The 72,089-nt window shown below is 37.8% G+C and overlaps 6 protein-coding genes across 6 annotated transcripts; 3 read left to right on the forward strand and 3 right to left on the reverse strand.

Annotated features, from left to right (window-relative positions):
• The first annotated feature begins 6,737 nt into the window (after window positions 1–6,737).
• On the forward strand, window positions 6,738–7,676 carry LOC100519009 (olfactory receptor 5B3-like). The gene has a single exon (XM_013994315.2). It carries the CDS (start codon window positions 6,738–6,740, stop codon window positions 7,674–7,676), a length of 939 nt encoding a protein of 312 aa, XP_013849769.2.
• A 12,233-nt stretch (window positions 7,677–19,909) lies between these two features.
• Window positions 19,910–20,857, forward strand: LOC106509350 (olfactory receptor 5B17-like). The gene has a single exon (XM_085011111.1). The coding sequence runs from the start codon at window positions 19,913–19,915 to the stop codon at window positions 20,855–20,857; it is 945 nt and encodes a 314-aa protein (XP_084867237.1). The 5' UTR covers window positions 19,910–19,912.
• Window positions 20,858–28,171: 7,314 nt separating this feature from the next.
• LOC100511243 (olfactory receptor 1S1-like) lies at window positions 28,172–29,128 on the reverse strand. Its single transcript, XM_005660902.3, has one exon. The coding sequence runs from the start codon at window positions 29,126–29,128 to the stop codon at window positions 28,172–28,174; it is 957 nt and encodes a 318-aa protein (XP_005660959.1).
• Window positions 29,129–46,375: 17,247 nt separating this feature from the next.
• LOC106509349 (olfactory receptor 5B2-like) lies at window positions 46,376–47,314 on the forward strand. The gene has a single exon (XM_013994294.3). The coding sequence runs from the start codon at window positions 46,379–46,381 to the stop codon at window positions 47,312–47,314; it is 936 nt and encodes a 311-aa protein (XP_013849748.1). The 5' UTR covers window positions 46,376–46,378.
• Window positions 47,315–53,827: 6,513 nt separating this feature from the next.
• LOC106504186 (olfactory receptor 5B12-like) lies at window positions 53,828–54,775 on the reverse strand. The gene has a single exon (XM_013994295.3). The coding sequence runs from the start codon at window positions 54,770–54,772 to the stop codon at window positions 53,828–53,830; it is 945 nt and encodes a 314-aa protein (XP_013849749.3). The 5' UTR covers window positions 54,773–54,775.
• Window positions 54,776–63,018: 8,243 nt separating this feature from the next.
• LOC100511620 (olfactory receptor 5B2-like) lies at window positions 63,019–63,963 on the reverse strand. The gene has a single exon (XM_013994296.3). It carries the CDS (start codon window positions 63,958–63,960, stop codon window positions 63,019–63,021), a length of 942 nt encoding a protein of 313 aa, XP_013849750.2. The 5' UTR covers window positions 63,961–63,963.
• Window positions 63,964–72,089: the final 8,126 nt, after the last annotated feature.

A 72,089-nucleotide genomic window follows, 5' to 3' on the forward strand; every position in this document is an offset into this window, starting at 1 on the left:
TTAAAACACTGAATGCTCTCAGTGCTTTCTCACTTATTCCAGATGTACTTCTCTTGAACTTTTATCTAAAAACAAAATAAAACCCAAAAAGGCCACTTAGCCTAAGGATGAACTTATCCCTAGATAAGAAGGTAGGAGGTTAGGGTTGTGTGGAGTTAGTTTTAATCTATTTTTTTCAAGCCTTGTTTAGCCCATTTCTGGCCTGGAGCTTAAAAACAAACAAAAGAGGGAGTTCCCATCATAGCTCAGTAGAAACTGCAAACAAATCTGACTAATATCCATGAGGATGTAGGTTCGATTCCTGGCCTCACTCAGTAGGTTGGGGATCCAGTGTTGCTGTGAGCTGGGGTATAGGTTGCAGATGTGGCTTGGATCCCACGTTGCTGTGGCTGTGGTGTGGGCCAGCAGCTGCAGCTCCGATTCGACCTGTAGCCTGGGAACTTCCATAGGCCGCAGGTGTGGCCCTAAAAAGCAAAAAACAAAACAAATACAAAATGGTAAACTTATCCCAACTACAATATTAGTTTTCCATAGTCTACTGGTACGAAGGGCACAAAGAAGATAAGATCTTAAAAGACTGTACAGCACCAGAATTCTGGGAGTCCAGTCACCTGACTCAGGAAATGTTCATTTGCAATTTCGAAATTCTTCAGCCAGGTTGAAGCCTCTAAAGGTTGATCAAAGCACTGTTTGTTGTAGTTGGACTGCAGTAGATCCCAGCAGTTTTGACCCAAATATGAGCTAATCAAAATGCAAAAGAAAACAAACCATGCAGGAACTGACAATATTCAACTCCAAATACTCTATGCCTCTTTAAGTTACGGGATGACTTTTAGTTTCCCATATGCATTCTCAAAGCCTTCTTTCTTCAGAGGTTTACTTTTTCATGTGGTCCATCTTAGATTAAATACTGTCATTATATACAATACACAATAAATGGACTAAAGGTAAAAAAAAAAAAACACTAAATGCTGGTAAAGCTAAAAAACAATTTGAATGGATTGCTGGTGGGAAACCAAAATATTTGAGCACTTTAGAAAATATTTTGGCAGTTTTTCATTTGAATAAATACAAACCTACCATATGACAAAGCAACCAATCTCCTAGATATTTAGCCAAAGGACATGAAAATCTGTTCACACAAAAATCTTTAGGTAAATGTTTACATCAGCCTTATTTGTAATCACTAGACATTATAATAAACAATGGTTTCTCAAATATGGGATAGGATAGACAATCTGTAATGTCCATATAATAGAATAGTATTTTGCAATTAAAAAATACCATCTTCCACTATGACACAAGTAGCAATATGGATGGACTTCAAATGCTAAGTGAAAGATTACAGATTTAAATAGTACATATTCTAGGATTACAGTTAAGGATTTTTTTTTTTTTTCTATTTATGGCCACATCTGTGGCATATGGAAATTCCTAGGGCTAGGGGTCAAACCAGAGCTGCAGCTGCTGGACTATGCCACAGCCACAGCAACACCAGATCTTTAATTTATGGAGTGAGGGATCAAACCCACATCCTCACAGACACTGTGTCGAGTTCTTAACCAACTGAGCTGCAATGGGAACTCCTAGAGTGAAGGATATTCTTGCAAATGCAAAATTATTTGGAAAAACTGGCTTATTGGTTGCCAGGGGCAGTGGGTAGAAGAAAAGGTTTATAAAAGAAGTTTATACGTATTTATTCAGGTGATAGTGTTTACTTGACAATAAATTTGATAACATTCTTAGAAGTATACGCTAAAATTTTGGATAATACTGTATGTAAATTACACATTCATTATAAATAGACAAAAACAGTAAGATAAAGCAGGTAGTACAAAAATATGTATGTGTAATGAAAATAATAAGCATGGTCCCCCAGGGCGGGTAAATTACTTCTTTCCCAGGAAAGTAGGATGAGGACCTGCAGATGCTCTCATGGGAAATTCCTAGAGAGCTCCACGTCTCTATAATTCCCTCCATGTCCCTAAGTGTTAGGCCTTGAAATCCCAGCAACACTCAATGAGACATCATTTTAAAGGGATCAGGATATATGCTGAACCCATTTGGTGATCAGTCATTCATCTGGGTATTAATACTTGTTAGTACACAGAGGCCTTATCCCAGGATTTGCTATGAGCCTGTAACCATAGTCAGGGAAAACACCCCAAGATAAAAATTGAACTGATTGGCCTTTAGCTGATAACCTCGTATTGAGATTTGTTACTTGTAGACACAACTTTGTGAATTATGTGACAGAGGTAATTTTACTAGAGTATAGTTGATTCACAGTGTTGCGCCAATTTCTGTTGTACAGCACAGTGACCCAGTCATATATATATAAACATTATTTTTCACATACTATCTTCTATCATGTTCTAGCCCAAGAGGTTGGATACATTTCTCATTGCTGTACTATAGAACCTCATTGCTTAACTATTCTGAATGTAATAGTTTATATCTACCAACCTCAAACTCTACATCCATCCCACTTCCTTCCCCCTTCCATGTGCACAAACGACCAATCTGCAAAACAGAAACACACTCATGGACATACAGAACAGACTTGTGATTAACAGAGATAATCTTATGATTTTTTCTCAAATAAGGAGGAGGTAAGGAGATAGAAACAATGCATGGTAGTTTCAGGAATTAAACCATGTTAATATTCTTTCCTCCATTTTTCCTGCATTAGAGACTTTGGAATCTTATGACAGTTACCTGGAAGAGAGCTCCTCTAATTACAGATGATATTCTGATTTCAGACTCACTGTTCAGAAGTGACGGTTCCTTCTCTCCCAGCAGACAGGTAAGCATCCATATTACATAAATGTTTTAGTCAGAAGTATAACTCATGCAAAAGTGCTGGGTCAACTATACTTACTTTGAGTTTGAGAGAACAAAATAACTATTTTAATGTTTTTATAAAATATTGAGGTGAGACTGGGGTATAAATATCAAGCTCCCATCAGTAGGGATTTTACTGATACTCATGAAACACACTGCTTTCTGAAGGATATGAACAGAAAAATACATAGACGATTCTCTGATTCACTGTGTGGTAATTTCATCTTGTTCACCAGATATTTCCTTCTCGTTGGAGGTAAAGAACAAATAAATACTAACTGTTGAAAAAAAAAAAAAGAAGAAGAAGAAAATAAATAATCTTTAAGTGGCAAAAGTGTCTAAAATGAATTAAGACCCAACTGCACTCTAACCTTTTCCTCATCATGTCATGCTTACTGCTACTGGCACGTCTACACATGTTGACTGAATGGCTAAAAGCATAGACTTTTGTTTAGACTGAAAGTAGATTCAACTCTTGAATCTTGACTCTTTCTCATCCTAGCTGTGTAAGTTTAGAGCATCACACAGCTTCTCAAATCCTTAATTTCCTTAATGATAAAGTCTAAATAATACTACTTCCCTTACACAATACATGCACATACATACATTTATACATAAAGCCCCTATTGGTTATGGAACATAATATACCCTAAAAGTGGTCAGGTGTGCTCCACTTGGCAAACATAATGCCTTCTTGGGATAGGCTTGTAAAGTGAAACTACAAATAAAAATATTTAAAATATTCCTACACGAGAGTAGATGCTAATAAACTGTTTTACAACATACTGCTTGCCACCAAAACAGATCTTCAGGATAAAGAGCCTACCAAGGGACTTTCCTTCCTTGAGCTCTGTGAGTCTGCTATGAGATGACAGTAACGAGAGAAAGAATGAGTTTAAGGAGAAGGGAATGTTTCTAGCTAAAGTAGATATTTCAAGGAAGAAATTAAGGAAAAGAATGGCTCACATGGGATTTCTGGAGCCAACTGTATGGATGAAGAAAGGACACCCTGAGGAACACTTGAGAGCACAGAAAATCTCAGTGGGCCTCATGTGTGAGAAAAGGCAAATTTCATAAAAGGGGAAAGTTGTAAGACTTCAAAATGCATGCCCCTCTGACCCCTCTGGATCCCCATTCATTTTTCTCAAACCAACATAAAAACAATCGTCCCATCCTCATAAAAATATTACATCTCATCAGACTGTGCTAAACACTCAGCATTTTACCATTTTTAAATGCATTCTTTGATTGATTGATTGATTGATTTTTGGTTGCACCATTGGCAGGCAGAAGTTCCCTGGGCCAGAGATCACCTAACCCTTCACCTCAGCAGTGACCACACCTGGTCACACCAGACCTTAACATTTATACCACCAGGGAATACCAATGCATTATCTTACTTAATTTTCACAGTAGTGCTATAAAGTAGGTCTGATTATCATCTTAATTTTTCAGCTGGAAGTATGAGATTCAAGTGAGTTTGGTAAGGATGACTCCTGGGTAGTAAATGGTAGAGCTGCTATGCACTTCATCCTAGAGCCTCAGCTCTATACACGAAGCTATGTCTTCCTCTCAGAGTTTCCTCTGCTGGTTGTACAGCCCCTGCTGCTCCAGTCATCCCACCATATCTATGATGCACATATTCCTCACTTAATTCACTGTGAAACTCCAAACGCTTAATTGGGACTAATGAACACAATGAGTGACTGTAAATTGGGTTAAACTTATTTTTATTTTTATTTTTATTTATTTATTTATTTTTTTGTCTTTTTGCCATTTCTTGGGCTGCTCCCGCGGCATATGAGATTCCCAGGCTAGGGGTCTGATCGGAACTGCAGCTGCCAGCCTACGCCAGAGCCACAGCAACGCAGGATCCGAGCCGCATCTGCAACCTACACCACAGGTCACAGCAACGCTGGATCGTTAACCCACTGAGCAAGGCCAGGGATCGAACCCGCAACCTCATGGTTCCTAGTCAGATTCGTTAACCACTGCGCCACGACAGGAACTCCTTAGTTTTATTTTAATATAACTAAGACCACCGTCTGGGAGCCATTTAATGTAGACTCAAAGACTGGCTTGACAATTAATACTCATTTAAATGTGGGGGAAAAATTATCCAACTTCTCATGCATCATAGTTTAAAGGAACCTAATATCAAATCAAACTCATGATGTTCTTGAAAGGATATTGTGTGTTTACATTTAAAGAGTCTACAGAAATTCCTGATGAGCAGTAACATGCAAGTATATGCTTTTACTAGGCTTGGCAAAAAGGAATGTATAGATAAATTTATTTTGGACAAGCTACTTATCAAGTTAATTTCCTGTTTACAAACTTATACACTTTGAAAATCAGGGAGATGATCCACAAAGATCCTTCAGATGCAACAGTACGTAAATTTCTTTTTTTTAAAAAAATTTTTAATTGTTATTTCCCTAATACAATTTTTTTTCTACTGTACAGCATGGTGACCCAGTTACACATACATGTATACATTCTTTTTTCTCCCATTATCATGCTCCATCATAGTGACTAGACATAGTTTTCAGTGTTACACAGCAGGATCTCATTGCTAATCCATTCCAAAAGCAATAGTTTGCATCTATTAACCCCAAGCTCCCAATCCATCCGACTCCCTCCCCCTCCCCCTTGTCAACCACAAGTCTATTCTCCAAGTCCATGACTATCTTTTCTATGGAAAGTTTCATTTGTGCTGTATATTAGAGTCCAGATATAAGTGATATCATATGGTATTTATCTTTCTCTTTCTGACTTACTTCACTCAGTAAGAGAGTCTCTAGTTCCATCTGTGTTACTACAAACGGCATTATTTTGTTCTTTTTTATGACTAAGTAGTATTCCATTGAGTGCATGTGTGTGTGTGTGCGTGTGTGTGTATGTATATATCACATCTTCCTAATCCAATTATCTGTCAATGGACGTTTAAGTTGTTTCCATATCTTGGCTATTGTGAATAGTGCAGGTGCATGTGTCTTTTTCAAGGAAAGTTTTGTCTGGATATATGTCCAAGAGTGGGGTTGCTGGGTCACATGGTAGTTCTATGTATAGATTTCTAAGGTACCTCTATACTATTCTCCATAGTAGTTGTACCAGCTTACATTCCCACCAACAGTGCAGGAGGGTTCCCTTTTCTCCACACCCCCTCCAGCATTTGCTATTTGTGGACTTACTAAGGATGGCCATTCTGACTGGTGTGAGGTGGTATCTCATGGTAGTTTTGATTTGAATTTCTCTAATAATCAGGGATGTTGAGTTCTAAATGCCTGAAAGACTTAAATATAAGACAAGATACCATCAAACTCCTGGAAGAGAACACAGGCAAAACACTCTCTGACGTCAACCTTACAAATGTTTTCTTAGGTCAGTCTCTCAAAGCAATAGAAATAAAAACAAAAATAAACCAATGGGACCTAATCAAACTGACAAGCTTTTGCACAGCAAAGGAAACCAAAAAGAAAAAAAAAAAAAAGACAACTTACAGAGTGGGAGAAAGTAGTTTCAAATGATGCAACTGACAAGGGATTAATCTCTAAAATATACAAGCAACTTAGACAACTCAACAGCCAAAAAGCCAAAAACCCAGTGGAAAAATGGGCAAAAGACCTGAATAGACATTTCTCCATGGAAGATATACAGATGGCCAATAAGCACATGAAAAAATGCTCAACATCCCTGATTAGTACATAAATTTCTATATAATTAATGCACTAAGTTCTGTTGACAAGGATACTTTTATCTGGAGAATCTAAAACTACAAGGCATTACTATAATGAAATAATACATATTGTATGTACACTTTTCAGGTTTCTTTGTTTATCACTGATTCTGTCTTCTCATTGCCCCAGAGCACTTTGTGATTCTCTACCTTGATGAAGAATAGCACAGAGGTGACACAGTTCATTCTCCTAGGACTAACTGATGACCCAGAACTGCAGGTTCCCCTCTTTACAACGTTCATTCTTGTCTACCTCATCACTCTGATTGGGAATTTGGGGATTATTATGTTGATTCTACTGGACTCTCATCTCCACACCCCCATGTACTTTTTCCTCAGCAACTTGTCTCTGGTGGATATTTGTTACTCTTCAGCTGTCACTCCCATAGTCATGGCTGGGTTCATTCCAGGAGACAAGGTCATTTCCTACAGTGCATGTGCTGCTCAGATGTTCTTTTTTGTAGCCTTTGCCACTGTAGAAAATTACCTTTTGGCCTCAATGGCCTATGACCGCTATGTGGCAGTGTGCAAACCATTACACTACACCACCACCATGACAACGTGTGTGTGTGTCTGCCTAGCCACAGGCTCCTATGTCTGTGGTTTCCTGAATGCCTCCATCCATATTGGAGACACTTTCACTCTCTCTTTCTGTAGGTCCAACATGGTCCATCACTTTTTCTGTGATATTCCAGCAGTCATGGTTCTCTCTTGCTCTGATAGACATGTGAGTGAACTGGTTCTTGTTTATGTAGTGAGCTTCAACATCTTTTTTGCTCTCCTGATTATCTTGATTTCCTACCTGCTCATATTTATCACCATCCTGAAGATGCCCTCTTCTGCAGGATACCAGAAGGCTTTATCCACCTGTGCCTCCCATTTCACTGCCGTCTCCATCTTCTATGGAACGATTATCTTCATGTACTTACAGCCCAGCTCCAGTCATTCCATGGACACGGACAAAATTGCCTCTGTGTTCTATGCTATGATCATCCCCATGCTGAACCCTGTGGTCTACAGTTTGAGGAACAAGGAGGTCAAGAGTGCCTTTATGAAGGTAGTTTTGGAGGCAAAATTGTCTTTAGGATTATGATTTCAACATTGTACAATGCAGTAACCTAGTTTCATTAAGGCAACAGTAAAATTAAGTTCCTGAAGTGATAGCCTTACCAATAAAAAGTTGCTAGTTCGGAAAAAAGGAAACACAATGTCTAGAAATATAATTCCTAAGCAAGAATGGCTAAAATGTTTTTTGGGCCTGCCAGTCTAAAACTTTATTAAGGGTATTGGTTTATGACATATTCTGCATGCTTTTTTTCCTCAATGAAAATACACATAAAATAGGGGCATAAGTGAGACCATGTACAAAGCACATGTGCCTCAAGAGAATACTTAAGTCAGAATGAGCAATTTGACAGAATTAAATAGAATGTTGCTAGGTTTTAATAAAGATTAAAATATTTAAATTATATTCTAGAATATGAATTTATGTCTAATATTTTTATTTCTTTAGTTGAATGCTATTCTAAGAGCCCTAATTTGGGAAGAAAAGTGATATACCGTTAAATGGATGTATGTGCTTTTGGGGAGCACATTTTATTGAGAGATAAATAAAACATCTTAAATGAATTAATATTTCTGTCTTGACTGAGTCATTTTAGAAGTTTCCAAGGATAACATAGCCAGAGTATAAGAAATATGGAGGAAGAGAATAGTATTTAAAAATCCAAGATTTGGATGCTGAATGTGCTTGCTGGTATTGGAGTTTCACTTCCAGGTTCTCTTATCCAGAGTTAGCAAGTATATATCTGGGTAGTCTGTATATTCATCATTATAATTCTCTCTCTGCCTATCTATTATGTCTATATTAAGCTAAACATGAGTGGACACTTATGTTTCTGACTCTAATCTATTTCATCCCATTTTCCCTTCCTTATCTGTAACTGCCATCTCTGACGGTGAGAAACTTGGCTTTCAACAACTTCCATTCCTTAATTTATTTGTGTGATTCCAGTTTACAAATAAAGCAATTAGAAAAGTGTTCATCTATACTCCCTATGAGAAACAACTTTAGTAACCAAAATACAGTATTTTTATGGTTTTTTCTTCATTTATAGCCTTGCAGTTACCTATCAACACAGTATTCTCCAAAATTACTTAGGTCAGCTCATTTTTTCCTTATCTCCCATCAGTGAGGTTAAGTCATCTGTAGTGCAATTAATTTATTTTTAATAGTCCGTGTTCACTCCTAGGACTCTCCTGTGCTCCTGGGTGATTCTTTCTAATTTGTATATATTACATTTCATCCTTTGGAATTCCCCTCATGGCTCATTGTAAACGAATCTGACTAGTATCCATGAGGATGCAGGTTCAATCCCTGGCCTTGCTCAGTGGGTTAAGTATCTGGCATTTCCATGAGCTATGGTGTAGGTCACAGATGTGACTTGGATCTCCCGCTGCTGTGGCTGTGGTATAGGTCGGCAGTTACAACTCCGATTCGACACCTAGCCTGGGAACCTCCAAATGCTGCAGATACGGCCCTAAAAAGACCAAAAAAAAAAAAAAAAAAATTTCATTCTTTGCTATGTACAGTTCGGTGTTTTTTGTTTGTTTGTTTTTCTCTTTTTAGGGCCATGTCGATGGCATATGAACGTTCCCAGGCTAGGGGTCGAATTGGAACTACAGCTGCTGGCCTATGCCAGAGCCCAGCCATAGCAATAGCCATGGAAACCTGAGCCGCATCTTTGATCTGCAGCACAGCTCATAGCAATGCTGGCTCCTTATCCCACTGAGCATGGCCAAGGATAGAACCCTCATCCTCATGGGATACTAGTCAGGTCCGTTACCATCGAACTACAAGAGGAACACTGGTTCTATGGGTTTTAACAAACATTTGTTTAAGTGATCATCAGTTTAGCACCATGAAGAACTCTTGAATTATCTTAAAATTTCCCTTTCCATCTGTTTTATAAACAACCACCCTTGGAAATCATAGAGCTCTTTCCCATACTTATGTTATACCAATGGGATCACATAATATAGAGCCTTTAGGTTGTGCGTCTTTCACTTTGCAATCCACTTTAGATTCATCCATATTATTTCATGAATCAATAATGTTCATTTTATCATTGAACATTCTTCTAATATAATGATATACTACAGTTTGTTTAATCATTCACTCTTTGAAGTACATCTGATTGCTTTCAGCTTGTCAATTCTTAACTGCAATAAAACTTAAAATATTTGCATAAAGATTTATGGGAAAACATATGACTTCAGTTTACATTTAACATTTTGTTCCTTTTTTCTGCCTTTAAACTCATAATCATTGCAGCAAAATTTGTTGAAAATAATATATCTTCTCCATTGACTTTCCTTTGCATCTTTCACAAAAAAACAATTGATTTTATACCTGTGGGTCATTTCTGTATCATATAATCTGTTCCATTGATTAATGGGTCTATCTTTCCCCTAATGCTACACTGTCTTGTATACTATGTCATGAAGTCATGAAGTGAGGATAATTTTAGGCTCCTATTTCATCCTTCTTTTTCGTAATTATTTTGTCTGCTTACTAGTGTTGCAATTCCATAAAATTTAAAATCGCCATGTCAAGATTTACCCTAAAAAGCCTTATTTGGGTTTCAATTTTGATAAAGTATAATCTGCAAAGCAGTCAACTTTAAGTCTCCTAATTCATGAATATGTGTATCTTTATACCCATTTAAAAAACATTCATTCATCAGTATTCTATGTTTTTCAGAAATTTTAGAACCAATATCTTACATATATTCAAAGAGATAAATGAAATATTCGACAAAGTAATAAATATTCGACAGAGCAATGAAATCTCAAAAACAGAGACTATTTATAGAGACAGAAATTATAAAATGTACCAGATAGAAAATCTGGAGCAATAATCAAGAAGAGAAGAGGTAGACAATAGAAAATAATAGCTCAGATTCCCTGATTTTAAAATGTTAGTATATATTGTGCTTTTAAAATAATTTTTATATCTACTGTCACATGAGAGCAGGATAGAAACCTACGAAGTAGATGGTGAGGATTTTTCCTCTTGTGAATTAAGAAAATCAGGCAATGGGAAGTTCTCATTGTGGCTCAGTGGGTTAAGAAGCCAACTTTTTCTCTGTGAGGATGCAGGTTTGATCTGTGGCCTTGCTCAGGGGGTTAAGGATCGAGCATTGCTGCAAGCTGTGGCATAGGTCATAGATGTGACTCAGATCTGGTGTTGCTGGGGCTGTGGTGTAGGCCTGCAGCTGCAGCTCCAATTTGACACTTAGCCCTGGAACTTCCACATGCTTCAAGTGAGACTGTAAAAAGAAAAAGAAAAAGAAAATCAGGGAACTATATCTAGTCACTTATGATGGAGCACGATGGACGATAATGTGAGAAAAAGAATCTACATATATGTATGTGTGACTAGGTCATTTTTCTGTATAGTAGAAAATTGACAGAGCACTATAAACCAGGTATAATGGAAAAAATAAAAATCATCTAAAAAAAAAGAAAAAGGAGTTCTCATCATGATTCAGCGGTTAAAGAACCCGACTAGCATCCATGAGGACGGGGGTTCGATCCCTGGCCTCACTAAGTGGGTTAAGGATCCGGTGTTGCCACAAGCTCTGATGTAGGTTGGTGGCTACAGCTCTGATTGGACCTCTAGCCTGGGAACCTCCATATGCTGCAGGTGAGGCCCTAAAAAGACAAAAAGACCAAGAAAATAAAAAATTAAAAAAATTTTTTTAAATGAAAAAGAAAATTAGGCTACAGCAGGTATGTCACCATCATACACAGCTGGTTATCAACAGAACTAGGATTGAAACTGGTCTTGTCTTTTGTAGTACAATGTTAACCATATCCCCATACCTCTGAATTTCTTCATCAAAAATACAGTTATGTCCCTTTATACTTAAAAGTACCCATAAGAGATTTTGTACAATGCATTAGCCCCTCTGTATCAGAGGAATATAGAAATCAACTATTTTCAAAAGTAAGTGTAATCAGATGCATGTTTAGTGTTTGGGCCCAATATGGTAACGCACAGAAGGAAGTAATTTCAAGGTTACCAGGGTTTCTGGTACATCCTGAAAATGTTCAAGGTGATTTTTATAATACTCATCAGTATTTGATTTTAGCATTTGTCACTCTTCAAATGCTGATTTGTAGTTCTTGCTGCCTCTACTCACATGGTAAGGAAAGACTCATGTTGTTTACTTTGTTATAATAGGAACAAATATATCATCTGGTACACAACTGGGATTCAATATGTGTTGTTCATGTGAGCAAATTAAAGTGATTCAGTCTATGCACTGAGAGTTAGAAGTAAACATGCACTACTTTTTATTGTGGACACCTACGGCTTTTTATTACAAAGTGGTCAATTATTCTAAAGTTTGGCATATGTGCAGAGACAGCTAGAGGAAAATGAGAATATGAGGGCAAATAATGCCTAAAATTGTTCTTACATCAGACTTTGTGTTAGAAGATTTCTAGGAGTTCCCATTGTAGCTCAGTGGGTTAAGAACCCGGCTAGCATCCATGAGGATGCAGGTTCAATCCCTGGCCTCACTCAGTGGGTTAGGAATCTGGTGTTGCCACAAGCTGGTAGCAGATGTGGCTCAGATCTGGCATTGCTGTGGCTGTGACATAGGCCAGCAGCTACAGCTCCAACTCAACCCCTAGCTCGGGAACTTTTATACTTCTATAAAAAGAAGAAGAAGAAGAAAAAAAAGGGGTTTCTATATATGTTTAAATTTAATCTTCATAGCTTTGTAAAATAAGTATCCTGACAATAATACAAACTGAGTTTTTTATTTTTTATTTTTATTTTTTGGTCTTTTGTCTTTTTAGGGCCACACCTGCAGCATATGGAGGTTCCCAGCCCAGGCTAGGGCTTGAATCGGAGCTACAGCTGCCAGCCACAGCCACAGCCACAGCCACAGCAATGCAGGATCCGAGCCACTTCTGTGACCTACACCACAGCTCAAGGCAATACTGGATCCTTAACCCACTGAGCAAGGCCAGGGATCAGACCCACAACCTCATGGTTCCCAGGCGGATTCATTTCTTTTTTTTTTTTTTTTTTTTTTGTCTTTTGTCTTTTTGTTGTTGTTGTTGTTGCTATTTCTTGGGCCGCTCCCGCGGCATATGGAGGTTCCCAGGCTAGGGGTTGAATCGGAGCTGTAGCCACCGGCCTACGCCAGAGCCACAGCAACGCGGGATCCGAGCCGCATCTGCAACCTACACCACAGCTCACGGCAACGCCGGACCGTTAACCCACTGAGCAAGGGCAGGGACCGAACCTGCAACCTCATGGTTCCTAGTCGGATTCGTTAACCACTGCACCACGACGGGAACTCCAGGATTCATTTCTGCTGCACCATGATGGGAACTCCCAAACCGGGTTTTTAACAAGACATGAAACTAGGTTTCAAGGAGTGGCAGTAATGACCTCAAGGTCATATTTATCCAAATTGCTAAACAATTACACTTATCAATACAATCCAGGAAAATTACTAGAGAAACAAGTCCATGCAATATTCTTGGGTAAATTTTCTCTGAGTATCTTCTTCAAAAAATTATGCTGCATTTAAAACCTGAACAATTTTTCTTCTAATTCTGCTAAGTTTCTATCCTCTCTTTCTGTGTCTCTTACTCTTCCTTTCATTCCCTCATTCAATTTTTGGTTTTTGATTGTGCCTTATATTTTTATTGTTAGTTTTACAAATTATATTACATTTTGCATTTATATCATTTAAGGTTACTTTATACTTCCACCAGTAAAATACCACTGTCTGCTATAATAGTGCCAGGAGTTATAATAGCCCTCAAATAGTAGTACTATAGTATAAATATTAATGAGTACTTATTGTAAAACTTACATTAAACTGACCAATCAGCATAACCTAATTTATTTCATCAACTGAATTTAAATGGGAAAAAATGTTATTATTCCAACTGTACTGATGAAAAAACTTACACACAGAACCATTGGTTAACTTGAACAGCAATTTTTTTTTTTCTTTTTAGGGCTGCACCTGCGGCATATGGAAGTTCCCTGGATAGGGGTAAATTTGGAGCTGCAGCTGCCGGCCTACACGACAGCCACAGCGATGTGGGATCCAAGCCGCATCTGCAAACTCTACCACAGCTTGTGGTGACAGCTTGTGGCAACACTGGATCCTTAACTCCCTGAGTGAGGACAGGTACTGAACCTGCATCCTCACGGGTACTAGTCTGGCTCATTACCACTGAGACACAATGGGAACCTCCTTGAACAGCATTTTTGAAAGGAACGTTAAGAGTATGTACTTTGATCATTCTCCATGGGTTCTAATATAATGTAAGAGCTGGAAATAAATGAAAGAAAAATAAGTGGTTTGGCAACATACAATATGAAAAGGAAACCAATAAAAATGATACAAAAGAACTTATTTATAAAACAGAAACAAACTCACAGATTTTTGAATCAAACTTTTGGTTACCAAAGGGGAAATTGTTGGGAGGGGGGAGAGGGATAAATTGGAAGGATGGGATTAACACATGTATTCTACTATATATACCATAAAAAACTAACATTGAGTACAGCACAGGAATGTCTACGCAATGTTCTGTGAAATCCTGAATAAGAAAAAAGAATGGATGTATGTATATGTACAGCGGATTCACTTTGCTGTATGCCAGAAACCAATACAACATTGAAAATCAACTATACTCCAATAAAATTAAAGTAATCTTGGAAATAAAGCATATACTAATAAAATATGTGGGTATTAAAGAACAGAATATTTTTCAACTTACTGTTGTGACTCAGCAGTAATGAACCCAACTAGTATCCATGAGGGTGCAGGTTCATTCCCTGGCCTTGCCCACTGGATTAAGGATCTGGCATTGCTGTGAGCTATGATGTAGGTTGCAGATGTGGCTCAGATCCCACATGGCTGTAACTGTGGCATATGCTGGCAGCTGTAGTGCTGATTAGACCCCTAGCCAGGGAACTTCCATATGCAGCAGGTGTGGCCCTAAAAAGCCAAAAAACAAACAAACAAACAAACAAACAAAACAAACAAAAAAACCCTTAAAAATGAATCAAAGAAAAATCAAGATAAATCTTAAACTATTGAGCTAAATGAAAGTGAACACACAACTTATTAAAATTTGTGTGTGATTCAGAGAAAACAGGGTTTTAGAAGGAAATTTATAGCACTGAATGTATACACTGAGAAAGAAAGACCTAAAATGCATAATATAAATTTCCATCCTAGGAAATGAGGCAAAGAAGAACAAATTAAATCCAAATTAAGTGGAAAAAAAATTAATAGGAACTAGTGTAGAGATCAATGAAATTGAAAATAAGAAACCAACTGATAGAGCAAATCAATGAAACTAAAAGCTGGCTCTTGGGAAAGACTGATATAACCTCTAACCAGGCTAACTAATTTTAAAAAAGACACAAATTATTAATACTGAAATGAAAAAAGAGATATCACGTCTGATTATATGGACATAAAGGAATACTAGAAACAGCTCTGTGTCCACAGATTTGACAACCTAGATTAAATCGACCAATTCCCTGAATGTCACAGTTTACCAAAATCACGCAGGAAGAAATAAACAATCTATTGTAATTAGTAGCCCTATATCTATTAAAGAAATTGAAGTAGCATTTAATAACCTTTTAAAACTGAAAGCATCAGCCCCAGATGTGTTTATCGGTGATTTCTAACAAACATTTAAAGAAGAAATTATATCATTTCTCTGCAATCACTTTCAAAGGTTAGAATCAGAGGTAATACTTCCTAACTCCTTCTATGAGGCCAGCATTACCTAGTACTAAATGAGGTCCTGCTGTACAACACAGGGAACTGTGTGTGATTGGGTTACTTTGCTGTACAACAGAAATTGAAGAAACAGTGTAAATCAACTACACTTTAATAAAAAAAACAAGGACATTGCAGCAAAAGACGACTACAGACCAATATCTCTCATGAACATAGACACAAAAATCCTCAAAAATATTAACAAACTCAATGTATAAAAAGGACTCTGGGAGTTCCTGTTGTGGCACAGTGGTTAATGAACCCGACTAGGAACCATGAGGTTATGGGTTCAATCCCTGGCCTTGCTCAGTGGGTTAAGGACCCGGCATTGCCATGAGCTGTGGTGTAGGTTGCAGATGCGGTTCGGATCCCGCGTTGCTGTGGCTCTGGCGTAGGCTGGTTGCTACAGCTCGGATTTGACCCCTAGCCTGGGAACATCCATGTGCTACGGGAGCAGCTCAAGAAAAGGCAAAAAGACAAAAAAAAAAAAAAAAAAGAAGAAGAAGAATTAACAGCAGAAAGTACAGATAGGGTAGTGAGAAAGGGAGACAAGGAAAAGACAATACATGGTTTTATTAGCAAATAGCTTATGTCTGTAAGCAACTGAAACTCAATTGTATTGCAAATAATGTATAAAACATGACTCAAAGAGTACTTTTTCTGACATTTTATGATGGCTGCCACCAGATAAATTAAGTGGTCCACACAAAGGCTAAGCTAATTCTTGAAATAAGCTCTCAGTCTAAAAGTTGCAGACTCCTTTTCTTTTTTTAAGTAATAAGCACTGATCTATACAGGGATAATGCAGGCCAACAGGATGTTGGGTAGAACACCATCAGCATTGGCTGCAGGAGGCTCATCTGGAGGAGGAAAGAAGCCCATCCGTGTGCAGATCTGAACGAAACTTTCAAATTGGCTTATCAGAATTAAGGCAGAATCGAATCTCCATCTCTCTGACATGTTTCACTTTTGCCTATTCTTTGTAAACTCAAGAAAAGATGGATATTATTTATCGATTTCTTAAAATTTCTAGTAGCCTAATATTTAATTATAACACTTAAAAGAATGGAAAAGAGGAAAACATAATAAAATGTGGCAGATAGAAAACGAACTTAATTTTTAGATTTATATTTCAAATATCAAAGATCACAATAAATGTAAATTAATTAAACAAAACCACTCGATGTTTTTAAAACAAGGGAAGAAAAGACGGCAAGACTGCAACTCTATGTTATGTGGTACTCAACGTATTGAATTATTTCCCTGCGTGCAGTTTAATTGTTTATTCCATATCAAGGGGAATGAGGAGAAGTGATTGCCTTCACAGTGGCCCTGTTCCCCTGAGACTTCCATGCCTGTATAGTTTTCTCCTTGTTCATTAGTCTATGAAATCCCATCACAACTCCACTTGATATTATTTTAAGAGGACCAGACTATAAGCAGAGCTTATATGGTCATCATTTACTGAAACGAATGCTTATTCTTTAGTGTATACCAGCTTCTCCCCCAACTGAGGTTTTGCAGCAAGTCTAAAATCCCAGGCAGGAAACATATTCTAAGATAAAAATTAAATTGAAAAAGTCAAACCCTCCTAAGGTCTTTTATACGTTTACTTTCATCTGCTATTCACAGATAACGATTCTTTAAAGAGGGTGCAAGAGAAGTTTATTATCTCTATATTGCAAATAAGGAAACTAAGACCAACAGAAGGTAAATAATTTTTCTGAGTACACAGAAAAATCTATGGTAGATGCAGCACTTAAAACTCACGTGTCCTAACTCCGTGATAATGAGTTTTTCTCCATCTCTATGTGCTTCAGGGAACTTGAACATTTTAACCGTTATATGAGAGAGGATTTCTCCTATGTTATTTATACATTCTTCTAGGGCTGAATTTCTGATTTCAGACCCACTTTTTGGGATTGTCTTTCCCTTCTTTTCAGGATCAAGGTAAGCTTCTATATTCAATATACATTTCTAGTGAAAAATGCAATTGATGAAGAAACAGTGAAAAAGCTGCATCTTGGTCTTTGACTTCATATCTGGCTGTTTGAACACTTTCTGAAACATGTGCATAACAATAGGATTCAAATGCAAAAATATTTTAGTTAGCAGAGAATAGAGTAATATTTATTAAATTCAATGCTGCTTTCCTTAAGAGCATAGTAAAAGCCTGGTAGATGATAGTCTGAGTAGATTGTAAATTCTTCCTGTTATCCATGTGTTGACTTGCCATTGAAGAGATTAACTAACCAAATGGGGTGCAACAACCTTCTTTTGACTCTAGGAGGGTCATCGTGAAAGTACCAAAGTCTTTACTCCATTTTCCGTATTATTTCCCCACAATCTCACCCTTTCATTACTTGCTCCACTAGAAAATCTTACACTGCAATGGTGATTAAAGGCACAGATATCGGGATCAAGAGGACATGAGTTTGTAAGTTAAATATCCCATACTAAGTGTGGGATTTTAAGAAGGCACATAATCTCTTGAATCCTCCAATTTTTTTTTTTTTAATGTCTTTTTAGGGCTGCACCTGCAGCATATAGAAGTTCCCAGGCTGGGGTTGAATGGGACATAAAGGGGGAAGGAAAGAATCTGAGTGGACAGAATGTGGAAAAAGGCAAATCAAAGATTTTGGAGTTCCCGTTGTGGCAACCGACCAGGAACCATGAGGTTGTGGGTTTGATCCCTGGCCTCGCTCAGTGGTTTAAGGATCCGGCATTGCCGTGAGCTGTGGTGTAGTTCGCAGACGCGGCTCAGATCTGGTGTTGCTGTGGCTGTGGTGTAGGCCAGTGGCTACCCCTAGCGTGGGAACCTCTCCATATGCCACAGCTGTGGCCCTAAAAAGACAAAAGACAAAAAAAAGAAAAAGAAAAAAACCCAACCACATGCTTCTATCATCTGAACTTCCTAAATCAACATTGAGACCATTTATTTATGCTACTGATAATACTACAGTTACTACTCATTAGAATTCTGCTTAAGATCCACATGGTACTGTTTTCATGTATAATTTCTTTTAATTCTTATAATAATCCCTTAAGGTAGGTCTCAATACCACCTTCACTTTCTGGTAGATAAAATGAGAATCAGGGATAAGTTAGGACCAACGTCTCCCAGGTTGTAAATGGTAGGGATGGTATGTCTTACACATAAACACATCTTCTGAGAAAACTTTGTTTTTAATTTTGTCCTTTTAGGGCTTTTATGCACCAGTGGCACGTGGAAGTTCCCAGGATAGGGGTCGAATCAGAGCTGCAGCTGCTGGCCTAAACCACAGCCACAGAAATCCAGGAATTGAGCCACATCTGTGACCTACACTGAAGCTCATGGCAATGCCGGATCCTTAACCCACTGAGCGGTGCCAAGAATCGAACCCATATCCTCATGGATACTAGCTGGGTTCATTACCGCTGAGCCACAAGAGAAACTCCTCAGAGCCGAAGCTCTTATAAACAATGTTAAACCTTCTCTTCAGAATCAGCTCTGTTTTTGTACACACCTCCAACCCTGCACTTAGCCCACTGCATCTACTATGCATTTATTTGTGAATTACTCAACCATCTACTCCATGCACTGTTTACTATACTAGAGACTATGAAATGTAAACTGAACAACATTAAAATCAATTCAAATTTATTAACAGCATTTAAGTAGGTTGGGAACCACTCTGATTGGATCTAAACTTGGCTTTGTTCATTAATACTTGAATAAATTATTCAAATTTATTGAACTTGAATAAACTGAATAAATTATTCAAATGTGAATACATTATTCTACTTGAATAATTTATGTAAACTTGAATAAATTATTCAACCTCTTTATTGCTGAGCTACCAGATACAGAAATAAGAAAAATAGTCAATCTAATAGGATTGATAAGAAAATTAGAAGAATATATGTATATACACATACACACACACACACACACACACACACACACACACACACACACACACACACACATATATACATATAAAGTACCTGGCACATAAGCACTATAGAAAGGTAAACTGTTAAAAGTGCCCAGAGATCTGATTTAGGAAATGAATTCATTCCAGGCATGTGGATGTGGACAACTCATTAGCCTTTCCTGAAATTCAGTTTATACACATACAAAATCAAGATGTCGGGAAGGTGATCCATAAAGACCCTTCTTCAAAAGCCTAAGAATTCCCTGGTAACCTAGAAGTTAAAGGATCCTATGTTGTCACCACTTTGGCTTGGGTCACTGCTGTGGTGAAGGTTTTATCCCTGGTCTGGGAACTTCCGCATGCTGCAGGTGCAACCCTCCCACCCAAAAAGTCTGTTACTGTATAGATTAGTTATGTATAAATTGTGTTGGCATGCCCATGGAGAGTATTGATGAAAAAATCATTGCTCTGGAAAAATAATGCTTGTACTTCTGGGCAACTGTTTTTGTTCGTCGATGTGTTCCTTTTCTTCTCTTTGCTGCAGAGCATCTCATGATTCTCAAATTGCATTCATGGAGAATAATACAGAGGTGACAGCTTTCATCCTGCTTGGACTAACCAGTGCCCCAGAGCTGCAGATCCCGCTCTTTACAATGTTCATTCTCGTTTATGGCATCACTCTGATTGGGAACTTGGGATTAATCGTGTTGATCCTGCTGGACCCTCGTCTCCACATTCCTATGTACTTTTTCCTTAGTAACCTGTCTCTGGTGGATTTTTGTTACTCCTCAACCATCACTCCAAAGGTGATGGCTGGGCTCCTCATAGGAGACAGTGTCATCTCCTACAATGCCTGTGCTGCTCAGATGTTCTTTTTTGTAGCCTTTGCCACTGTGGAAAGTTACCTCTTGGCCTCCATGGCCTATGACCGATATGCAGCTGTGTGCAAACCCCTACATTACACCACTACCATGACAACAAGTGTATGTGCTCACATGGCCATAGGCTGCTATGTGTTTGGCATTCTGACTGCTGCTATTGATGTTGGAGACACATTCTGTCTCTCTTTCTGTAGGTCCAATGTGGTCCATCACTTTTTCTGTGATATTCCAGCAGTCATGACTCTAACTTGCTCGGATAAAGATGTGAATGAGCTGATTCTTCTTTTCATTTCAAGCTTTAATATATTTTTTGCCCTTCTTGTGATTTTGATTTCCTACTTGCTCATATTCGTCACTGTTTTGAAGATGCACTCAGGTGAGGGCTACCGGAAGGCTTTATTTACCTGTGCTTCTCACCTTGTTGCAGTTTCCATATTTTATGGGACTGTCATCATCATGTATTTACAGCCAAGCTCCAGCCATTCCATGGACAGAGACAAAATAGTATCTGTGTTCTACACTATGCTCATCCCCATGCTGAATCCTATGGTCTACAGCCTAAGGAACAAAGAGGTAAAGAATGCATTCAGGAAGGTTGTTGAGAAAGCAAAGGATTCTGTAGATTTAATCTTTTAATGGCGTAGAACCCAAGGAAGTTACTTCATCTGTCTTAGATGTACTCTATGCCATAACTCAATGTTCACAGTGATGTAAAGAGTAGAACAGAAAATTTTGTGAAATATTATTGTTTGCTTTAGTTTTGAAATAGGTCCAAGCATCCAAAATGCAGAAAAGTAGAATTCTTTTTCATAAAATTTGTTTAATGGCATATGTGTAGTTTTTGACACATTTCAACCAGATATAAGTAAATACATCATCTTAATAAATTAATGTTTGCATTGTTACCGAGGATTTTGGTAAGAGAAAGCATGTTCACGTGGCAATTTCCAAAAGATAAAAAGCCGGTTAGACTAAAGGTGGAGAGATACTTAAGACTTTTTTTTTTACCCTAACCTTCTGACTACCAACTCTTATCATTATGTTAAAAATAATGCGCTGATATTATTAGTGCTATTTTCTTTTCTAATTTTTTTTGGATAAATGCTTTGAAGTAGTTAGTTTCACTCTTAATATCATAGCTGAGCTATATCATGTTATTATTATTATTATTATTATTATTGTTATTATTATTATTGCTCTCACACCCATTTACCCCACTTTATTTACACTGATTTCTTGCTATTCCTGGACAATTCCATGCACGCCCCTGTCTCAGGAGCTTTGTACCTGATTCCTCTGTATGGAATACTCCCTAAATCATTTCAGATTGCTGGTTAAATGTTATCTGCTCAGGGAAGTCATACATCCCTTCTCCGAACCACTTTATGAAACAGTCACTCCACTTCCTTTGGGCCGTCTTTCCTCAGCCTGGTTCTTCTTCAGAGTTATCAACACTCTGCTCTTGTATGTATTTTTTCACCTGCACATTGATATACCACTCCCTGCTAACTATAGCTTAATCTGGTTATTTAATTGGAAATGAAACTTTGAATCTTGATTCAAAAATCATTGTGTTGAGCATTAAATGAATCAAGACATTCCAAATTTGTGTTGCTGGCAGTACATTGTAAAACCTCTATAGGAACGCCCATCATAGCTCAGCAGTTAAAATCCACGAGGACTCAGGTTCTACCCCTGGCCTTGCTCAGTGGGTTGAGGTTCCAGCGTTGCCGTGAACTGTGGTGTAGGTCACAGACACAGCTCAGATCCCACATTGCTGTGGCTCTGGTGTAGGGCTGTGGCTACAGCTCCGATTGGACCCCTAGCCTGAGAACCTCCATATGCTGCAGGTGTGGCCCTAAAAAGAAAAACAAACAAACAAACAAAAAAACCCCACAATAAAACCTCTATAAACTTCAAGGGGAGCATATGCCCTCACGATCACTTATTAGTGACCCCAACTTTGAAATAAATTGGCGTTGCCTGGCACAACAAATAATTGATGAGCGAAGCAAAAATATCTGGAAAAACAAAAAGCTATCTACAAATGCCACTACTGTTTTGATTCAAAGGGATTTTCCAAATCTCCTTATTTATGCTGTCATTGTTTCTCTTCTTACTGTTTCTGTGGGTTTTGAATGATAATAATATTGATCATGATGATAGATAGATGATAGCTAGCTAGCTAGATAGATGATAGCAAATTTATTAGGCAAATTATCATCTTCCTGGAATTGTGATGTTTGCTTCATGAATAATGTGAGTTAACTCTCACCACAACCCTATGAGGCGTGCTCTTATTATTCTTGCTTTATGGATAGATGAAGCATCTGACACTTACAGTTGAGTAATTGTTCCGTGGTCAGTAAGCAAGTGCTATAGTGGGGCTCCTGCCCTACCCACGGCCTGAGCTCTTCACTGCCATACATATAGTGTCTTGCTCTGATCACTTCCCACTCTGCTAATTAGTTAATATGGAATTTACTGTCACTGAATTTTTCTTTTTCCTTTTATCTGGTAAAGAAAAGATAAAAAGCCTACTTTTTGGAGGGAGTCAACAACATTTATTTTATAGCCTTAATTGCTAGTATTATGTAACATGTCAGTGTGTGTGTTTGTATGTGTGTAGTTGTGTTGAGAAAATGAAGTGGGCAGATTAAAGAGATAGAGGCTTTTGCTCTAAAAACTTCCAATGCTAATGACAAAAATTTTAGAGAAGAGTGGGGTGGACACGTTCCAGAAAAAACATTGAGAAAAAAATGTGCTGGTGGCCAAGAGATTTGGCCTTTACTTGTGTCTGTATAAGTCATTTCAAAACTGTATGATGGGCTGAAGCAACTCCAGAGTGTGTGTCTCAAAGGTCATTTTTTGAATGGTAACTGTTGTGCAATGTTCCCCTGACACATTGTTTCTGCAGTAGGTGATAAGAGGTATTTGTATTGGAGTTCCCGTCGTGGCGCAGTGGTTAACGAATCCGACTAGGAACCATGAGGTTGTGGGTTCGATCCCTGGCCTTGCTCAGTGGGTTAAGGATCGGCATTGCCGTGAGCTGTGGTGTAGGTTGCAGATGTGGCTCGGATCCCGTGTTGCTGTGGCTGTGGTGTAGGCCGGCGGCTACAGCTCCGATTAGACCCCTAGCCTGGGAACCTCCATATACTGCGGGAGTGGCCCTAGAAAAGGCAAAAAGACAAAAAAAAAAAAAAGGTATTTGTATTGTAGAAAGATCTCAGAATCTGGCATCAAAGTGTCCAGTTTGTCACTTCTTAAGTTATTATGATTTCAGATTAGTTAGGGCCCGCTTTATCAACTGTGAAATAATACTTACTGAGCATTTAGTCCGTGTCAGGTTTTATATGTATCTCATTTGTTCTCACAACAACTTGGTGCACATGGAGGATGGGAAGGTCCTGGGTGAAGCTCTTTAAGCATAAATTTTTTGTTTGTTTGTTTTTGTCTTTTTGCCTTTTCTAGGGCTGCTCCTGCGGCATATGGAGATTCCCAGGCTAGGGGTCTAATCAGAGCCATAGCCACCGGCCTACGCCAGCACCAAAGCCATGCCAGATCCGAGCCGCATCTGCAACCTACACCACAGCTCACGGCAACACCGGATCCTTAACCCACTGAGCGAGGCGAGGGATCGAACCCGCGACCTCATGGTTCCTAGTCGGATTCGTTAACCACTGTGCCATGACGGGAACTCCACTATAAGCATAAATATTAATTCATAAATAGTGTTATGATGGTGATTATCCCAGGCTCCACAGCCCAGTGAGCATCAATGGGTAGAGGGTCCCACAGCTGATCAGTGGGCATCTTCACTTCGCAACTGTCTGGACCAGTCTCTCCTGGGCCAAGATTAGCTGTGGACTCAGACATCTCCAGAAGTAAAGCATTCAGTAGTAATTGTTTAACATAACTCTCAAACTAGTGTACACTTAAACACACACTTAAACTAATACTAGGCCCTATGCTAAAAGCTTTACGTGAATCATTTATTTTAGTTCTCCTGATACTTTTTAGTGGAAAGTACTGATTTTTTTCTTTTTTTAAATGATTTTTATTTTTTTCCATTATAGCTTGTTTATAGTGTTCTGTCAATTTTCCACCGTACAGCAAAAGGAAGAAATAAGACCCAACATGATTATGTAACTTGCCCAAGCTCTGCAGCAAGAAAGTGGCAGATCAGGGAGGATCTGATCTCAGGTCACCAATGATTTACTGGCTTTATTTAAAAGAGCCAAAAACTAGAAGCAAGCAAAGAAATCTTTGCCTATCTCCATGATCACCAGTATTTTATCCTCAGTCTTTGAGAATTGTATAGTTTTAGGTTTTACATTTGTGTCTAAGATCTACTTTGAGTTGAGTTTTTTTATATGAAACAAGGTATGGGTCAAAGTAGATGCTTTTGCATATGGACATCCAGGAGTTTCAGCACCATTTGTTGAAAACACAGCCTTTTCTCCACTGAGTTGCCTCTGCACCTTTGTGGAGTCCTTAACCCACTGAGCAAGACCAGGGATCAAACCCACATCCTCACGGATACTAGTCAGGTTTCTTAACCCCTGAGCCATGATGGGAACTCCTGTCTTTGTTTATTGAGTCTTAAAAATCAATTAATTTTTTTCTTGGAAGTTTCTGTTTTTACTTTGTGAGTGTATTAAGGACATGGACTGTGAATTATTCATCCTTTTAGCCCAGGGCCAGACTCAGAGCCTGGTAAATAGAAGGTTCATAAGAGACATTTGTTGACGATGACATGGAAGAATGATTCAAAGAAATATAAATATTTAGATACAGTTTTACATTTTCCTTTTGCGAAAACTTAAAATAATAACAGTCATTTTATTGTTTCTGGTCACAGTTCTAGAAGTTGACTGGACTCAGGCGGTGTTCACTCAGGGATTTGCAGTCAGAGCTGGGGCTGGGATCGGCTGGATTTTCACTCAAACGTTGGGTGTCTGGTTGGGAGACCCGAGGACCTGTTGGCTGGAAGCCCTGGGGCTCCTTGGGCATCTCCCTCTAGTTTGATGTGGCCTCTGCAGCATGGCAGCTCAGAGCAGTGGGACTTACATGCTAACTCAGGGCCCCGGAGGTGCTTGTTCTGAGACAGAGTTAGGGGGGCGCTGTGTGGGCTTTCCTAAGAGCTTTGGGAATCCTGCGGCCGCACTCTGGGATCCTCTGCTAGTCAAAGCCATCCTCAAAATCTTCCAGGTTCAAGGGAGGGACCTAGACTCCATCTCTTGATGAGGAAATGGAAAAGTCCTTCAAGATCCCGTGAGATGGAAAATATTGCTGGGGCCATTTTTGGAAGATATAATCTGCCACGACCACTGTTAATATTTTGTGAACTCTCCTCCCAGGCATCTCTTTCTGCATATTCTGTTTTATATAAGTGAGCTGTACTGAAACCTTCTTTGTTCACATTAGGTCTCTTGTTATACTACAGAAAAAGAAACTGCAGTTCGTGACAGGGTTTGCCACACTGTGAGTTAGCTGCAGAGTTGAACCTGATCCCAAGTCTCTTGATCATAAATCTAGGACTCTCTACCACTCCAAGTGGAACAACAAAAGCAGAGGCCTGCGACGTTTCATGTTGGAGCTGGGAGTGGAATAGGGTAGACTTGGGGGTACTTGAGGAAGGCAGGACTTTTACGAGGATGGTTTGGTGACCCATATAAAAGCAGATAGATTTTACATTTATAATGAAAAAAAAAACAAGTAAAACATAAAAGTTTAAGAGATACTATAAAGAAAGAGCAGTTGCTGATTATCTATTTCCTCTTAAAAAGGTTGGATTTTGTAAATTTAGGAAAGATAGAGGTCAGCTTAGATTGGGGATAAATAAACCTGCTTGGTCAGGCAGGTAGATTCGTGTTGGAATCCAGGGAACAGTTAACGAAAAAGGTAAAGTTTTTGTTTGTTTGTTTGTTTGTACCTATGATACACTAGGCACTACAGTAGTTGTCTAATATACATGTTTATTTGAGCACAGCTTTGGTATGTTGGGATTATTCTGAGTTTATAAATGAAGATGAGTTTCACTGCTTAAATAATTTCACTTATATCACACAGTTGCATCAAAATTTGCTGAAAAGCCAGGATTTAAAACCGGATCTTTTCCCTATACTACAGTGCAATTGTTAGAGAGAAGTTAGATTCAATAACTAACACTAATTTGCTCCAGAGTTGGAAATATTTGAGAAGAAGATATGGACAAGAAAACCCACATTCTTCTGGGTAGCTACAGAGTATTTTTAAGATGGATGTTTGAAAGACATTTCCATCAACCAGTAGGCATCTACACTCACAGAATCCTAGAGCTAGAGTAGAACTCAGGGCCCATGTAGTTCAGTGATTGCTTAGCACATCAGGGTCAACTGAGGGGCATTTTCAGAATACAAGTGCCCAGTTCCTTCACTAGAGTGTGGGTTAGTCAAGAGTTAGGGATGAATCTGGAAGGAAAGCAGTCATAGCCTTCCTTCCAGTTCATAGCCTTTTTTTCAGCATTGGCAGTCTGAGGTTTGACACTCCATCAAATTCTAATTCAGAAATTGTATAGGAGCACATTGGATCAAAGACATGGCAGCCCTGCTGAAATGGCTTTGAAGTGACATGAGCACTTGCATCTGTTTGTTAAAATTGACAAGGGAGAAATCTGTAATTGATGAGTAACCTGTATTTGCTGAGATGCAGCTGCACCAGAAAATGGGTGCTAGTTGAATACCCCTGAGAGGTTATGCAATAAGTAAGGCAAATAGTTTCTCTGAAATTCTGCTCTCTCATGATGGCCCACATCCAGTGTTCACTCTCATGACCAGGCACATCTCAAGTGCAGAGTGACTTGGATATTTAAAAAGCATGCCTAGGAATCATGAAATCTCTACTGTGCTATCACTGTGTGTGTGTGTGTGTGTGTGTGTGTGTGTGTGCGCGCGCGCGCGCGCACACGCGCGTGTGTGTGCATGTGCGTGTGTGTTTCCACTGTATAGCATGAGGACCAAGTTACACATATATGTGTCTTTTCTTAAAGCTTTATTCCTGGTGTATCTTGTGAGTTTAATTGCTAATCTAAATCCAAGACCACTGCAGCTGGTTGAGCAGCAATGGTACTGCTGGGTCTGAGTATGTGAATTTTGAAAAAAATTGCTCCAAGCTATTCTGATGTGTACCATCACTTGGAAACAACTGAGACCAATCATTTTATAGATGAGAAACTGGGTTCGAGAAGGTGAGCTGGCACACCTACATTCTCATAGCTACTCAGACAGGGTCAAGACTATAATTAATGTTTTCTATATATATGCTCTATGGTTTTCCATGGAAATGAACTTCCCCAAATGTATTTTGGACAACACTAACCCTGTGTACCACTCTGTGATGAGCCTAGTTCTGTATGACTGAACAAATTTAGTTTTGAGAATAATGCATGCATGCATATTACCCTTCTGGAGACTTATATTATTGCTAAAGGCTCTGAGTTGTCTATTTAAGACTTTTTACCTCGTTTAGCTCAGTGTTGCCCCAAATTATCTGAACATGGGACTCATTTTTACAACGATTAAGTACCTCTCTGAATAGCTATTTGGACAAGACATCCTTTGAGAAAAGTAAACCTAGAGAAATTGAGATTGAATCATGGAATTAGTGATAATTGTCCTCAAAGCAAACGCTAGACTGTAGGTAGTACATGTACTTGTTATCTTTTAAGGTATAAACAATTTGCACCAAAGTTATTAGTAACATAAATTATAATCTAGATGTGTATTACTGTTGTGAGTTATGACAGGGGTTAACAGTCTTCTTTGAAGACCAGAGGTATGTGGAAAAGCCCCAGGCTTCAGAGGTTGGAATAGGAGGCAGATATCTGAAATTTCATAAAAAGCTGAAACATCACATCTATCCACAAACTCTGTCTGGGCAGAATCATCCACTCTGTTTGGAGATAAAAAGTTAGATGCTCTGGGTGTTGAAAGGAGAACGTTTTTTCCTATAGATGAGTTTTCTCAGGGCACCTTTCATGTCCTTGTTCCTCAGGCTGTAGATGAAGGGGTTCGCCATGGGCGTCACCACAGTGAAGAGTACTGCACCAATCTTATCTCTGTTGTCAGGGTCAGTGGATGAGGGGAAGAAGTAAACCCCTACAATCGTCCCATAGAAGAGCAATACAACTGTCAGGTGAGAGCCACAGGTGGAGAAGGCTTTCCACTTTCCCTCTGTGGATGAGATTCTCAGGACATCCCTGACGATGCAGACATAGGAGAAGAGGATGAGGGCAAAGGGGAAGGTGATGACTGATAAGCCCACGATAAACAACACAAGCTCGTTGATCATTGTGTCTGAGCAGGACAGTTTGAGCAGGGGGGCTAAGTCACAGAAGAAGTGTGGGAGAGTGTTGCTGTCACAGAAGACCAGTCGAAGGAGCAGGAGGGTGTGTGTCAGAGCAATAATATGGCTGAAGACCCACGGGATGACTGTGAGCAGCAAGCAGAGCCTGGGTTCCATAATGGTTGTATAATTCAGAGGGTGGCAGATGGCCACAAAACGGTCATAGGCCATGACCCCCAAGAGGAAATTATCAATGACAACAAAAACAATAGAAAAATACATCTGAGTGATGCAGCTCTCATAGGAGATGGATTGACTCTTGGTCTGAATATTCACCAGCATTTTGGGGACTGAGGTGGAAATGGAGGAAATATCAGCAAAGGACAGGTTGGCAAGGAAGAGGTACATGGGGGTGTGAAGGTAAGAGTCCAAGCCAATGGCCAGAATGATGAGTCCATTCCCAGCCACAGTGACCAGGTACATACCCAGGAAAAGCACAAAGAGGGGCTTCTGATGCTCAGCCTGGTTGGAGAGTCCCAGGAGGAGGAATTCCGAGATGGTGGTTTGGTTTCCTTGATGCATATTTCTGCTGATCTGGAGAAATGAATACCAGGTCTTAACACTACCACTAGAAAACCTAATATGGTACTACTCAACTCTGGCCATTATAGGAGGTGAGCACTCCTTCTAGGCTGAAGAGGAATGAAGGGTGGAAAAGGATTACTTAATAAGGAATTATGTCAGACATGCAGAGACTCAGGAAATGCCTTAGAAGAAAAGACAGAGGCATGATAGATGCTTCTCAATGAACATGTTTTAAACTCTAACATGATTCTTAATGTGATTTTTACAGTTGGTTCCAACTGCAAAAGAAATACCAAAATTGAGGACAATAAATGAGGTATAATCCATTTTCTAAAAATGCCGGGTAGCCATGAAGGAATTATTTAAAAATGAATTAACTTTTTGGCAAAGGATGAAGTCAGAACATTCTCTAACACCATATACAAAAATAAACTAAAAATGGATTAAAGACATAAATGTAAGGCCAGATACTATAAAACTCTTAGAGGAAAACATAGGTACAATGCTCTTGGACATAAATCACAGCAATATCTTTTTTTATCTACCTCCTATAATAAACAAATAAAACAATGGGACCTAATTGAACTCAAAAGCCTCTGCACAGAAAAGGAAACCATTAAAAAAATGAAAATACAACCCACGGAATGGAAGAAAGTCTTTGCAAATGATTCAACATACAAAGGTTTAATCTCCAAAATATACAAATGACTCATACAACTCAACAACAAAAAAATAACCCAATTAAAAAATGGGCTGAAGACCCAAAGAGATATCTTTCCAAAGAAGACATACAGATGGCCAGCAGACACATGAAAAAATACTCAACATCAGTAATTATTAGAGAAATGCAAATCAAAACTACAATAAGGTACCACCTCACACCAGTTAGAGTGGCCATGATTAGCAAATCCACAAAAAACAAATGCTGGTGAGGGTGTAGAGGAAAGGGAACCCTCCTTCACGGTTGATGGGAATGTAATTTGGTAAAACCACTATCAAAAACAGTATGGAGGTACCTCAGAAAACTAAATATAGAACTACCATCTGACCCAGCAATCCCACTTCTGGCAGATATCCAGATAAAATTTTCATTGAAAAAGATACATGCACCCCTATGTTCATTGCAGCACTATTCACAATAGCCAAGACATGGAAACAACCTAAGTGTCTGTCAACAAATGAATGGATTAAGATGTGATATATATATTATTTATACATGTATATTCCATTATATACATATTAGCTATATATACTTATACTCATATATATATACACACACTATACTGATAAAAAAAATTAAAAATGAACTAACTGGTCCCAAGACCTTTCCAACCATTCACCTCCATCCTAAAAGAACAGAAATTTGAAGAGTGATTAAAGTGAAGAGATCGGGAAAGGAATGCTTATTTAAGTGCTCCTTTCCACCCAAGTTAGGGGAGGACTCCAAAAGGACTGTTCTTGGAGAACATATACAGGAAGTGGAGGCCAGAATTTTACTTCATTCATAGCTAAATGTTAGGTGATTGCAGAAAATTCAGGGGACACATAAGACTCTAAAGACCTAAAGACACATAAAACGTAAAGTTTACATCCCACCTCTAAAGGTGGGAGACCCACTAATTCAGCCCATTATGCAGGTAGGGCAATCCTGCATTCTCACACATGACACAGAGTTACCCGCAAGCCTAGTGGATGCTGCAGGAAATCACTGAGCTCAAGCCACCTTGTTGGGACTCCAACCAAGAAGGGACCTGCTGGGGTGGTGGAGGAGGCTTTAGCACTAAGAGGTCAAGGATGGCTCTGTTATGACAGAGATCATAGAGAGATCAGGGAGAAAACTCATTGTCCTTGTTGGGAAACTACTTCATGAAGCTGCCCCTGAAAAGAACATTGAAAAGTCCCAAATGTTCTTGGGACAGAGCATGCCAGCTACACACTACTCACCAACCGCTAGTCTTCCAAGGCAACAGGCTTGAAGACTTTGCCCTTTTTCTCAGTCCCATTCTTCCTTCTTACTTTTTACTGCTACACACTCCCAAGCTACACAGCAGGTTGAGCTCAGGAGGGAGGGCATGTGCTTTGAAGAATGCAAAGTTGATGTTTTTAATTGTTCTGGGCTTTTGAAAAAGTGGGTCTTTAGTGCCAAAGTAAAATTTATTTTTAAAAGTAAAAGCACACAGAAAGCTATGGGGGCCTCCCAAGGTGCCACGCAGAGACAGAGAAGTAAGATAAGTTTGAATATGGTTTTCCTTGTGGCTTCTTGGATAGAATACTGGCTTGAGAGCCAAGAGTGTTGGTTTTGTCTTTCTGCTCTCCTACTGCTGTCTCCCTCTCATTTTTCTCTCTCATCTCCAAAATCCCTATCCCTCAAAGATTAGAGATAACCAAGTCCCCAAATAGCTTTTCTTTCTGTGAAGAGGCCAGAAAATAAAATACCCACCCCCTAGGTTCTGCAAAAGTGAAGGGCAGTGGTGACTGGAGCAGTAGCTCTGGGGTTTCTTTTCTCCAGGAAAGCTTGACTTACAAATCAGAGAGAGAACATTGGGATAGAGAGAAAAAGTAATATGTAAAAGGAAGATGCCAAGCATAACTAAAGTGAGATAAAAGGCATTTATATATGTAACTTCAGGGCAAGATCTGTACTGACCTTAGAGGGTCCTGTGATCTTTAAGCCCTGCACTAGTTTGGGCTTGACTAGCATGAGGAAGTGTGTATTTTTGAGTGGAAATCTCCAATCTCACCTTCCTGTCCTACCTTTCCCATCCACCAGCAGTCTTGCATAAATTGTCTGAGTCCCTGAAACACTTGCCTGGCTAGTTAAGAGCAGCACTATCGTCTGAAAGGGCTCACCTCTGAAAGGTGGTAAGATCTCAGGAACTTCCTGGAGTCTAGACTCAGTAGCTTAACTTGTTGTTGACAGTGTTGCAGGGCAGAGAATGAGAACAGGTCTTATATAATTTTCAGAACCAGACTCTTCCCAACCACAGAGTTAACAGATCCACAGTGCTGGGTCATATGGGGTAGTTAATGCCTTCTGATTCCTTGGGGACAGTGTCCCTGAAGTGTTTTCCTCAAGACAGATGGTTGTTTTCACACCCCAGGCTCCAAAGAGGAAAATGAGGACTAGAAGAGCAACTTCACTTTTTTGTTTGTAAGTTAGGCTGATAAACTAACAAACCAAGTAACCTGTTGATTATTGTTCTTTGTAGTCAGTGAATTGTTGGCTATATCTTATGTTTCCAGTGAAATGGTGAGATTCTGAGAGTTCTTTTTCTGTTTCTTCTCTAATGCCTCATAGAGGGGGGAAATTTAGTAAATACCTTAATAATTGAGTGTAATTCCTGAACTAGGGGTTATGACTCCGAAGCAAGGCTCTCTCTAGTGGAAAGGAACAGGCTTTGGCTTCAGTCCTGTTTGAATGCATGTCAGTGTCAGAAGGGAATCTGGGGACCCAAGAACTCAGCACTCAGGGGCCTTAGTTGTAAACTAAAGAAATAAATTACAGATTTTTAATATTGAAAGAACCATATTAGAATGAAATTCCTTTGTTCACAGATACACTTGGAAGGCCATTAAAACAGATTCTGAAATGGACAAGACAAAGGGAGACTATGTAGCCAGAAGCACAACCACAGTTAATACATGCCCTTTTCTGATGATTACATATGCCTCATAATATTATGAAGTTATTTCTCCCCTAAACTGAGAACAATTAAAAAAGTTTCCCCTGAAGGGTATGAATTCTTATTTTCTCTTAGTTTTTGGTTGTGGTTTTTGCACTGCCCATTACAGTCAGCCTCTAAAGTTTGGAATTACTGTGCAGGATTCAAGGATGGAAGCCCATTTTCCTTACTGTGCTGTGAACTTATGGAGGCTAGAACCTGAGTATTAGCCCTTTCTAGAGAGAAGGACTTGGAAAATTTTTCTGAGCATATAAATGCATTTTATCTGCTTAAAGTTTATCGATGAAACATTACTTATGCTTTGTTTTATACACTGCATTGGCCTAAGTATTGTGGGGAAATCAAGAGTAATAACACTTGGGTTTTATCTTCTAAACATTTACAACTGATTTGCAGATGTAAGATGTGAATGAGAAGCAAGAGCTTGTAATTGCCAATGGCAGGTGGAGACAAATAAAATGGTTGCCATGAGACATCAAGCAAGGGAGGGAAAATACTGCAGGAATTCAGGGGATAGAGATTTTTCTGTGGAATGAAGGGATTGGATAAGTATTATTTCATAGAGTAAGTGAACTAGAGCTATACTTTTTAAATGGTTGGGGTTTATACAGGTGGGGAGACACAGAGAAGGATTTTGAACCAAATGGATGGTATGAACAAAGGCCAGGGGGTAGGACCGTGAATGGTATATCCTGGGCTCAGTAAAGAGATAAGAATTGCTAAACTCCAGGTTCATATAAAGAAGTTAAAAACAAAGTTGCAAAGTAAGCAGGTCAAGCCAGAGACTGGACATCCCAAGCATGGGATCCTACAGGAAAAATACAAGCCCCTTTGGCTGCTTGAAGAACTGTTGCAACAAGAAGAAAGACCTGAGAAATCTAGACTCCACTTGTGAGAAATGTACAGGTGCTGACTTGCACAAGACAGGGTGGAGAGTGTGAAGTTCAAGCATGAGCCACCTTGCCATTCTCCCCAATCTGAGATGAGTGAACTCCCCTGTCCTACTCACTTCTCTCCATATCTTAGCCCCGGACCTAGGATAGCTAGAACCTGAAAGAAGGCTTGATCTTGGGAAAAGGATGTGATCTAAGGGGAAGGGAGAGGAGTGGTTCAGGTTGGGTGGTGCAGCTATTATTGGCGTTTATTCAAAAAGTGCTTCATTAGTAGCCCAGACTCCTGACAGGAGCACAGTGGCTTCAGTTCTCGTTACCACTACATCCTGATCCCAAGTCCCAACTCAATGTAAGCTTGAGTTTCACCCACTTGATTCCACAACTTGGCACTAGATCTGAAATGACCACCACAGGGGGAAAGATGCAAGCTTGGGCTGCATCTGAGCTGAACCAGACATACCTACATAAATAGCACATCAGACCTCTTTTAAGTCTCAATCACCACTTACTGCAACACTCCTGTCCTTTGGGGCAAAATCCCCAATGTGAGGAGAAGGAAAAACATGCACTTAAAGGGAAGAGGATCAGCTGGAGTCTGACCCTCAGTGTTTCTGCTCCAGCAACTTTGGAGTAGACCACATCCTTGAGAGGGTGTTGATGGTCGCTGAGCAAAGAGGAAGTGCCACAAGACACCCTGTACAGAATCTAGCACCTCCAACATGAGCCACACCCCTATCAAGGTGATAGTGGCCAGCACAACCTGAGGAAAGATGTGGCTGGCATCCACAGTGACTCTGGCCCTTAGGAGTTATTTTGTGGTGCAATGAGTTAAGGATCCAGCATTGTCACTGCAGAAGATCAGGTCACTGCTGTGGTGCAGTTTTGATCTCTGGCCTTGGAACTTATTCACATTGCAGGTGCAGCCAATTTTTTTTTAAATGAAGTTTCCTTGTAGTGCAGCAGGTTAAGGATCCAGCATTGTCACTGCAGTGGTTCAGGTTGCTGCTGTGGCATGGGTTTGATCTCTGGCCCAGAAAGCTTTACATGACATGGGTGTAGCCCAAAAAAAAAAAAAAAAAAAAATCCAGTGCTCATACCAAAGACATTGGGAATACATAATGTATACAGGGACACTCCTACATAAAAACATCCCTTCAAGACTACAATAAATAACTGTTTCACCTAAATAGAGACAGGGAAATTTAAATAAAATAAAAGGCAGAAAAACTACTCATAGTTGAAAGAACAAGAGAAAACCCCTGAAAAAATAATTAATAAAAGAGATAATCAGTCTACCAGATAATGATTTCAAGAAGTTGGTAATAAAAATGCTTGATAAATTAAGAAGGAAAATTGACCAAAGCACAGACCATTTATCAAGGAATTAGAAAATATAATTGACCATATAAAAAATAGGTAATTTAATGTCTGAGATTTAAAAAAAGTGGCCTAGGAAGCAATGAATAGTAGACTAAATACATAGAATAATGCATAAGTGATCTTGATGATAAAATAATAAATAATCCAATCAGAACAGCAGATAGAAAGACAAATGAAAAAATTGAAGGTAACACATGCAGTCTTTGGGGTAGTGTAAAACATGCCAACATTTGCATTATAGGTGTTCCACAAAGAGAAGAGAGATTCAAGGGCATCATAAATATATTTGAGTAAATTATGGCTGAAAACTTTCCAAATCTAAAGAAGGAAATAGATATCCAAATATAAGGGGCACAGAGAGTCCAAAACTGACCTCACACCAAAACATTGCATAATTAAAATGGCAAAATTTAAAGAGAATTCCAAAGGCAGCAGAATAAAAGTAGAGTCATATACAAAGGAACCCCCATAAGGCTATCAGCTGATTTCTCCACAGAAACTTTGCAGTCCAGAAGGGAGTGGCATAATATATTCAAAGTTCTGAAAGGGAAAAACCTCCAACCTAGGATACTTTACCCAGAAAGATTCTCATTTAGAATAGAAGGAAAGATTTTTTTTAATTTTATAAATTACTTAGACAAGCAAAAACTGAAAGAATTTAGCAATACTAAACTTATCCTAAAAGAAATGTTGAAAGTTCTTCCTTAATGGAAAAGAAGTAAGAATCATAGGAAAGGGAGAATTCTAACAGGAAATGCAAATACATAAGGATTTGAAGATCACTTAAATAAGCCAGTACTTAAAAAACAAAGAAATAAACTGTAAAAACAATGATACTTTAATAAACAGTAAAGGAATAAGCATGAAGATGTAAAATATGGCATCAAAAACACAAAATGTGTGGGAGGTGAGCACAAAATGTAGATATTTTAGAATACATTACTGTTCCAGACACCTGAAACTAACACAATTTTGCAAATCAACTGTACTTCAATAAAACGTACTAACATATACAAAGGGAAAAAAATGACAGTAATACAATATTAGTTAGGGACTTAAACACCTCACTGACATCAATGAATAGATCATCCAGGTGGAAAATAAGTAAAGCAAAAGAGGTCTTAAATGACTTAATAGACCAGTTGGACCTAATAGATATCATAGAACATTATATTCCCCTCGAAATGAATACACATTCTTTTCAAGTGCACATAGAATGTTCTCCAGGATAGATCACACACCAGATCACAAAACAAACCTCAACAAATTGAAGAGGATAGTAATTATATTAAGCATTTTTTCATACAATGGTATGAAAATAGGAATCAACTATAGAAAGAAAAACAGGAAAAGAACAAACACATGGAGACTAAACAACATGATACTAAAAAAACCAATGGTTCAATAATGAAATCAAATAAGGCATTAGAAAATACCTTGAGAAAAGTGAAAATGAAAACACTGCTTTTCAAAATCTATGGAATGCAGAAAAATTTCTCACAGGAAAGTTTATGAAGAAATATGCCTTTTTCAAAAAAATAAGAAAAATCTCAAATAAACAACCTAAACTACCACCTAGCAGAATATAAAAATTAAGAACAAACAAAGCCCAAAGTCAGCACAAGGAAAGCAATAATGAAGATAAAGGAGAAAATAAAATAGAGATTAGAAGTTCCTGTCATGGTGCAGGAGGAAACAAATCTGACTAGGAACTGTAAGGTCGTGGGTTGGATCTCTGACCTCGCTCAGTGGGTTGCAGATCCAGTGTTGCTGTGAGCTGTGGTGTATGTCGCAGATGCAGCTTGGATCTGGCATTGCTGTGGCTGTGGCATAGGTTGGCGGCTACAGCTCTAATAAACCCCTAGCCTGGGAACCTCCATATGCTATGGGTGCAGCCCTAAAAAGATGAAAGACAAATAATAATAATGATAATAATAATAAAAGTAAAATAGAGATTAAAAACAATAGAAAAGACCAATAAAACCAACAGCTTCCTTTTGGAAAAGATAAATAAAATCTCCAAATCTCTGGCTGTGTTCACCAAGGAGAGAGAGGACCCAATTAAACAACTTAAAAATAAAAGAAAGAGGAGAAATAACTAATATCACAAAGATACAAAAAAATTATAAAATAAGACAATGAGCAGTTACATGCTAATAAATTGGACAATCTATAAGAAATAGATATATTTCTTGAAACATAGAGCCTGCCAAGACTGAGTCAAGAAACAATTTGAACAGATAGATCACTACAAGTGAAATAAAATCTATAAAACAAACAAAGAAACAAAAATTACTCAGACAAGCAAAAACTAAAAGCTTTAAAAATGTATTGTTAAATTTGGTTCACTAATATTTCTTGAAAATTTTTGCATCTATATTCTTCAGGGTTATTGTCCTGTAGTTTTCTTTTCTTGTAGTATCCTTATTTGGTTTTGGAATCAGCAAAATGCTGAACACATAAAATGAGTTTGGAATTGTTCTTCAGTTTTTGGAAGTTTGTAAAGGATTGGACTAATTCTTCTATAAATGGTTAGTAGAATTCAGTGGTGAAGCCCTCTGGTCTTTAATTTTTGTTTGTTGAGAAGCTTTTGATTACTGATTTCTTACTAGCAATTGCTCTGTTCAGATTTTCTATTTCTGCGTGATTCTGAAGGGGATGGAATAGGATAGCTACACAGGTAGTTGAAGAAGTCCCAATACACTGCCATAAGGTAGAAGAAAACCTAGGGAACTTTGGGAGATCACTGTAAGTTAATGATTGCTCAAGAGAACCATCAGAATGAGGCAGGCACAAGACGTGCCTCAGGTCATTCGGTGGGAAATATTTCAGGTTCAAACCAAAGGCAGGAGTTTAAGGACCACCCTTTTGTTGATTTGAATAAGCACCATGACAGTCCTGGTTTGACCTTATTGGGTCAAATACTCTCTTACTAGATACCAAGGATGAACTCAAGAAATAGGAAGAGACAGTCTTTTCTAACTCCCACTCCCCTTGGATTATAAAACTGTAGTCCACCTAATTCTTGCCTGCCGGCTTGTATCTCTCACAAGTGCCCTATCTTAATAAATCTATTTCTTGTCTATCACTTTGTCTCTCACTGAATTCCTACTATGCTGAGGCACAAAGAACCTGAGACTCATTAAGTCTAGATACAGGTGTGATTCTAATTTAAAGGCCATGGGTTCAAGGCCCAATCTGGGTTCTGGCTAGGTTTAAGTCATAAATGCTAAGTTTCAATTCAGTCTTTGTAGATTTTATGTTTCCAGGAATTTATCCATCTCTTCTAGGTGTCTATTTGGCTGGCATATAATTTTTCAGAGTAGTCTTTTATGACCCTTTGTATGTATGTGGCATCTGTCATAATGCCTCTTATTTCACTTTCTTTTTTTTTTTTTTTTTTTTTTTTGGTCTTTCTAGGGCTGCATCTGTGGCATATGGAGGTTCCCAGGCTAGGGCTGAATTGGAGCTGTAGCCATTGGCCTACACCACAGCCACAGCAATGCCAGATCCGGGCCATGTCTGCGACATACATTGCAACTCATAGCAACACCAGATCTTTAACCCACTGAGCAAGGCCAGGGACTGACCTACGTCCTCATGGATGCTAGTCAGATTTGTTTCTGCTGAGCCATGATGGGAACTCCCTCTTATTTCACTTCTAATTTTATTTATTTAATCCTCTCCATTTTTTTTTTTTGTGAATCTAACCAAATGTTTGCCGATTTTATTTACCTTCTAAAAAAAAAAATCCCTCTTAGCCTAATTAATCTTTTCTGTTTTTCGTTTTAGCATCTAGGGTTCCATCATAGATTTCACGTCACTTTTCTGTGAATAGAATTTATAGAAAGTGTCTCAGTCTCACCTAAATATTTTGTTCTCTTTTTTTCTCTTTGGCCCAAATGTGTGGGAGTCACTCAGATAGGTTCTGGATTTTCTTCAGAGGAAATTGCTCCAGGTATAGCTATAGATTTGGTGTGTCCATTGGAGGAGATGAGCTCAGAAACCTCTTATGTCACCATCTTGGTGACAGAACGCTTTCTTATCTTAATGTCTTCTCTTGTGAGTTGATACTTTTGTAGAGGTATGCCTTTACTTCTTCTTTTTTTTTTTTTTTTTTTTGTCTTTTTGCTATTTCTTTGGGCCGCTTCCGCGGCATATGAAGGTTCCCAAGCTAGGGGTCGAATCGGAGCTGTAGCCACCGGCCTACGCCAGAGCCACAGCAACGCGGGATCCGAGCCGCGTCTGCAACCTGCACCACAGCTCACGGCAACGCCGGATCGTTAACCCACTGAGCAAGGGCAGGGACCGAACCCACAACCTCATGGTTCCTAGTCAGATTCGTTAACCACTGCGCCACAACGGGAACTCCTGCCTTTACTTCTTTATCATCATCTTTTGTGAATCTACTACATGTTTTTCCTTTGTGGTTACCATGAGGCTTACATAAAGTATTTTAAAATAATATATTTTAAGCTAATAACAACTTGACTTTGATAGCAAAAAAACTATACGTTTACTTCTCCTCTTCCAACATTTTAGGTTATTTATGTTATGGTTTCCATGTTTTGGGTATCACGTATTCCATAAGAAATTATTGTAGTTATGGTTCTTTTATATGCATTTTTAAACTTTAAACTAGAGGGTACATACTACCATTACAACACCGGAGAATCTAAATTTGACTGTTTTCTATTAACAGTGAGTTTACACACATATTCACATGTTTTAAATATGATAATTAACATCTTTCACTTTCCGTTTGAAGAATGTTCTTTAGCATTTCTTGTAAGGCGGGTCTAGTGGAGGTGAAACTCCTTTAGCTTTTGTTTGTTCGGGGAAGTCTTTATCACTCCATTTCTGAAGGACATCTTTGCCAGGTATAGTATTCTGGTTGAGAGGCCTTTTTTCTTTCAATATTTGGAATTTATCTTCCCACTGTCTCCTGGACTGCAAAGTTTCTATTAAGAAATATACCTATGGTGTTATGGGGGAAAGGGGTGTATCTTTGTGTGTAATGTGTTGCTTTGTTTTTCTTATTGGGACTGTACCTGTAGCATATGGAAGTCCCCAGGGTAGGGGTCAAATTGGAGCTGCAGCTGCCAGCCTACACCACAGGCACAGCAGCGTGGAATCCAAGCCATGTCTGTGACCTATGCCACAGCTTGCAGCTATGCTGGATCCTTAACCCACTGCACTAGGCCAGGGATCTAACCCATATCCTCAACGATACTAGTTGGATTCTTAACCCACTGCACCAAAACGGGAAATCCATTTGTCTTTCTCTGCTTTAAAATTCCCTTTGTGGGAGTTCCCATCATGGCTCAGTGGTCAATGAACCTGAGTAGTATCCATGGGGATGTGTGTTTGATCCCTGGCCTTGCTTGGTGGTTTAAGGATCCTGCGTTGCCATGATCTGTAGCATACGTCGCAAACCTGGCTTGGATCCCACATTGCTGTGGCTGTGGTATAGGCTGGCTGCTACAGCTCTGGTTCAACCCCTTGTCTGGGAATCTCCATATGCTGCAGGTACAGCCCTAAAAAGACAAAAAGACAAAAAAATTTTAAATAAAATAAAATAAAATTCCCTTTGTGTTTGATATTCTCACTGTCTTGGAAAGCCCATTTCATAAATATATATATGTATATATATATGATATACTCATAGATATAGGATGTTTGTTTCATATACATGACACATATGAATGTATGATATATTCATTAAATATATAAGTAATATATATAATCTTGATAAATATGCCCTTTTATCAAGATGTAATATTCTTATTTGTTTAAGATATTTTCATTTACAGATTATTTTGCCTGATGTTGTTATAGCCAGCCCAGCTCTCTTTGTTTACTATTTACATGGAATAGCTTTTTCCATTCTTTCACTTTCACCTATTTGTGTCTTTGGATATAAGTAGGTTTCATGTAGACAGTATGTATTTGAATCATATTTTCTCATACATTCTGGTAATCATTACCTTTGATTGGAAAGTTTAACCTAATTACATTTACATAATTACTGATAAAAAAAGGCCTTATTCTATTTTGCTGTTTGTTTTTTATATGTCCATTTAAAATTTTTTTCTTCTATTTCTGCTTTGTGTGTGTGTATTTAATTAATTTTTAGTGTAGGCTTTGAATCCCTTCTCTTTTATATATTACTTGTCTTAATAATTATCCTGGGATTATAATTAACAACTAAATTTATAATAATTTAATTTGAATAATGTCAAATAGCATAGTAAATAGCATAGTAATTTAATAGCATATAGACTCTACTCCTACAAAGCTATATCTCTCCCACTGAATGTTGTTATTGTCATGGATCTTTATATATTTTTTTACCCATTAATATAGATTTATTTTTTAATCATTTATTTATATATATATTTTTTCTATTGTACAGCATGGTGACCCAGTTACACTTACATGTATTTATCATTTTATACATTTACCTTAAAATCATATAAGATAAATGGGAGTTACAAACCAAAAATGTAAAAATACCTGTTTTTATATTTACCCATGCAGCTACCTTCTTCTCTTTTCCTTATCTTTCCTATCCTTCTGGATATACCTATGATACATCTGAGTCTTTTTTTAGCCCTGTACAGATTTGTCTCTCATTTGTGCTACTATATGTTCATTATATAGGTGTAAAATGAACTCCCACTCTGTGGTCACTCAAAGACATAGGCTGAGGAAGGCTTCGCTATCTACAGCTACAGCTGCTAGAATATGAAGCCTCCTTAACCACTGTGACAAGAGAAATATAACTGGAGGGTAATATGTTGCTTCAGCCCATCCAGAATTGACCCATATCAATTCTTTCTACAGTTCGTTGTCTACAGCTAATACATGTCTCAGCCTACCTGTAATGGGCAGGTACACTGGGGGAAGCAGATGGAGTGTTTGAACATTACTGTTTTTGTGACCCATGCATATCAATGGAATGTGACTTTTAACCCTATAGAACACCTGATATGCCCTAGAAATTGTTTTCTGCTTTGTGTGCCTGTGATGTACTAAACATTCTTGGCAACCTTATGAGGATGGCATGATATTATTATCTCCGTCTTTACAGATGAGCAGCTGAAGTTTACAGAGGAGATTAAATTACTTGGCTGATTTGAGGCCAAACCACTTTGGTACACGTAAGAAACCCATAACTGCTATACATGCCTGCAACGAGAAAGGTGGGATGATTCTGCACAGGCATGTGGGCTCAAAGGATAGCACGTAGAAGAAAAAAATTGATCTAACTCCTTTGTTACAAAGTAACATTTACAGGCCATAATTGTGGTGGTAAGGCAAATTGAATAAAAATAAAGGATTTTAGAGACTTTTAAAAGGTCTTTGACCAAGAGCAGATATTAAAATAAAATAGAAATTATATTTTTAAAAATTTAAAGTACCAAGTACTGCAAAAATGTGAAGAAATTGGAATGTGTTTGCTGTTGGGAATGCCAAATGATAGAACCACTTCCATAAACAGTTTGGCCGTTTCTATTAAATTAAGTATATTTACCAAATGAGCAGGCAGTACAACACCTAAATATTTACCAACTTGAAATAAAAAACACATTCGCAAAAAAAATCAGTCAATGTTTAAGTCATCTTTATTTATAAGCACTGGAAACAACACAAAAAATCCTCAACTGAGGAAAGAAAAAAAAAATCACTGCATGCAGTTTATGTTTTAGCATCCTCTTATGCAATTAAAAATTATGCCATAGATAACAGATAACAATACAGATGGACCCCAGCTGAATTATGCTAAGGGAAAGAGGTCACAGTCAAAGACTGCACATTCTAGGACTCTAGATAAGGACATACTTGCAAAGGCAAAATAACATGGAAAAAGCAATTTAGTGGTTATGTGAGAGTGAGTTGACTACTAAGAATCTCAGGGAAATTTATTGTGGGTGATTGTGTCAGTGATCACCTGACTACACATTTGATCAAATTCTTAGAACCACTTGTAAGGGTGCATATTACTGTTTGTAACTTATAGATAATTAGAAATGAGAATAATACAAAATCACAATACAAAAGCACATGCACACCCTCAAAATATACAAATTGGTCCCCACAGGCAGTTAATGACTTCTTCCTAGAAAAGTGGTAAGAGCAGCTGTGGATGTTCTCATAGGAGATCCCCCGAGAGCTCCATGTCTCTATAATTCATTCCAGGACCCATGCATTAGCCTCTGAAGTCCAATATCACTCTAAGAGACATCATTTTAGAGGGGTCAGACTTTGGTCCTAGCTGCCTTGACCATCATGTCTTCAGTTGAATGTTAATAGTTATCAGTACAGACAGGCCTTCTCCCAGATTTTAGGATTTCCTATGATCTGGCGGCCATGGCCAAGGGAACACGCCAAGGTAAAAATAATATTGAGTAATTATATTAAATTTCATTTCTATTTTTATAAATTTAATTATATCACATGATAACATCTCTCCATCACCAAGTTATTTTATACACATTTCTTTGCTATTTACTAACACAATTCTGTGGATTATTTGGGGGTAGTAAATTTGCTGTTTATTTTACAAATAAGGAGGAGGTTAATGACTCCTCCAAGGACACGGAAGGAATGTATCACAAATTCAGAACTTGAACCCATATTCATGTTTTCTCTATAATTCCCTGCCTTAGAAAACTTGGGATCTTTGAACACTGCTTGAGAGAACTTCTCCAACAGTGTTTATACATTATCCTATGGGTGAATTTTTTATTTCAAAGAACTATTCAGGATTGACTGTTGCTTGTTTTCAAGCAAAAGATAAGTTTCTATACCTAATATGTGCTTTCAGTGAAAACTGTTAATTCATGCAAAGGCAATGGGGCAGCTATACCTATTATGATTTGGTGGGCACAGAAATATATGTTTTGAACATTTTTATTAAACACTGAGGAGCTTTTAAAAAATCTGAGAGTAAATATCAAAATTTCCATCAGTAGGAAGTCAGATGATACCTACGAAACATTATCATATGTTCCTCTAAAAAAGACTGGTTAAAAAAAAGTTGTATAGGTAATGCTCTGATTAGGTGATAATTTCATCTTGTTCACTACACATTAGCCTCTTATTAGAGGTGAAGAAAAAAATGAGAGTTACGTGATAGTTCTTTAGGAAGTTCCCACTGGTGCAGTGGGTTAAGGATCCAGTGTTCCTGAATCTGTGGTGTAGGTCACAGCTGTAGTTTGAATTTGCTCCCTGGCCTGGGAACATCCATATCCATTAGGTGTGGGAAAAAAAAAATCCATCTTTAAACCACAAAGGACCAAAGTAGTAAAATTCAAATTTATTTTAATATTTTGCCAGAATTTCATACTCAATTATTTCTAGCATATCTACACATGTTAATAGTGATCTGGCTAAAAACACAGGGTTTTGGTTAGGTTGAAAATGGGTTTATATCTTGAATCTTTTTCCTATCAGCTGTGTAATTGCAGAACATTATGTAACTTTATGTTCTCTATTCTCTTTTAGTAAAATAAGAATAAGAACTCTACCTACCTTGAACACACACACACACACACACACACACACACACATTTTAAATACAAAATTCTTATTACTGGCTGTAGAACATGATATACATTACATTAATATGATTATGTATGTTAAGATTGGCAAATATAAAGACTTCATGGGCTAGACTTGCAAAGCGAAGTTGTCAAAGGTTTAGGAGGAAAGCAATAGGGAGTAGTAGTTAGCATCATTGGATGGCTGTCCTTCTGAAGGATGCAGATTCAAATAAAAGGAATTAAGATACTGTTCCTATGTAAGAACAGATTCATATAAAATATTTAAAAATGTGAAGTTAGCCACAAAAACAGATCTGCAGGCTAAAGGTGAGCCACGAACCATGAACTTTCACCCTTCGTCTCTGATTCAAATATGGTGTTACTGTAATGAAATTAAGAATAAGTTTTAAAAAAGGAGACTTTTAAAACATAAGTTAAAATATGTATTTTAAGGATTGTTTTTCTCCAAAAAGGACTACATGAAAAGATTAAAACAGTCAATTACATCAGTGAAGCAAGGACAGAGTGAAACTTATTGGAGGATACAGAAAAAAATCTCAGTGGCCTTATGACATGAGAAAAGGCCATTGAAGAGGAGGCTACAGGACTTCACAACTCACACCTGAAATCATACGTGTTGCTACCCAGCATTTCCAAATCAATGTAGACCATCATTCCACCCTAATGATGCTATAGCTGACACTAATCAGGCCATGTTACACATCTAAAAATTTACATATTGTTTTTAATACATTATCTAATTTAATTCTTACAATAACCTCTAGAGTTAGAGCTCATTACTATTTTTACTTTGTAGATGGAAAACATTAGGTTCCAGGGAATCAGGTTAGGATTAATGATTCCTGGGTGGTAGATGGTAGGGTTGGTATGTACTTTATTCCAGAGTCCAGGTTATATACATGCTATGGTGCCTCCTCTTCAGAATTGCCTCTGCTGGTTGTACAGCCCTAACAGATCCAGTTTTCCCATCACATATACTATGCATGTAAGTCTCAGTTACTTCACTGTGAAACTCTAAAACTGAGTTTGGACCAATGGAAACAATGAGCAATTTTAAATTAATTAAATTAAATTTGATTAAAATTCAATTAAGACCATTTTACAGAGAAACCACTCAATTTGGATCAAAAATTTGACTTGCCATGAATATTTGTACCTCATAATTTAAATGAAAGAAGCAACTAACCAACCTCATAGCATTGTCGAGAAAAATTGATGACATACACGCAAAGTGTTTAGAACTGTCCTGGCAGTTGAGTAATACAGTATGTTACATATTGGATATGTATGGATAACAAAAATATGTATGGATAACAAATTAAAACTCTGAAAGGATAACAAAGTATACTTTCACTAGGATAGACAAAAACTGAACTAGCAAAGACATAGTATCCTAGACATGTTGTATTGGACAAGTCATTAAATTTTCCAAATCTGTTTGAAAATATGTAAAATTTAAAAACTAGGGAGATGGTGTCTATTTTATTTTAGGAAAATTCCAATTCAATGATTTTCAACTCTATAGATTATTAATATAATAATTTCATAGTTAACTATGAAAATGCTTTATGGAGAATCTTGAAATATATATTATTGCTGTAATGAAATAGTGCCCACAATGTATAAAAAATTCAATTTCACTGCAATCTTTACTCCACTTTAACATTCTTGTCCATAATTTCACTTTGCTACAGGCTATCTCATTATTCCCAAATAACATCAATGGATAACAGGACAGACGTGACCCACTTCATCCTTCTAGGACTAACCGACATCCCTGAGCTTCAGGTCCCCTTCTTTATAATGTTCACTCTCATTTACCTCGTCAATACGGTTGGAAACTTGGGGATAATCCTGTTGATTCTCATGGACTCTCATCTCCACACCCCCATGTATTTTTTCCTTAGTAACCTGTCTCTGGTGGACTTTTGTTACTCTTCAACTGTCACTCCCACAGTCATGACTGGGTTCTTTAAAGTCTACAAAGTCATCTCCTATAATGCATGTGCTGCTCAGATGTTCTTTTTTGCAGGCTTTGTTACTACAGAAAATTACTTCTTGGCATCCATGGCCTATGACCGATATGCAGCAGTATGTAAACCCCTACATTATACCACCACCATGACACCAAGTGTATGTGCAGGTCTGGTCATAGGCTGCCACATTTGTGGTTTCCTGAATGCTTCCATCCACGTTGGGAATACATTCCCTCTCTCTTTCTGTAGGTCCAATGTGGTCCATCACTTTTTCTGTGATATTCCAGCAGTCATGGCTCTGTCTTGTTCTGATACACATACGAGTGAGTTGGTTCTTGTTTATGCAGCCAGCTTCAATGTCTTTTTAGCTCTCCTTGTTATCTTAATATCCTACATATTCATATTTATTACCATCCTAAAGATGCCCTCCTCTGCAGGGTACCAGAAGGCTTTATCCACCTGTGCTTCCCACCTCACAGCCGTCTCCATCTTCTACGGAACAGGTATCTTCATGTATGCAAAGCCCAGCTCCAGCCATTCCATGGATACAGACAAAATTGCCTCTGTGTTCTATAGTATGGTCATCCCCATGCTCAATCCTATAGTCTACAGCCTGAGGAACAAGGAGGTCAAGAGTGCCTTTAAGAAGGTTCTTTTGGGAGAAAAGTTGTTTCTAGGTTGATTTTAATGTCATAGGATTCAGAGTAACCTAGTTTCTTTTCTCTCAGATCTTCTCCATGTACTCAGTCAGATTTAAGGCCCACAATGAATTCAATTCCTAAAGTGACACTCTTCCCTCTTCAAAAATCTGTTGTCTATAAAAGAGGAAACATTATGTCCAGAATTACAATACCTGAATGAGAACAGCTAAGGTGAAGTTCAAGACACCTTGTGTCCTGTTGCTAAAAATTTTGTCAAGGATATTTGACGTATGCATTCTACATGCATTTTCTCTACCATATACCACTCTAAACATACATGTAAACCAGAGGCACAAACGAGCCCATGAACAGAAGCCCATGTGTGAGCCTCACATGGGTGCACATATTTGGGTGTGAGAAATTTGCCATATGTGGTGGAATGTATCACTAGTTTTTGATAGAAATAACCCAGCTGATACACATATAAATATAACTGAATTGCTATGCTATACACCTGGAACTAATACTGTATTTAATCGACTATACTCCAATTTTAAAAAATTCCTAAAATAATAATTCAAGTAGTTAACTGGAGTATTACAACCTCAATTTGTATTTAATGTTATTTATTTCTTTTCTTGAGTAAGAAAATGTGTCCAAATTTGAAAATAAAATATTAAAATAAAATACTACATTTTTATTTTTTGTCTTTTTAGGGCTGCACCCATAGCATATGGAGGTTCCCAGGCTAGGGGGCAAATTGGAGCTGTAGCTGCTGGCCTATGCCACAGCCACAGCCATGCCAGATCCAAGCCATAGTTCATGGCAACGCCAGATCCTTAACCCACTGAGTGAGGCCAGGGATTGAACCTGCGTCCTCATGGATACTAGTCAGATTCATTTCCGTTGAGCCACGATGGGAACTCTAGAAATGTATTAAATTTTTAAATGAAAGTATTTGTCTTTTCACTGCATAAGTACAACACATTAAATGAACGTGTATGTCTTCACTTGTCTTTTTTTTTAACTGAAATCATTCTAAATTCCCATATAAATATGAACCTGACAATATCTGTCAGTATGGTGATGTTTCTCTTCTTGGAACCATTTCTAATTACTATTTTAAATGATTTTTTAATTCTAAAACTATTTCAGCTTATAGACACTTACAAAAAAAAAAAATAGTACACAATATTCCTATATAATCTTGTGGCAGGCTGAAAATAGCCTGCCAAAAGATTCATGACCTGACCCCTAGAAACTGCAAATGCTAATTTATATGGCAAAAAAAAAAAAAATCAGCTATTTACATGTGACTACATTAAGAATTTTAATTTGAGAGATTATCCTGAATTGTCTGTGTGGAACCTATATTATTATAGGAAGGAGTCTGAAAGGATAGAATTCCGGGAAAATGTTGGAAGAGGAAGTGAAACCTCTAAGTGGTGCCTCAGTGGGGGCAGGGTGGTGGCTAGGAAAGAACTTTGGTTCATTTCGTCTCAGTGCAGAGAGAAAACAGCGAAGGGCAACGTGATGAATAAGAAGTGATTTATTTAAATAGAATGCCTGCGAGAAATACCAGCAGGCGAGTGAGCCTTGTTCTGTGCTGCCTCCAGTGCTCAGTGAGTTACATTTTTAAAATCAAAGGAGGAGTTCCCGTCGTGGCGCAGTGGTTAACGAATCCGACTAGGAACCATATGAGGTTGCAGGTTCGGTCCCTGCCCTTGCTCAGTGGGTTAATGATCTGGCATTGCCCTGAGCTGTGGTGTAGGTTGCAGACGCGACTCAGATCCCGTGTTGCTGTGGCTCTGGTGTAGGCCGGTGGCTACAGCTCCGATTCGACCCCTAGCCTGGGAACCTCCGTATGCCGCGGGAGCGGCCCAAAGAAATAGCAAAAAGACCAAAAAAAATAATAATAATAATTAAAATCAAAGGAGAAGAGATGGGGAAGGGAGTCACCTTCTTCATGCTTTGAGTCTTCCATCAACTCCTCCTAGATTTGGGGGGCGGGGGGTGACCTTATAGGGCCCAGCCAGCACTGTTACAGAACCATGGAAAAATTACTTCAAGCTTTAGTATAAAGGGGTCTTTCATTCTGGAATGTCACTTATTTTTCATGTATGTTAGAAAACATATCTGTCACTTAGGAAAACATAACTTACTAACATCCCTGGGCAGGATGAAGGCCTTCTCTTTTTTACTATTGTTTTACTGCCTTGAGGCATGGCTCGTGCCTCCATTGCACGGTTTTGTTGCTCAACACATTGCTTACTTTGGTTGTTAGGCAAGCCTTTCTGGCTTTGCTGCTAAGCGACTTTGCTCTGCTTCTCAAATCAAGCAAGCGCACATTGTTTTGGGATTTTCCCATTGCATTCTTGAGTGGTCATTAACTCACTATGATCTCCCAAAGCCCCTATAATTTCCCTCTCTATCTCCAATCCCCTAGTGGGACTTTGGAACTGTTTGATTATCTATCCTACTCTATCCCCATCAAAGTAGCATCTGTGTTCTATGCAGTGGTTATCCCCAAGCTGAACCTTGTGCTCCATTAGAACCTAACACAGTATCCATGAGGATGCGGGTTTGATCCTGACCTCACTCAGTGTGTTAAGGATCTGGCTTTGCTGCAAGCTACAGTGTAGGTCAAAGATGTGGCTCAGGTTTGGTGTTGCTGTTGATGTGGTGTAGGCCTGCCGTGGCAGCTCCAATTCAGCCCCTAGCCCAAGAATTTCCATATGCTGCAGGTGTGGCCATAAAAAGAAAAAAGAAGTTTAAAAATGCACTGAGAATAACAATAATATTGTACATTTTTTTTTCTCTACAAATGCTTGGAAATCATAAATGTTGTTCATTGATATATTCTCCATGTATGAAATCACTTGTCACTTTCCAGTCTTTTACCCTCACTTAACGCACCCTAATTCCCTTGATATTTCCTCAAAATTCCAGACATGTTTCCATCTCCGGACCTTTGTACTTGTGGGTCCTTCATGTGGAATGTTTCTTCTGTGCCTTCAGGTCTCCCTGATGTGTTTCCTTACCATGGAGACCTTCCCTGACCATCTTTATAAACAGCAACTCTCCACTCACCATGTACCCTGCCCCTCACTCTGTATCATTTTTCATAGTCCTTATCATCAACACTCATCTATTGCCTGTTTATTTGCTCACTTCTTTTATTACCCATCTCCCCAAATCAGAATGTAAGCTCCAAGGGAGCAGTTGTTTTATCTGTTTGTTCATAAAATCATTTTTCTGTCTGGCTGATCTATACGACATTGAAAGTGGGGTACAGAATCACCTTTTGTTATTATATTTCTGTGTATTTCACCCTTCTATTTTGTTGAGAGTTACTTTATAGATTTCAGTTCTCCGATCTTGGTGGAGGTCTATTAAACATTCTTTCTTCCTCTTGGTGCATTGAACCTTTGATCAAGAAATAACCAGTGTTGGCGAGTATGTGGAGAAAAATGAACATTTATGCATTCTTGGTGGGAAGGTGAATTGGTGTTGCTGCTGCAGAAAATGTTATGGTGGTTCCTCAAAAAATTCGAAATAGAACTACCGTAGGATCCAGCAATCCCATTTCTGGGTGTACATCTAAATAGCGTGGTTGTGAATAGTAAGGTCCCTTCACTCCTGTTCTGATCCAGCCTTCATCTTACATGGGAAATTTGTTCCTTCCTTGTTCTCAGAAATAGGCTTTCCCTGAGAACCTGACCTACTCTGGGTATGGAAGAGCTCTGGTGGTCTTGTCCCAGGAAAGTGTCCTGATCCACTCATGGGTAGAGTGTTTTATTCTTTTCTTATATTAATTATTATTTGCTGTTAGAGCAAATCTTAAAAATAATTGTTATGGAAATGAGACATCCATAGGGGCTTTGAAAATCTCTGGTGTATTTCTAGGACTCAAAACACCAAGTACATGGGCAAGGCTCTATGCATGCACATAAAAGGCCTAAAAAGAGTTAATCTTTCATCTACCACAGACCTTGAGGCTCAGTACAAGCCGGAAGTGCAGATTAAGAGAATTTAAACTGCCAGATCATTGAAGGCAGGTTCCAAGACACATATACAAACCTCTCTGCAAGACTGAGAAGAATTAATGGTTTAAAGAATTTTTAGAAATTTGAATAATCATTAGCTGATTCCTAAGCTAAGGGAATAGAAAATTTGGTGGTAACGCACAATAAGGAATAAAGAATTAACACAAGTAATCTAGGAAAATCACTAAACGAAAAACAGCTGATCACCACCAACAAATTCTAGGAGGAAGGGGAGATCTGATTTCCAGAATATGCTACATTTTATTATTTTGAATGCCCATCTTCAAAAAACAATGTCACACAAAAAAGAGGAAAATATGATCAATACAAAGGTTTTTTTTTTTTTTTAATCAATAGAAGAGTTCCCTTTGTGTCTCAGTGGTTAATGAACCCAGCTAGGATCCAGGAGGATGCAGGTTCGATCCCTGGCCTTGCTCAGTAGGTTAAGGATTGGAAGTTTCCATGAGCTGTGGTGTAGGTCACAGACAGGGCTTGGATCCAGCATTGCTGTGGCTGCAGCATAGGCCAGTGGCTGTAGTTTCGATTGGACCCCTGGCCTGGGAACTTCCATATGCTGCAGGTGTGGCCCTAAAAAAAGAAAGCTAAAAAATGTAAAAATTTTAAAAATCAGAAATTTTCTCTGATGAAACCCAGATGTTGGACTAACTAGAAAAAAAGTTAAAGTAGAAAATACAAATATGGTCAAAGAAATAAAGGAAACCAAGTCTTAAAAATCTAAGGAAAATATGAGAACAATGGCCCACCAAATAAACAATATCAATGTAGATAAAACATTATTTTTAAAAAATGAATAGAAATTCTTGAGTTAAAAAGGAAATTATGTGAAATATAAAATTTACCAAAATGGATGTATAGCAAATTAAGATGGCAGGATACAAAAATCAGTGAACTTGAAGATAGGAGAATTGAGACTATCTAGCCTGAAGAACAGAAATAAAAAAGAATGGGAATTCCTGCCATGGCATGGTAGATTAAGAATCCAACAGCAGCAGCTCAGGCTGCTGCAAAGGCATGGATTCAGTCCCTGGACTGATGCAGCAGGTTAAAGGATCTGACATTGCCACAGCTTTGGCATTATGCTGCAGCTATAGCTCGGATTTAATCCTTAGCCCAGGAACTTCTGTATGCTATGGGTCCCACCATAAAATTTTTAAAAAAAATAAAAAAGAATGAAGAAAAATAAACAGTCTCAGAGAAAATTGGGATGCTGTCAAGAGTACCAAGATCTGTATAATGAGCTGTCCCAAAAGGAGAGAGAAAAGGGCAAAAAGAATATTTGAAGAAATAGTAGCATAAATTTTCCAAATCTGACAAAAGGAATGGAGTACAAAAAAAAATTCAGATATTTTAACCAAATAATACTCAAAAGACTAATTATAAAATTAATCAATTCACATTCATGTATGTTACTAATATTATTATAATTCTTGTCACTTAAAAGTTTTAAATGGTATATTTTGAGTTAAAGTGTGCCTTTATTTCTTCCTATTATCTTAACCACCCTTTTCTTCCCCCTATATTGTGTTATGTTGTCTCAATTGAAATGTCATGTAAACAAACTAAGTTTAGATAATTTATTCAAGGTGGAAATTTAGGTAGGAAAATAAATACCCATGTAAAGGAATGCATTTTTATTACAAACAAAAACAGATAAAGAAGCAATAAGAAATTAATACTCAGGTCTTTGGAACTATTTTCTTAAAGGTTACTTTTTAAGCATAAAACCTATTGCATTTCCACAGGTTTGCAAAAGGATGAAGTGAAATATAATTTTCAAAAACCAAACATAATATTTGTGTACATTATATATACTCTCTATATACTATTTCAATTAGGCAAGTCAAAATATTTATATTAAGAATATGTTCTCAGAAGTTTCTGCTGTGTTGTAGTGGGTGCAAAATCCAACTGCAATTGCTTGGGTCACTATGGAGGTGCAGGTTCTATCCCTGGCCTGCTGCAGTGGGCTAAAGGATCTGGCATTGCTGCAGTTGTGGCATAGGTCACAGCTATGGTTCAGAGTCAGACCCTGGCCTGGGGATTTCCATATGCCCTGGGTGCAGTTATAAAAAAATTCTCACACACCAAAATAATTGTTTATATTCTTTTATAATATATCTATACCATGCAGGTCTTAAACAAATCTCTCCATCTTTAAATGTGTGGGTTTCATGAGTTTCTCATGAATGTTGCATGTGTGTGCATGTAAATACACATGTTCATGTGGGATTGTGGGTGAACTTATTAAGAAGTTCCTGGGCCAGGGATTGAAACTGCATTACTGCTGTAACCAGAGCCACAGCAGCGAAAACACAGGATCCTTAACCTATTGATCCATGAGGGAGTGCCAGTCTTATTTTTTAAAATTTTGCTTTGTAGATTTAATAAATAGCTGGGGAAATTACTATAAGAAATTAGGAGACTGGAAATGGACCAGTAAATATTTTCAAAGTAGATGAAAGGGGCCTTATTTGAGATTCAATATAATTAAAATACTAATCTTATAGAAGACTTTGCCCTCCCCACAGCCTTCTTAAAGGCACTCTTAACCTCTTTGTTCCTCAGGCTGTAGACCATGGGGTTCAGCATGGGGATGACCACGGTATAGAAGACAGATGCCACTTTGTCCGTGTTCAAGGAATGGCTGGAGCTGGGCTGTAAGTACATGAAGATGACTGTTCCGTAGAAGATGGAGACAGCAGTGAGGTGGGAGCTGCAGGTGGAAAAAGCCTTTTGGCGACCCTCAGATGAGTGCATCTTCAGAATGGTGATACATATAAATAGATAGGAGACCAAGATGACCAGGACAGAAAAGAGGTCATTGAAGCCCACCACAAAGAAGATAACCATCTCACTGACGTAGGTGTCTGAGCATGAGAGAGCCAGGAGAGGAGGCGCGTCACAGAAGAAGTGTTCAACCACGTTGGACCTGCAGAAGGAGAGCCTGAAAATGTTCCCGGTGTGGATGGAGGCATTCAGGAAACCACAGATGTAGGAGCCTATGACCAGACACGCACACACATTTGTCGTCACAGCGGTGGTATAGTGCAGGGGGGTGCATACTGCTGCATAGCGGTCGTAAGCCATTGAGGCCAAGAGAAAGCTTTCCACGGTGATAAAGGCTACAAAGAAGAAGAACTGGGTGGCACAAGCATTGTGGGAGATGACTGCGTCTCCCGTGAGGAATCCCGTCATCGCCTTGGGAGTGACAGCTGAGGAGTAACCCAAGTCCACCAGAGAAAGGTGACTGAGGAGAACGTACATGGGAGTGTGGAGACGAGCATCCAACAGAATCAGCTGGATCATGCCCAGGTTCCCAACGGCTGTGATGAGGTAGATGAGAGAGAAGATGATGAAGAGAGGGATCTGCAGCCCTGGGTCATTGGATAACCCCCTAAGAAGGAACTCAGTCACCTCTGTAGTGTTTTCCATGGAGGTAACTGGGAATTGTGTAGCTGCCCTGTAGGCAGGAGAAAATAGGATCAGAATGATCAATGGAGGGAGGATTTGGCTGAAATTTATCAGTAAGAATCTGAAAGAGAATGGATGTGTGTATGTAATTGAATTGCTTGTTGTACAGCAGAAATTATCACAACGTTTTAAATCAATTATACTTCCATAAAACTTCAAAAAAAAAATCAGTGTGTTTACTCTGTGCCTTATTTCAGTATTGCATTAATTTTTTCCCAGGATCTTTAGATTTGAAGTATGGCCATGATAACTAAATGAAGTTTTAAATCATTGCTAGGTCATAGAATATCCCAGATAAGAGGATTTGGAGATAATACATTTCAACCTCTTAATTTCATAGAAGACTGAATTAAAGTAAAGACGAGAACGGATTTATGCAAGTTCATCAGATTAGTTGTTAAATAGAACAGCCCTGGCTCCCAAATCAAAGTTTCCAAAACAAACGCAAATTCTTCTTCTTTTTTTTTTCCCCCAGGGCCGCACCTGCAGCATATGGAGGTTTCCAGGCTAGGGGTCTAATTGGAGCTGTACCTGTTGGCCTATGCCATAGCCCTGAGAAAGGTCAAGGATTGAACCTGCGTCCTCATGGATGCTAGTCAGATTCGTTAACCGCTGAGCCATGGACATGATGTCTCTGTGAGGAGGCAGTTTCAATCCCTGGCCTGGCTCAGTGAGTTAAGGATCCAGCTTTGCTATAAGCTGCGGTGTCGTTTGCAGTTGCAGCTCAGATCTGATGTTGCCATGGCTGTGGTATAGGCCCCAGCAGCAGCTGCAATTCAACCCCTGGCCTGGGAACTTCCATAGTGGCTGGTGGTGTGGCTGTAAACAGAAAAAAAAAAAAAAAAAAAAAAAAAAAAAAAAAACGAGGATATTCAATAGTAAGAGGAATGTGGGGCAGAAAAATTGCTGCAACCTAAGATAGCTTCAAAGGAACCACTGTCCCAGAACACAGAGAGTTTGGTTAGAACACGTAGGTAAGGAGGACTTTTAGAGGACATGCTAAGAGTATATTGATTTATGTTGATGACTGACTATAATTTAAGAGTTGGGCAGGAATGGAGTTGGGGTCAGTAAAGGGGAAATACAAAGATGTGTGGATATTATTTTGTAGGGGTTGTGGGCTGATAGGAAAATCTCCGGCTTCATGCTGAGTGACAAAGCAATAAATCTAACACCGAGATTAGTCCTATGGATCTCAAAGTGAGGACAGGGGCTGGAAAGGTGATTAGACAGGTGAGGGTCAAAACAGAATCATGGAGAACTCTGGGCAAAGATCACCTTTGCCATTTGTGGTATAAGCGGGGTGCCTAGGATATCTGTTGATTACTTAAAAACTGTTCAACTGAATAGTACCACAGGTACGAATTTCTCAAATCTGGAAAAAAAAATTTTTCTAGGAATAATTTCAAAATTTCTTACCAAACTTACTTCACCATATGTTAAACCTTTGTGTTTAATACAACATTGTCCTGGAGGGAAAATAAAGTTAAAACCTGTTAGTCAAGAACGCTACTATTATCACATTCCTTGAAGGGGAAAACTGAGATTGAAATATTTTAAATAACTTGTTCAAAGTCTGTGAGATTTTTGTTTAGCAAAGCAGAGATTCAAAGTCTTCCTGTGAGCTTTTCTATGTTCCATGATAAATTTAAATGTTCTAGTAGGACCTATATAGATTTTAGACGTAAAACCTCTGGTTGTATGAAACAGATATAAGAAATATCCAAAGATTCAAGCCCAAGCTTTGGATAAATCAGGAGACAAATGGCTTCCTTAATGCATTTTGACTATGTTTATTCATACAAATTTATGCAAGTAATAGATTTCATCTAAGAGATCTGTAGGCTTACCTGACTCCCTGAAAAATACAGCACACAACTCCAGCAACTTCATAAGTGGAGTCATATCAGAAACTTGGTAATTGAAGTAAGCACTCTATTGTGATGCTTTTCTTTGGTGTTGGGCCAAAAAGTTTGAAGTTCTATAGAGGCATGGGGAAATTGGAGAAAAACTGTCCTTGGCTTTGGAAGATGCTAAAAAGAGTTTCAGTCCTGGATCTGCTGCTCGCTCTCCTTAGAAAAGTCGCTTAACCTCTTTGAGCTCTGATACCTTCATCTCTAAAATGGGAATAGTAGAAAGGCAGCACCAACTACACCCTCCCTGAAGACTGCTGCTATGATAAGAAAATGAGAAAATGCCCCAAATACCTCAGACTTGACAAGACGTGGTCATCATATTCACATCATCAATCATATCACTGTGATTTGGGGTTGCTTTTTCTGGATATTGTTGCATGCTTTTAGCAGTTTCACAGTTTGGGGGAAGGTCATTGTTTGCTACTAGACAACTAGTAGCAAATCAGAAGAAAAATAATTGGCCAAAGGAATGCTTATTCTTGGGCTGCACTTTCAAATGGAGTCATGTGGGGACTGGAGAGGTTAAAGAATGGGAACCAGGAGCGAGTTATGTAGTCATGGACCTCTCAGGAGACATACACCCTGTGAAGGCTACAAAACTGTTTATCTCACCTAACTAGAGAACAAGCAGTTAAAGCATCCATGGGGATCCAGCTCAGCTTGCTGGGGAGATCACAGCGGCATTTACACTATTTGCAGTCATTCTCTTTGATGAGGTACGATCCAGCCACAGCATGATTCCCAGGGCTGCAGTCTGGCATAAATATTGGGAGATCACTAATCAAGACAAGTGGACCCCCGGAATTAGTCCTTCCCTTCATTTACCTTAAATGTTTGTACCATTGAGAAGAATGAGATGAATTAATAAAATAAATTTATTAATTTATTAAACTATTAACTGATCCCAGAGGGCCTCAACCCTAACGGTGAGCCATGGAAACATAGACCCATGCGAATTAACATCATCCTTGCATTCATAGTGTTTCACTTTAGTGAAGAAGATAGATACCAAACAAGGGAAGAACCTAAGCATGTAACTATGAATAGAAAAAATACTATATGTATTTTACATATTATATACAATTATTTCTACAGGCAAGTAGTTATATATAGAAAAAGAAGAGAGAATGGCTGATCAGAATGCTTTCTTAGGAAAGTTAGCATACCAGCCAGGCCTAAAAATGACAAAGAACCAGTGTGGGAAAGACCATACCAAGGAAGATGAAAAGCACGAAGGAGCAGTTCCAAAATCAAGGAAGTTGGCAGAACAACATACGTAGCAAGGTCTCTTCCCTGACACTTCATATTTTGACATCCTCCCAGAATAAAATCTGAATAAAAGAAAATAAAAAACCCATACCACCCCAAACAAGACTATCATCTGGGTTATTGGTCTGCATCACTGCCCCATAAAAAGCAGGCCCTAAGGACAGCTCCCATTGGGATTCACAGTTAGCTTCAAATTGGAAACTATTTGTTCCCATCAATTTGGAAACCTGTAGCATTGCGAGAAAAGCCATCACCATTTCTTAAAGGGTATCCATCATATCAAAAACAATTATAGCAAGCAGTTTTAAAACCCCATGAGTAGCCTCTACTGTATGAACTGGGAGTAAAAGGGAAAACGCTCTACCTTCTGCTCAATTATAGCTGTGAATCTAAAACTACTCTTTTAAAAAATCTATTAAATATTCTGTTGTAATCTATATGGAAAAAGAATCTGAAAAAAAAGGATGTATGTATATGTATAACTGAATCATTTTGTTATATAGCAGAGATTATCACAATATTTTAAATGAACTATACTTTAATAAAACTTTGAAAAATGAAAATGAAAAATCTATTAAAATCTAAAAATCTATTAAAAATGAAAATCTATTAAAATTAAGTTAAATTAAAATTAAGTACATTGCTAAAAATCAAGTTACATTATTACATCAAAGGCACCTATTTGACACAGTCTCTGTCATTAAACAAGCCCAGTAAGTCCCAAGATTATTGCATCCTTTAATTTACCTGAAAATTTTACACCATTGATAATTATTCATTAATTCAACTGTTTCTTGATCCCAAATGAGTTTCAGCTGAAGTTTAGACCATAGGAAGACATATTCATGAAAAAAATAGTAATTATTAATCTCTATTAGTCTCATGTACTTCTTCAGTGGAGAAGACAAACATGAAACAAATACACAAATAAGCATAAAATTTTAAATAGAACAAGATGCCCACATGAGAATGAATGGTAAAAATCTACTTTGAATTGAAGGGTCAGAAAATTTTTTGGGGAGAATCAGTACCTCAGCCAATGCCTAAATGATGGATAGAGAAAGATTGCCCAAGTAAAAAGAAATGTTATGGTAAGGCCTCAAGTTGTCAAAGAAATTGACAGAATCTAAAGAAGACAGAGTGACTGCAGCATAGTTAGCAAGATCTGTTCCTTGGCAATTCCTTTTCATTGCTTTTTCCAGAACAAAACCTATAAATAAATCAAAACAAAACAAAGATGCCATCCCAAACTCAAAATATCAGTGGGATAATTGGTACGGATCATGGGGTGAGAATGGGTAGGTTGTAAGAATAACTCAGTCTTGTCCTGTGTAAAGCATAAACCCACTCAGATTGACAATTACTTTCAGAAAGGAGTACATTTTTACTCCTGCTAATTTGGAAATTGTATCATTGTAAACAAAGCCATATTTCTCAAGGAAAATCCATCATATCTAAAAAGTATTCCCTACAGCATGTGAGTCGAAAAGCTGCAATAGAGGGAATAATTCCTTGGCTTTATTTTGTAGTCTTTGAATATTTAACCTCTACTCTATTGAGTTATGACAGATTGAATAATCATACGCCAAAGCATTCAGCCTGGGCATCCCCTTTCATCACCGTCTTACACTGCCAATGCCTTTTGATCTTGTACTGGCAGGAACACTTGCTGCTCTTATAACTGGAAGCGCTTTAGAAAGTTTCTTTCCTCTAAATGTGTGCTATTACCAGTGTCTATACAGTGTGGGGGTTATGAGCATGTAATGTGCAGACAGACATAGATTTAAATACCATTTCTATGAAAATGTACTTATGAAAATTTTACTAAACACTTGCAACAAAGCTAATAGTATTATATATATATCATCATATCATAATACACACATACATACAACTGACACTTGAATAACATGCACTTGAAGTGCATGGGTTGGAATTCCCATTGTGGCTTAATGGGTTAAGGATCTGGCATTGCCATAAGCTGCAACATGGTTCACAGATGTGACTGGGATCCAGTGTTGCTGTAGGTGTGACATAGGCCTCAGCTGCAGCTCTGAATCGATCCCTAACCCAGAAACTTCCATAAGGTGCAGGCCTAAAAAAATTTTTCAATAAAATGAAAAAGTACATGTGTCCACCTATATATATATTTTTTCCAATATATATATTGGATTTCTTTTTGAGATTTGTGACAGTATTGGAAAAAAAAAAACTTGCAGGCAAATCCACATAACCTAGAAATGTTGAAAAAGTTAAGAAAAAGTTAGATATGCCATGTATGTATGAAATATACGTACATACAAGGCTATCCTTACATAGGCATAAGGTTCTCCCTTACCTTCTGGTAACCAGTTCTTTGTTCTCTGTATGTATGTGTCTCTGTTTCTGTTTTGTTTTGCTTTGTTTTTTTTAGATTCTACATAGAAGTAAAATCATCATCAATCTTCTATTGCCTGAGGATACAGGTCCAAAAAAATTGCTAAAAATTTATGTCAAAGAGAATACTTCCTATGTTTTCTTCTAGGAGTTTTATGGTTTTAGGTCTCGTATTTGCCTTTAATCCATTTTGAGTTTATTTTTATATATGGTATAAGAAGGCGGTTCAGTTTCCTTCTTTTGCATGTAGCTGTCCAGTTTTCCCAACAGTGTTTACTGAAGAAATTCTTTTCTTCCTATTGTATATTCTTGCCTCTTTTGTCATAAATTAGTTGTCTGTGTAGTGGGTTTATTTCTGGGCTATCTATTCTGTTCTACTGATCAATGTGTCTGTTTTTCTGCCAGTAACATGCTGTTTCAATTACTGTAGCTTAGTAGAACGATTTTAAATCAGGGAACATGGTACCTCCAGCTTCACTCTTCTTTCTTAAGATTGCTTTGGCTACTTGGGGTCTTTTGTGAGTTCATAAATATTTTAGAATTATTTGTTCTGATTCCGTGAAAAAGGCCATTGGTTTTGATAGGGATTGGGTTGAATCTGTAGATTGTTTTGGGTATATAGACATTATAACATTAACTCTTCCAATCCATGAGGACAGTATATCTTTCCATTTATTTGTCTCATCTTTGATTTCTTTCATCAATGTCTTATAGTTTTAAGAGTCTTTTACCTCCTTGCTTAAATTTATACCTAGATATTTTACTATTTTCAAAGTAATCATAAATAGGATTATTTTCTTATTTTCACTTTCTGATGGTTTGTTATCAGTGTATAGAATTGTAACCACGGAGTTCCTGTCATGGCTCAGCACAAATGAACCTGACTAGCATCCACGAGGAGGAAGGTTCGATTCCTGGCCTTGCTCAAAGGGTTAAGGATCTGGTATTGCTGCTGTGGTGTAGGCTTCAGACATGGCTCAGACCTGGCATTGCTGTGACTGTGTTGTAGGACAGTGGCTACAGCTCTGATTTGACCCCTAGCCTGGGAACCTCCATATGCCACAAGCATGGCCCTAAAAAGACAAAAAATAAAAATGAAAAAGAAAAACAATATCAGTGGATAAGAATACAAGCCACAAGTTCAAAGAAAATACTTGCAAAGGACACAACTGATAAAGGACCCTTGTCTCCAAAACACAAAGGACTCAAAACTTAATAAGAAAACAAACAACTAACTTATAAAATGGACTCTTCAAGCATGTGGTGTATTTTAATAATTACCAATGGCTAGTGGCCAAATGTGACCCATTTACCAATGGCCAAGGAGTATTTTAAGGAGTTACCCACATTATGTGTCATCAGAACAATGCAGATTACAACAACAGATACCACTACAGATTTATTAAAATGGTCAAAATCAAACACTGACGAGAATGTAGAGGAAAAAAAAAAAACTTATACTCATGGCTGGCCAGAAGGCAAGAGTTTGAAGGATTCCTAAAAAACTAGCCACATTCTTATCGTACATTCCAACAATGATCCTCCTTGGTATTTATTCAAATTGGTTGAAAATTCATGTTCACACAAAATTTTTGCACCTTTATTCATAATTGCCAAAACTGGAAGCAACCAAGATGTCCCTTATTTGGTAAATGGATAAATAAACTGTGGTACAATTAATTATTCAGCACTAAAAATACATGACCTATAAAGTCTTGAAAACACAAGGAAGATTTTAAATACATATTACTAAAAGAAAAAAAAGTCAATATATATATACACATACACACATATACATACACTGCATGATTTCAACTATATGACATTCTTGTAAAGGAAAAACTATGGAGACATGAAAAGAACAGTAATTACCAGGGGTTTATGTAGATAAAGATAACTAGGCAGAGCACAAAGGATTTTTAGGGCAGTGACAATATTCTGTATGATATTATAATGATGGATTCAACTCACTGTGCCCAAACCCACATGTACAACACCAAGAAAAAAACTTTTCCTTATAAGCAATGGAATTTGAGTCCTTTTCTTTTTTAAAATGGTAATGTGAACATGTTGATTTTACTAAAGGACTCAATTAAGACAGAAATATTGATTCATTTAAGATATGATATTTCTGTATCTCTCAATGAAATGTGCCAAAAGAGTACATACTTTCATTTAAAAGAACATGATTTTTTTCTTCTATTCAGAATATTAGAAGTTATTCAACAAAAGAAATAATTGCCATTAGACAAAACTTTACAATGACTATCTCAACTTTTAAAATTATTTTTATTGAAAACTAGCCATACTCCATTTACCTCTTGACAAATTTCCCATTCCAATGTGCATGCACCCATAATAGTGATAAATTAAATACCATTAGTATATAATATGGTATGTTAGCACATAATGAATCAAATATCAGTGAGTTTTGACAACAGGTCCCAAAATTTCTAATGCTTTTCTTTAGCTATCCTCATTCAGATATTAAATTTCTGAACATTTTCTTTTTACTAATCATCAGACTTTTGAAGAGATAAGGATGTCACCTCAGGAATTTAAATGTAGTGTGAGGCTTAAAAAGTAACTCATTGCATGGGGAAGGTCTGAGAGGAATTAGACAAGGTTATTGTGCCTACCACAATGTTAAAATTCTACGGAGGAATTGGCCTTCTCAATGACCTTCCTAAATGCACTCTTGACCTCTTTGTTCCTCAGGCTGTAGACCACAGGGTTTAGCATCGGAATGACCATAGAATAGAACACAGATGCTACTTTGTCCGTGTCCATGGAATGGCTGGAGCTGGGCTGTGAGTACATGAAGATGCCTGTTCCATAGAAGATACAGATGGCAGTGAGATGGGAAGTGCAGGTGGACAAAGCCTTTTGGTGCCCCTGAGCTGAGTGCATCTTCAAGATGGTTACAAATATGAACAGGTAGGAAATCAATATAACCACAAGAGCAAGAAAGACATTAAAGCTCGAGATGAAAACAAGAACCACCTCATTAATGTGTTTATCAGAGCAAGAGAGAGCCAGGACAGCCGGAACATCACAGAAAAAGTGATGGACTATGTTGGATTTACAAAAGGAAAGACTGAATATGTCCCCAATATGGAAGGAGGCATTCAGGAAACTATAGACATAGGACCCTATGGCCAGCCATGCACACACACTTGTCGTCATGGTGGTAGTGTAGTGTAGAGGTTTACACACTGCTGCATAGCGATCATAAGCCATGGAGGCCAAAAGGAAATTTTCCATAGTGGCAAAAGCTACAAAAAAGAACATCTGAGCAACACATGCATTGTAGGAGATGTTGACCTTGTCTCCAATAAGGAATCCAGCCATTATCGTAGGAACGATGGCTGTAGAGTAACCCAAGTCCACCAGAGACAGGTTGCTAAGGAAAAAGTACATAGGAGTGTGCAGACGAGCGTCCAAGAGAATCAGCGTGATCATTCCCAGGTTTCCAACCACATTGATGAAGTAAATGAAAGTAAACACGATGAAGAGGAGCATCTGCAGTTCTGGGGCAGTGGTGAGTCCAAGGAGAATGAACCGTGTCACTTTCGTCCTGTTCTCCATTAATGCTATTTGGAGATCATGAGCGCTACTACAGCAATCAGAAATAAAAGAGAAATAGTGAAAAACAAAAAAGAAATTGAGTTGGGGTTAGTAGATGCAAATTATTACATTCAGAATGGATAAGCAATGAGGTCCTACTGTACTGCATGGGGAACTATATCCAGTCTCTTGGGATGGACCATGATGGAAGATAACATGAGAAAGAGAATGTATGTATGTATGACTGGGTCACTTTTCCGTACAGCAGAAATTGGCATAACATTGTAAACCAACTATGCTTTAATAATTTTTTTTAAAAATTAACAAATTAAAAAATAAATTGTAGAGAAATGGAAATTCATTAATAATTTCTACTTAAAATTATCCTGATCTAATATTACAAACTTTACGTGTAAATATGTGTATGAGTGTATGTATGTGTATACCCAAAGGGTAGTATTATTATTTTTATTTTACCACTAAAGGATTAAGAGATTTGAGAGGTTATGTAATATTCTACAAGTATATCACTTGTGTGAAAAAAATTCAAGATCTAAGACTGAAGCCCAGTTTGGATCTAATCAAAATCTGTGATTTTAGCCACCTCACTGTCAGAATATTTAAAGGTACCAGTAAATATAAGGATGAGATTATGTGTAAGAGGTTAAACTGCAGTTAGATCTTGCTAATTCATTTACTCCCTTTTGTTGCCTTTGTAAAGAACAGTCACTTCACACCTATCCTTTTTTTTTAACCTTTCATGCGAAACCAACTGATAGTGAACAAGAAAAAAATTACTACCTGCTCAATCACAGCACCATCTACCTTATTTTTTACTCATTTTCTTTAGAGAAGCAACAGGATACTTCATAAGTATCACTAAATTTCCCACTAATGGAAGTTTTGACATTAATACTCCAGCCTTAACTCACTGTTTTAGAAAAAAATGTTCAAAACACTTATTCCTGTGCTCAAGTAACTCATAGTATGTATAAGTTCCCCGCTGCTTTTGCACAAATTACATTTTACTGATAGTGTATATGAAATATAGTAGTTTACCTTTCTCCTTGAAGAGAAGGGACAGTCCATCTTGAATAATGAGCATGACATTAGAAATTCAGCCATGAAGTAATGCCTAAATAATGAGAGAGAAGCTATATTTTAGGTAGTGGTCAAAAGCTCCAAGTACTTTCAGACAAGGAAAGATGGAGGACAAAATATTAAAGGGACCCAGAAGTCTAGGTTCAAGACCCAAAGCCACCATTAATTCTTGCTGTGCTCTTAGCAGAGTCACTTACTTTCTCCTGCTTTATAAAATGAACATTGTAAAATTACTTCTCCCATGTAATTTACAGAATTGTGTCTGTAAAAAGCAAATAAGGGACAGTCTATTAAATATCTCAGTAAATGGCTGCTATTTCAAAGTCACTCAATATACTTTTTATCTTGGGATGATTCCCTTGGCCCATGGTTGTAGGCACATAGCCATTCCTCAGGTGGAGAGAAAGCCTGTGTGTAATGATAACTATTAACATTCAGATAAATATATGATGATCAAGGGGCTTGGCATGCAGTCAGGCCCCTCTAAAACTATGTCACGTGGAGTGTCGTTTGCATTTCAGAGGCCATGCAAAGGAACCAAGAATTATAAAGAGATGGGGTTCTCAGGAGATGCCTCCCTTCCATGAGAGAATCCACAGCTCCCCATCCCACCTTCCCAAAGAAGAAGCAATTAAACAGCCTGTGGGGATCTGGGTGCTTATATGAGCGTGCATGTATATTTTGGTATTACTTATTAGTCTTTTTTTTATTATTCTCTAAATGTATAATTTTAAAAATGTAAGATCCACACTTTCTGTTTATTATTCTAATAATTTGGTTAAATATGTGTGGTTATGTAGCTACCGCAACACTCAAGCTATGAAACACCTACACCATGTAAACAAAACCTGAATGTTTTTGTGGTCCACTCCTTCCCCCACTCACCATCTGTGGACACCACTTAATTGTTCTGTGTATATAATTTTTGGCAGTATTCCATCTTTGCACATTATAGATTGTGAAGAAAGCTAAGCTAAACATACACCTAAAGGCGTTTTTGTGGGTTTTTTGGTTTTTGCAAACACAGTTTCAATTCATTTGAGTAAATACCTGTGAGAAGTATTGCTCGGCCATATGCTTAATTGAGAAAGAATGTCAAACTGTTTTCTGAATTTGTGTCTCTATTTCTCACCTGCAGTGCATTTCAGTTGTTTCCCATCTTTCCTGGGAATTGATATCTTAATATGCTTTTATTTTATTTTTTTCCTTTTTTTATGTTTTTTATTTTTTATTTTTTTTTTATTTCCCCAATGTTATTTTTTTTCTAAAAATTGGACTTACCAGTCAAAGATTTTAAATCAACTATCTCAAACATACTCAAGGAGTTTAAGTAAATATTGAATAAAGGGTTAAAGGAATCTGGAAAGTGATTTTTTTCAGGAGATAGATAATATCAATAATGAGAAAGAAATTATAAATGAAAGCAATATACTTGGAGTTGAAAAGTATAATAAGAAAAAGCAAAAAGTCACTAGACTGTTTCAATAGTGATTTGAGCTGAAGAAGTAATGAGTCAATTTGAAGACAATCAATAAATTGTCTGAAGACATAATTTCTTTTAAAGAATAAATAAAAACTTAAAAGGCACAGTCATGCTGGACACCATCACTTGTATCAAGGCATGCATAAATAGAATGCCAGAATGAGAAGGGAGAGAGAGAAAAAAAAACATGGCCCAAAACATGGCAAACGTATACTTCATATATATTGGAGATTAAAGAACACAATCTCATAAACAAGAAAAAAGTTAGAGAATAAATAGAAATAGAATATACTTTAAGATAAATAAAAATAACCACATGGAGTTCCCACTGTGGCTCAGTGGGTTAAAAACCTGACATAGTGTCCATGAGGACTCAGGCTTAATACTGGGCCTCCCTTAGTGGGTTAAGAATCTGACGTTGCCACAAGCTGCAGTATAGACTCAGATCCTGTGTTGCTGTGGCTGTGGTGTACGCTGTAGCTGCAGCTCCAATTCAACCCCTAGCCCAGGAACTTCTTATGTCACAGATGTGTCCATAAAAGAAAAAAAATAAAATAAAATTGTGTTCCTATACAGCTATACCCCTGCCCTTTGCATTTCTGTTGTCACAAATGACATCTTTATGCATGTTACACTCATTAACATGGATTTATAATTATTTTTATTCATTATATTTTAAATCATATAGGAAAAATAGAGGAGTCAAAAACCAAAAATATAATACTAGCTTCTCATTTGCCTCTATAGTTACATTTATAGTATTTATTTCTTGTATGGGTTTGAATTATTATCTAGAATCTTTCTCAGTCTGAAGTATTTTTTATAGAAATTATTGTAGGACACATTCTACTACCAGTAAACTCTTTTGCTTTTGTTTATCTGGGAATGTTTTTATTTCTCTTTCATTTTTGAAGCATAGTTTACCAGATATAGAAATTTTGGTTGACAGGGATTTTCTTATCTCATTGCCTTCTGGTTTTCAGAGTTTCAGGTGAGAACTTGGCAATTAAACTCATTAACCTCATTAAGAATTTCTTGTATATGAGGAATCACTTTTCTCTTGCTACTTTCAAGAATCTTTTGGAGTTCCCATCGTGGTGCAGTGGTTAACAAATCCAACTAGGAACCATGAGGTTGCGGGTTTGATCCCTGGCCTCGCTCAGTGGGTTAACGATCCGGCGTTGCCATGAGTTGTGGTGTAGGTCGCAGACATGGCTCAGATCCTGTGTTGCTGTGGCTGTGGTGTAGGCTGGCAGCTACAGCTCCGATTCGACCCCTAACCTGGGAACCTCCATATGCCGCGGGAGTGGCCCAAGAAATGGCAAAAAGACAAGAAAAAAAAAAAAAATCTTTTTTGTCTTTGGCATTCAATAATTTGATTACAATATGTCTCAGTGTATATTTCTTTGTGACATTCTACTTGCAGTTTGATAACTTACTTGGATGAGTACATTTATTTTTTTAAAGCAAATTTGGGAAATTTCAGCCTTTATTTCTTCAAATATTCTTCCTGTTTCTTCTCCCTCCTCTCCAGCAATGATCATTATGCATATGTTGATACACTTGATGGTGAGCCATAGGTCTCTTCTATTCCTTTTTTCTTCATTCTTTTTTCTCCTGTTTCTCACACTGGATTAATTCAGTTGACCTTACTTTTAAATTTTCTAATTCTTCTTTCTGCTCAATATATTGTCAAAACCTCCTAGTTAATTTTTATTTCAGTTACTGTATTCTTGGCTCTAGAATTTATATTTTCTTTCTTTTTATCATTTTGATCACTTTGTCGATATTCTCTTATGTTGAGACATAATTCTCCTGGCTTTCTGTAGTTCTTTCCCATGATTTTCTTTTGTTCTTTGAGCATACTTAAAGCGGTTATTTAAAATTTTTGTCCAGTAAATCCAGTATCTGTGTTGCTTTTGGAAGAGTTTCTGCTAATTCCTTTTTTCACCATGAAAGGGACACACTTGCTTATTTCTCGGCATGACTCTTAATTTTTATTGAAAACTGGACATTGTGATAATATAGCATGGTAACTCTGGAAATCAGATTTCTCTCCACTTCCCTAAGACTTTTGCTCTTGTTGTTTTGCTTGCTGGGTTGTATTTGTTGGTTTAATGAGTTTTCTAAACTATTTTTATTGATCCTGTATTATGTGTGTGGTGTCTGAAGTCTCTGTCCCTTTAGCTTGTGGCCAGTTTCTAGTTTCTAGAGATTCCCTTAAATGCCATGGTTGGATCACCATCTTCATGAATCAACATTTGCTTGGAAGCTGTATCTTTGAATATTAATATTGCCTTCTCAGTCATGATGGAAGGAGAAACAACTGGAAGGTTGTACATATGCTTTTATCCACCCAGAAATGACACATGTTATTTTATTTGACTGTCCACTGTCTGTCACTTGTTCTTGTCTCAGCCCAACTTCAATGTAGCGGGCACATGTAGGACAGCATTGGATTGTTTGAGCAACACATTTTTTTTTCATTTTTAGTTAAAGTGTAATTGATTCACAATGTTGTGACTCTGCTGTACAGAAAAGTGACTCCGTCATACATACAGATATACATACACACATTCCTTTTCTTATGTTATCTTCTATCATGGTCTATCCCAAGAGATTGGATATAGTTCCCTGTACTATACATTACAATTTCATTGATTACCTGTTCTAAATGTAATAGTTTGCATTTACTAATCCCAGACTCCCAGACCATCCCACTCCCTCCCCCTAGCAACACTATTTTGTTGACCATGCTTTATCATACATATGTCATCTTATAATCTTTACAGAAAATCCATGGCTATTACATGCTACTACTACCTCCCTCTTTAAAGATGACCATCTGAAATTTGACTAGGTTAAATCACTTTCCTGAATTAATTTGAGGGCAAGCAACCTGAGTGCACTGAACTAACTTGTAACAATGACATTTGTCTGCACTGAGAAATGTGTAAGTCTGCTTCAAGGTGTGGGCTCATAGGTTACTGTGCAAAGGAAAGATGGATCTATCTCTTTTGCTGGTAAAAAGAATCCTCTGGCCACAACTGTCTCACTAAGGCAAAATGGTGTTTAAAATTTTTTTTCCAAGAAATTTCTTGAGTCTTCCTTGAGAAAGCTAGAATGCAAAATAAAACCAAAATACAAATTTCAAAATGATTATAATTTCAAATGCTGCCAAAGAAGTGAAGCAGTGAGGTGTTTTTCAGAGGTTCCCTCATTTATAGTTCACACACGATAATCCTTGAATTATGGGGGAGAGGTCATTTTATTCTTTATATTACAATTAAGAAGAAGAAGAAAGAGATCCCTCTGAGGGTACATAAGGAATGTCTGCTAGGTGTAGGTCTTGAACACAGGCTCCTGGCTCCATGTCATATTATTTCTCTCATTTTTATTGCCTTAGAGCCCTTGGAAATTTGCAAAAGCAGTGGGGATTCTATACCTGCTATGAGTAATTTAAGCATAGAAATAGATTTTTTTGAATATTTTCTAAAGCAGTGACACATCAAAATTTCAGGAGGGAGTTCAGTGATAGTTCTGAAGCATTATCATGCGGTTCTTCCCAAAGAGATTAGTTTAAAAAGTGGGTAGGTTATGCTCTGATAGACTAGGCATTAATTTAATCTTATAAACTCTCTGTCGACCTCTCACTGAAGGTTAAAAAGATGAATGTGAAGTAACCCTCCTTTAAACTATGGAAAGCTTGTAATTGAGTTAGCAAAATCCATACTTCCTTACCCACTGTAACATTTCCCCCATAATTTCACCCATTATTGACCAGCACATATAGTAAGTGCTTGCAGTGAGGTGATTAAAAGCATATTATTTGGTCATAGATGGGCTCCAATATTATATATTGAATTTTCTTCATACCCCTGTATAATTGTAAAACTTTGCATAGTCTCTTAAATCCTCAGTTTTCTTAATAATAAGATGGAAATAGTACTACTATTTATAACATCATTGTGAGAATCAAATGAAAAGATATATATGTGTATATGGATTTTAATACTGATTGTAGTACACAGTATATTCAATAAGTCAAACCTCATCAAACATGATGCCTTTTTGGACCAGGCATGTAAAATGAAGTTGTAAAAGCATTTAGGAGAATGATGGTCAAAGATAATAAAATACCTAGGAACAAACCTACTTAAAGAGGCAAAAGACCTGTACTCTAAAAATTCAATTTCAAGTGCACTCCAGCCCTGCTGTTGTCAATGCTCAGAAAGCCCCTCTCTTCCTTCAGTTCTTGGCTTAAATGTTACCATGTTATAATCACCCCACCACTGATGGACACTGCTTGCTCTCCCTGCTGTCTGTGCTTTATTTTTCATACTCCTGATCAAGAGTCAATTGTTATTATTATTACTATTCCCCTGTTTATTTATCTTCCTCCCTAGACCATACACAAGGCAAGAGGAATGACTTTGCTTCTTACTCACATCTTGCTCCCCAACGCATGAATAAAATTGTCTGGTTCATACTAAATTCTCCTTAAACATTTGTTAAATGAATCAATTAATTAAGCTTTTAGTTCAGCAGTAAATATATTGGAACTGCTGATAATTTAGTTCATTACCTATTACATAATTCTTTAGAAAATAATTTTACATTTCATGAGATGCAACCAGTTTTTTTTTTTTTTTTCCTGTTTTCTCACTCACTACTTGCATTCCCCACATTTGGAAAAATTAATCTTTTGAAGACACTATCAGGTGGATAATATATAGCTATCTTGAATTTTTTTCCTTTGGAATTTCTCATTGAGTGGCACATAACACAGGAAATGGATTCTACTTAGTAAATCAAAAAAGTATGAGACTACGAGAAGTTTCCTATCTGGTTCAATTTTCAAAATTCCTTCATAAATTTTTTTTTGTCTTTTTTTAGGACCACGGCTAAAAAAGGTTCCCAGGCTAGGGGTCAAATTGGAGCTGTAGCTGCAGGCCTAAACCACAGCCACAGCAACACGGGATCCAAGCAGTGTCTGCCACCTACACCACAGCTGACAGCAACTCCAAGACCTTAACCCAGTGAGCGAGGCCAGGGAGCCAACCCATGTTCTCAAGGATGCTAGTCGGGTTCTTTAACTGCTGAGTCACCATGGAAACTCCCCTTTCATACATATTTATGACTAGTTTAATTCCAGTGACTCTAAACATCCACTGAAAATGTAAGCTTGATAATACTTTACAGCAATAAACACAACTTACCTCAATATGCTAATATAATACACAATAATTTTATATTTTATTTTTAATCCTGAGGTGGGTTCAATTTTATACTAAAGTTCCCCAGAGGAATTTGCGCTCATGGATTCTTTCCCATCTTTATAAAATTAGAAACACGGAACATTTCAAGATTCACAAAACTGTGCTTGAATGTCCTAAGAGGGTCATGATGATATTAGTGGGATCTGTGTAGTTAACGCACCTATCTCCTTCTGGCTCTAAATTCTATGAAAATTGTTATTTCTCCTCCTGGAAACATTTTAAATGATCATTTTAAGCATACTATTTGAGAAGAACTTCAGATTTAAGAAATACATTTGCTGTGATAT

This window comes from Sus scrofa, chromosome 2 (genome assembly GCF_054392235.1).
Source record: "Sus scrofa isolate SSC_HxYL_T2T_F1_AM1 chromosome 2, Sscrofa_HxYL_maternal_Yorkshire_Landrace_v2.0, whole genome shotgun sequence".
Lineage (NCBI taxonomy): Eukaryota > Metazoa > Chordata > Mammalia > Artiodactyla > Suidae > Sus > Sus scrofa.

Bases quoted from the DNA above. Each gene is read 5' to 3' on its own strand.
- LOC106509349 (XM_013994294.3), top strand. From the start codon at position 46,379: ATGGATAACAGGACAGACGTGACCCACTTCATCCTTCTAGGACTAACC.
- LOC106509350 (XM_085011111.1), top strand. From the start codon at position 19,913: ATGGAGAATAATACAGAGGTGACAGCTTTCATCCTGCTTGGACTAACC.
- LOC100519009 (XM_013994315.2), top strand. From the start codon at position 6,738: ATGAAGAATAGCACAGAGGTGACACAGTTCATTCTCCTAGGACTAACT.
- LOC100511620 (XM_013994296.3), bottom strand. From the start codon at position 63,960: ATGGAGAACAGGACGAAAGTGACACGGTTCATTCTCCTTGGACTCACC.
- LOC106504186 (XM_013994295.3), bottom strand. From the start codon at position 54,772: ATGGAAAACACTACAGAGGTGACTGAGTTCCTTCTTAGGGGGTTATCC.
- LOC100511243 (XM_005660902.3), bottom strand. From the start codon at position 29,128: ATGCATCAAGGAAACCAAACCACCATCTCGGAATTCCTCCTCCTGGGA.